Raw genomic sequence first — 72,089 nt, 5'->3', positions numbered from 1 at the left:
AACGTCTGTCAGACCTTCTCAGAGAGCTGGCGGTGACAATATGAGGCGGTGAGCGGGAAGGCCGAAGTTACGCTGCAGCGCTAACAGGCGAGCAGCAGCAGGGTGAGAACGCCGAAATCGCGCACAGACGGCCCGCACTTTATGCAGCAGCTCTGACATATCGGGGTAATTTTTTAAGTAATCTCTGCACCACCAAATTCAGCACATGCGCCAGGCAAGGGATGTGCATCAAACTGGCTAGTCCCAGAGCTGCTATGAGATTTCGCCCATTATCGCACACAACCAGGCCGGGCTTGAGGCTGACTGTCACAAACCACTCATCGGTTTGTTGTTCAAGGCCCATCCACAGCTCCTGCATGGTGTGGGGTTTGTCCCCCAAACAGATAAGCTTTAAACTGCCTGCTGTCGTTTACCCCTGGCTGTGCTGAAGTTGGTGGTGAAGGTGTTATGCTGCCCGGATGAGGAAGCAGAGTAGGAGGAGGAAGCAACAGGAGGCAAACTGAAGCGCCCTGCAATCCTCGGTGGTGTTAGGATTTGCGGCAAACTGCTATCCACCTCAGGCCCAGCCGCCAATGCATTTACCCAGAGTGCTATTATGGAGATATAACGGCCCTGACCGTGCTTACTGGTCCACGTATCCGTAGTCAGGTGCACCTTGCCACAGATGGCGTTGCCTAGTGCACACCTGATTTTTGTCCCCTACTTGGTTGTGCAGGGAAGGGATGGCTCACCTTGAAAAGTAGTGGTGGCTGGGCATGACGTACTGTGGGACAGCCACCGCCATAAGGCCTTTAAAACTATCCGTCTCCACCAGACGGAATGAGAGCATTTCAAAGGCCAGTAATTTAGAAATGCTGGTATTCAGGGCTAGGGATCGCGGGTGGGTAGGGGGGGTACTTCCTCTTCCTCTCCAGCGTTTGGGAGATGGAGACCTGAACGCTTCTGTGGGACATTGTGGAGATGCTTGGTGACCCAGGTGTTGGTGTTGCTGGCAGATCCTCTGTTTGCGGGGTGGCAGGTGGCACTGTCACTCCAGAGGTGGATGAAGATGCCGAGACTGTAGCAGAAGAGGAAGCAGGAGGAGCCAGAGACCTTTCTTGGTTTTTGAGGTGTCTACTCCACTGCAGCTCGTGCTTTGCACTTAAATGCCTGGTCATGCAGGTTGTGCTCAGGTTGAGAACGTTCATTGCCTCGCTTCAGTCTCTAATTGCACAGCGTGCAAACCACTTGTGTCTTGTCGTCAGCACATTGTGTGAAGAACTGCCACGCCAGGGAACTCCTTGGAGCTGGCTTTGGTGTGCTCGGTCCCTTGCTGCAGTGGGCAGTAGGAGGAGTACTGTCTAGAGGACGGCCGCTCTGCTTTTGCACCCTGCTCCCTCTTCTGCTGTGCTGGTGGCTCTGTGGAACCACCGCCTCTTCCTCCGAACTACATAGGTCACTTGCATGACCTTGATTCCATGTGGGGTCAAGGACCTCTTCGTCCTCCACATCATCTTCCACCCAGTCTTCACCCCTGCCTTCCTTGTCGGTTTGCACACTTTCGAAAGCCCCAGCAGTTAGCACCTGTGTTTTGTCATCATCCGAGACGTGCTGCGATGGTCCTCCCATGTACTCATCTTGAAAAATAAGTGGTTGGGCATCGGGTGCACTCAATCTCTTCCACTTCTGGGGCAGGGCTAGGTGGATGGCCCTGGGAAACCTTGCTAACAGAGTCATCAAAAATCAGAAGAGACTGCTGCATGACTTGGGGCTCAGACTGCTTTGCTGATTTGCAAGGGGTGAGGTGAAAAGACTGATGGACATCGGCTGCAGGTGCCAACTGTGGTCCTTCAGCAGGAGACTAGGTGGGAGACAATGTGAAGAAACTGGATCCACTGTCAGCAACCCATCTACTATTGCCTGTACTTGTTTAGGCCTCACCATTCGTAGAGCAGCATTAGGCCCGACCAAATACCGCTGCAGGTTTTGTCGCCTACTCGCACCTGAGTAAGGGGTTTCACTTGTGCGTGTAGCTGGCACAGATCGACCACGTCCTCTCCCTGCAACAGGAGCTCACCAGCAGCACCACGACCTGGGCCACGTCCCTTATTTGACGCTCTCCTCATATTTTTCGAATTAGGATCTTGCCCTAAATGGGTGTTTAATTAGTAGTAGAATAGAACGACAGTATGTAAAGGGTGTATCCACACGGCCTGAACAGACTAGGCCTCAATTAAATATTTTTTTTGCCAAAATGCTGTATTTCAAATGCCTGAATCAAACCCCTGTATGTAGAGGGTATATCTCACACGGTCTGTACCAGTGTAGGCCTGAATTAAATATTTCTTTGCCCAAAATGGCAATATTTCAAATGGCTGTATTTCAAATGCCTGAATCAAACCCCTGTATGTAGAGGGTGTATCTCACACGGCCTGAATCAATGTAGGCCTGAATTAAATATTTATTTGCCCAAAATGGCTGTATTTCAAATGCCTGAATCAAACCCCTGTATGTAGAGGGTGTATCTCACACGGCCTGAACCAGTGTAGGCCTGAATTCATTATTGGTGCACCAAATGGCTGTATTTCAAATGCCTGAATCAAACCCCTGTATGTAGAGGGTGTATCTCACACCACACGACCTGAATCAATATTTCTTTGCCCAAAATGGCTGTATTTCAAATGGCTGTATTTCAAATGGCTGAATCAAACCCCTGTATGTAGAGGGTGTATCTCACACGGCCTGAACCAGTGTAGGCCTGAATTCATTATTGATGCACCAAATGGCTGTATTTCAAATGCCTGAATCAAACCCCTGTATGTAGAGGGTGTATCTCACACGACCTGAATCAGTGTAGGCCTGAATTAAATATTTCTTTGCCCAAAATGGCTGTATTTCAAATGGCTGTTTTTTAAATGCCTGAATCAAACCCCTGTATGTAGAGGTGGTATCTCACAGGGCCTGAACCAGTGTAGGCCTGAATTCAATATTGGAGCACCAAATGGCAGTATTTCAAATCTCTGAATCTAACCCAAATGTATTAAGGGTGTATCTCACAATGACATCTGCATCAAAGGCTGCTAACTAATTTTTTTTAGCCCAAACGAGTGTTTGTTTAAAAACAGAATTTGACAGCAGTATAGAAGCCTGTAATTTCACACGTGCTGATGCTGCAAGGCCTGAAAATAGTGTTTTTAAAACCCCAGAAAATGATGGGTGTATTTCTAGCTTAAATTGCACACTGACTAATCCAGATGTTGTAGTTTGCCCAAAAAATTTTGATTTGCAATGTCCCAAAAGCTCAGATGCAGTGCTGGTGCACTGAGCTTGCATAAAATGGCTGCCGCCACTGCCGCCCACCTAACTAACAGAATTATAAAAGTTTTTGGTCAAGGAGCTCAGGGCAGGGTAAACGATTGTGCCCTGCACCCACACAACTATTTCTCTGTAGATCGCTGAGTTAGATTCTCTCCTATTCTCTCCCTGAAATCACAAGTCCAGCAGTATCCTCTCCTCTACACTTGTAACAGCAGAGTGACGTGCAGTGCTACGTGACCCAAGCTTATATAGAGCCTGGGTCACATGCTGCTCTGGCCAATCACAGCCATGCCATTAGTAGGCATGGCTGTGATGGCTTCTAAGGTCAGACAGTTAACCGCTTGTTGATTGGCTGCTCTGCAGCCTTTCAAAAGCGCCGAACCCAAACTTTTACTGAAATGTTCGGGGTCCAAAAATCCTAAAGTTTGGTACGAACCTGAACTTAACAGTTCGGGTTCGCTCAACCCCTAATCCTTATGTCATTATGAAATTAATATGTCCAAGACTCGAAAATTTTGTGCTTCTCTTTCCAGACAAATCCCACTCTTATCCATAGGCTGTGTCTGATATGGCAGCTCAACCCAATTCAAGTAAATAGGTCCCAGTTTCAGTACCAGATGCAGCCCATAGACAAAGCTAGCATGTTGTGAAAAAGCAGACCCTTTTTCTAATCCTAAACTCCTTTGAACATATGCAAAACAAATATACGGATACTTAAAATGTAGTTTTTATATATGGTTATTGTGTGAGTATGGATTTGGCAGAGATCACATAATGATCAGAGTAATGTATCTATGTTTAACCTCTAATTTGATTTTGATATTATCTTCCCAGCCTTCTGGCAGCCAACAGAGCTCGGTAAGTGGAACTTGTTAACCACCTCAGCCCCCAGTGCTTAAACACCCTGAAAGACCAGGCCACTTTTTACACTTCTGACCTACACTATTTTCACCGTTTATTGCTCGGTAATGCAACTTACCACCCAAATGAATTTTACCTCCTTTTCTTCTCACTAATAGAGCTTTCATTTGGTGGTATTTCATTGCTGCTGACATTTTTACTTTTTTTGGTATTAATCGAAATTTAACGATTTTTTTTGCAAAAAAATGACATTTTTCACTTTCAGTTGTAAAATTTTGCAAAAAAAACGACATCCATATATAAATTTTGCTCTAAATTTATTGTTCTACATGTCTTTGATAAAAAAAAAATGTTTGGGTAAAAAAAAAATGGTTTGGGTAAAAGTTATAGCGTTTACAAACTATGGTACAAAAATGTGAATTTCCGCTTTTTGAAGCAGCTCTGACTTTCTGAGCACCTGTCATGTTTCCTGAGGTTCTACAATGCCCAGACAGTACAAACACCCCACAAATGACCCATTTCGGAAAGTAGACACCCTAAGGTATTCGCTGATGGGCATAGTGAGTTCATAGAACTTTTTATTTTTTGTCACAAGTTAGCGGAAAATGATGATTTTTTTTTATTTTTTCTTACAAAGTCTCATTCCACTAACTTGTGACAAAAAATAAAAACTTCCATGAACTCACTATGCCCATCAGCGAATACCTTGGGGTGTCTTCTTTCCAAAATGGGGTCACTTGTGGGGTAGTTATACTGCCCTGGCATTCTAGGGGCCCAAATGTGTGGTAAGGAGTTTGAAATCAAATTCTGTAAAAAATGACCAGTGAAATCCGAAAGGTGCTCTTTGGAATATGGGCCCCTTTGTCCACCTAGGCTGCAAAAAAGTGCCACACATGTGGTATCTCCGTATTCAGGAGAAGTTGGGGAATGTGTTTTGGGGTGTCATTTTACATATACCCATGCTGGGTGAGATAAATATCTGGGTCAAATGCCAACTTTGTATAAAAAAATGGGGAAAAGTTGTCTTTTGCCAAGATATTTCTCTCACCCAGCATGGGTATATGTAAAATGACACCCCAAAACACATTCCCCAACTTCTCTGAATACGGAGATACCACATGTGTGACACTTTTTTGCAGCCTAGGTGGGCAAAGGGGCCCATATTCCAAAGAGCACCTTTCGGATTTCACTGGTCATTTTTTACAGAATTTGATTTCAAACTCCTTACCACACATTTGGGCCCCTAGAATGCCAGGGCAGTATAACTACCCCACAAGTGACCCCATTTTGGAAAGAAGACACCCCAAGGTATTCGCTGATGGGCATAGTGAGTTCATGGAAGTTTTTATTTTTTGTCACAAGTTAGTGGAATATGAGACTTTGTAAGAAAAAAAAAAAATCATCATTTTCCACTAACTTGTGACAAAAATTTTTAGGAACTCGCCATGCCCCTCATGGAATACCTTGGGGTGTCTTCTTTCCAAAATGGGGTCACTTGTGGGGTGTTATACTGCCCTGGCATTCTAGGGGCCCAAATGTGTGGTAAGGAGTTTGAAATCAAATTCTGTAAAACATGACCAGTGAAATCCGAAAGGTGCTCTTTGGAATATGGGCCCCTTTGCCCACCTAGGCTGCAAAAAGTGCCACACATGTGGTATCTCCGTATTCAGGAGAAGTTGGGGAATGTGTTTTGGGGTGTCATTTTACATATACCCATGCTGGGTGAGAGAAATATCTTGGCAAAAGACAACTTTTCCCATTTTTTTATACAAAGTTGGCATTTGACCAAGATATTTATCTCACCCAGCATGGGTATATGTAAAATGACACCCCAAAACACATTCCCCAACTTCTCCTGAATACGGAGATACCACATGTGTGACACTTTTTTGCAGCCTAGGTGGGCAAAGGGGCCCATATTCCAAAGAGCACCTTTCGGATTTCACTGGTCATTTTTTACAGAATTTGATTTCAAACTCCTTACCACACATTTGGGCCCCTAGAATGCCAGGGCAGTATAACTACCCCACAAGTGACCCCATTTTGGAAAGAAGACACCCCAAGGTATTCGCTGATGGGCATAGTGAGTTCATGGAAGTTTTTTATTTTTTGTCACAAGTTAGTGGAATATGAGACTTTGTAAGGAAAAAAATAAATAAAAAAAATCATCATTTTCCACTAACTTGTGACAAAAAATAAAAAATTCTAGGAACTTGCCATGCCCCTCACGGAGTACCTTGGGGTTGTCTTCTTTACAAAATGGGGTCACTTGTGGGGTAGTTATACTGCCCTGGCATTTTCCAGGGGCCCTAATGTGTTGTAAGTAGGTAAATGACCTGTGAAATCCGAAAGGTGCTCTTTGGAATGTGGGCCCCTTTGCCCACCTAGGCTGCAAAAAGTGCCACACATGTGGTATCTCCGTATTCAGGAGAAGTTGGGGAATGTGTTTTGGGGTGTCATTTTACATATACCCATGCTGGGTGAGATAAATATCTTGGTCAAATGCCAACTTTGTATAAAAAAATGGGAAAAGTTGTCTTTTGCCAAGATATTTCTCTCACCCAGCATGGGTATATGTAAAATGACACCCCAAAACACATTCCCCAACTTCTCCTGAGTACGGAGATACCAGATGTGTGAACTTTTTTGCAGCCTAGATGCGCAAAGGGGCCCATATTCCTTTTATGAGGGCATTTTTAGACATTGGATCCCAGACTTCTTCTCATGCTTTAGGGCCCCTAGAATGCCAGGGCAGTATAAATACCCCACATGTGACCCCATTTTGGAAAGAAGACACCCCAAGGTATTCAATGAGGGGCATGGCGAGTTCATAGAAATTAATTATTTTTTTTGGCACAAGTTAGCGGAAATTGATTTTATTTATTTTTTTCTCACAAAGTCTCCCTTTCCGCTAACTTGGGACAAAAATTTCAATCTTTCATGGACTCAATATGCCCCTCACGGAATACCTGGGGGTGTCTTCTTTCCGAAATGGGGTCACATGTGGGGTATTTATACTGCCCTGGCATTCTAGGGGCCCTAAAAGCGTGAGAAGAAGTCTGGATATAAATGTCAAAAAAAAATTACGCATTTGGATTCGTGAGGGGTATGGTGAGTTCATGTGAGATTTTATTTTTTGACACAAGTTAGTGGAATATGAGACTTTGTAAGAAAAAAAATAATAATTTCCGCTAACTTGGGCCAAAAAAATGTCTGAATGGAGCCTTACAGGGGGTGATCAATGACAGGGGGGTGATCAATGACAGGGGGGTGATCAGGGAGTCTATATGGGGTGATCACCCCCCTGTCATGATCACCCCCTATAAGGCTCCATTCAGATGTCAGTATGTGTTTTGCAGATCCGATCTATGTATCCGTGGATCCGTAAAAATCATACGGACATCTGAATGCAGGCCTGACAGGGGGGGTGATCAATGACAGGGGGGGTGATCAATGACAGGGGGGTGATCAGGGAGTCTATATGGGGTGATCACCACAGTCATTGATCACGCCCCTGTAAGGCTCCATTCAGTCGTCCGTGTGCGTTTTGCGGATCCGATCCATCTATCAGTGGATCCGTAAAAATCATGCGGACGTCTGAATGGAGCTTTACAGGGGTGTGATCAATGACAGGGGGGTAATCAATGACAGGGGGGTGATCAGGGAGTCTATATGGGGTGATCACCACAGTCATTGATCACGCCCCTGTAAGGCTCCATTCAGACGTCGTGTGCGTTTTGCGGATCCAATCCATCTATCAGTGGATCCGTAAAAATCATGCGGACGTCTGAATGGAGCTTTACAGGGGTGTGATCAATGACAGGGGGGTAATCAATGACAGGGGGGTGATCAGGGAGTCTATATGGGGTGATCACCACAGTCATTGATCACGCCCCTGTAAGGCTCCATTCAGATGTCCGTGTGCTTTTTGCGGATCCGAACCATCTATCAGTGGATCCGTAAAAATCATGCGGACGTCTAAATGGAACTTTACAGGGGGGTGATCAATGACAGGGGGGTGATCAGGAGTCTATATGTGGTGAGCAGGGGTGATCAAGGGTGAATAAGGGGTTAATAAGTGACGGGGGTGTAGTGTAGTGGGGTGCTTGGTGCAACATATTACTGAGCTACCTGTGTCCTCTGGTGGTCGATCCAAACAAAGGGGACCACCAGAGGACCAGGTAGCAGGTATATTAGACGCTGTTATCAAAAACAGCGTCTAATATACCTGTTAGGGGTTAAAAAAAAAACACATCTCCAGCCTGCCAGCGAACGATCGCCGCTGGCAGGCTGGAGATCCACTCTCTTACCTTCGTTCCTGTGAGCGCCGCGCGCCTGTGTGCGCGCGTTCACAGGAAATCTCGGCCATCGCGAGAGGACGCGCCGGCGCGTCCACTCGGAATGAATCAACCACCTCCAGGACGCGTCTGTGCGTACAGCGGTCCGGAGGTGGTTAAACCGGTATTGCATGTTCTAAAAATAGTATGAACTGAAGCCATGTTCTGTTTGACTTGTAGATCTGTACTTTATTATATTCTTCAACACACTGGAGAGGAAAATCTTCATGAACAGTTGCCTTTGAGTGTAAAATGTATGTCTGTTTTTTTTATAGACCTCAACTGTAGTAAGCCAAGGAAGCAGCCAACCCCCAACCAGTGGTCACAGAGCAGGGAAGTGGACAAGACAGTGGATACCAAGGGCAAACTGGCAGCAGCTCCAGTATGGCATCGGAAAACAACAAGATCCAAGCAGTGGCCAGCCAGGGTTGTGGATACCAACAAGGACAGGGTCAGAGCAGTGGCCAGCTGACTGGGGGAAGTCAGGGCAGTGGGCAACAAAGTTGTGGAACACAGCAAGGAGGACAGAGTCAAGGACGTGGACAAGGATTCTTCTTATAACTTTAGGAAGGAAAAGATAAGCAATAGACCTGTGGTTTGCACTCAATATCTATGTATACCTGATGATAAATACTGTCCCTTTTATCCTTACTAAATCTTGGCCCAAAGTATATAATAAAATGATGTTGTGATTTCAGCAATTGAAGTTTCCTCTTCTTATTTAAGTCAACCAAGGTCTTATTACTTACTAAATCAATCACTGATGTACCCAAAGGATCAATAAGGCTACATGCACACGAACGTTGTTTGTTCCCGTGTCCCGTTCCGTTTTTAGTTTTTTTTTGCGGATAGGATGCAGACCCATTTGCATCAGTATGTCGTTCCGTAGCCCGCAAAAAAAAAAAATAGAATATGTCCTATTCTTCTCCGTTTTAGGCATTGTTACAATGGATCTGCAAAAAAAAAAAAAAAAGGATGGCATACAGATGTCATCCGTTTTTTTTTGCCGTATCGCAATTGCGGCCACAAAACGAATACGGTCCTTGTGCATGTAGCTTAACACGATGGAAAAATACTGCAAATTATCAAATTATCACAAATTCTAAAAATATGAGCACATGTTTATTATAATCCAAATGACATCACATGTAAAATACAAATGAATAGTAAGGACCAGATATACCTCCATTCACACATGGTGCAACCACACATCATGTCAAGCTCAGTAAGACTGTATGTTGTACAAACCCCCCCCCTCATATTTTCACACTGAAAGGGATGTCGCAATATAATCCTAGCAATTTGCACACCAAAAAAACTCTGTATACAGACCAGTGTGGTGGTACTAAGTTATTTTACTTACGCTACTATATTAAGGAGAAAAGGACAATACTGTTTTGAGCTAGCATTTTGGCCTGTAAGTTGTGGGCTCTTTATAAGGTTACAATTGAGCTAGAGTCTCAATCTTGGTCATGGTTTAAGCCTTTAAAAACAAATTATTATTATAGACAATCAGAGCTGAGATGACTTCTAGGTATGGAGGAAAGCTACCAGTATCCCCTATTTTCCTCAGGATCTAACCTTCTCAAAGTTGCTGCCAGGGACCCCCTATATTCAGACATCCCCCCCCCTCCCCAAGGCTCACCTGGCCTTGGTCCCGTGTGCAGCAGCCGGTTCTCCTCTGTGTGGTCCTGGTATCTTCTCTCTACTTCAGACAATTGCTTGTTTGAGGACCGTATTTTCGCCCTTTAAGACGCACCTAGGTTTTAGAGGAGGATAATAAGAAAAAAATATTTTCCATTACACCTCAGGTCAGACCTGCAATCAGACCCCCAATGTTAATCCCCCATGCCCCCCATGTCAGCCCCATGCCCCCCATGTCACATCAGCCCTCCATGTTACATTTCTCCGCCACCTTGTCACATTTCTCCCCCTCCAAACCATGTCACATCACCCCCTTTCGTGTCACATCATGATCACATCATTACCCCCTATTGTGTCACATTTCTCCCCCCCCCAGTGCACATCTTCCGGCCCCATCCCCATGTCACAGACTACAGATAATGTCCCTCCCATCATGTCATGGTCAACATCACCCCCCCCCCATTTATGATTGTTTGTGTAATCATTTTTTTAAAACACATTTATGCCGTGCACTCTGGCGCTAGTGCGCTCATCAGTGATCACCTACCCACCTGTCCTGTTGCTACGGCAATCTGGTTGTGTGTGAGTCAGACTCAGACAGTCAGCTCCAGTCCCTGCTGCCGCCCTCGCCACTCACACCCCCTGTCCTGACCCCGTGACCGTGTTGCCATGCTGCCGGGCCCTCACGGTGCACACAGGCTGGGGCGGGCAGCAGCGCAACTCACAAGTAAGCGATTTTAAAGAAAAAAAAAGATTCATTTTTCCGCCCTCCCCTTCTCTGCGCAGGGTGCGCCCTAAGGCAGCCGCTTGGTCTGCCTTATGGTAGCGGGCCCTGTCTATATTCAATCATCTGGTAGCATCTTGCTGTGTGAGCAGGTAATATTTAAATGTATCCGTACGTGGGCCCCTAAAATACATTTTACTGGTGGGCCCTAGGCACCCAGTCCAACACTGACACCAACTATTAGTCTGATTGGACAGAAATTGGTGAGATAATCTGTTGGTGTAAAAGTACACTCTATTACTAAAAGGTCATAAACACTTATTTAAGCCACATTCAGTAAAATAAGAAATGAGCTTTAATGAGTGTTTATAAGGTCAGAAATCAGAGATAAGGAGCCCGTCAGCTCCCTGCCTAACGGAGCAGAGAGAAACTACAGATCCTGCTGATAGATAAAACAAAGCTTTGCAAGGAAGACGGCTCATGATTTCTAATAAAGACCAATTGAAAAAATAATTTTAGCTCAAAATTAGTACAAATGTAATAAAAAATAAATAAAAAACACCACCAAAGGTGTACATGGGCTCAGGGCTGGTTTTAGACAAAATGTGGCCTGGGCAAAATCAAAAGTGGTGCCCCAAATCTTGTAATATTGTACCAACAGCACAGTCATATTCTGTCGATTCTGGCCCTCCTCACAGATTTATAACCCATAAGGCTCTCACACAGATTGCACCTCATGGCCAGAGCACACAAATCCCCCCTTCCTCAAAGATTTAAGCCATAAAGTCACCACACACAGTTATGCATCATGGCCCTCAGAATATGCCACATGCCCCCTCCTCACAGGAGTGAGTTCTTCCTCCCTCACAAAAAGCTATAGCGATTGAGCGGGTCGTCATACAGCATGTACCACAGGGCTGCACAGCAGACCACTAGCCTCCCTCACATGGCCGCTTGCAGGTATATAACCCTCTCTCCGAAATTACCTCCACAAGCTCCAGCAGTCCGTGCAGAAAGAAAGCTCTGTCCCATACACATTTGGTTATGTTACATTGAGGAGCATGTGACAAGTGACATCACAAACCTTCTTCTGAAAATCCATTCTAGCTTTTATCTAGCGCAGCAGTGTGTAAGAGAAGCAGGAGGCAGCAATAGATTCACGCTCTTCACAGAACATCCTGATGCTGCGTCCTGAGGAATATAGAGCACTGACTACTGCAGATATATTTTGGCTAAAAACCTCAGTAGTAATTTCCCATATATTATCAGAAGTATAAGTTCATGTTTTTTTTTTGTAATTCCAAATTTATTTTGTGCCATTTTTTTTTTCAATTACTAAAAAATATAAAATTATACTTTTTCTGTATATGAATACAGAAAACTACTGCTGATGATTTTAACCATAATATAGCTGCATAAGTTTAACATTGAGCTTATAGCTCAGTGGTTAAGGCTCTTGCCTCTGAAACACTTCAAAAATAGATACTAAATAAAACTTAAATACACAGGGTATCCCCAATCTTCATCTTCACAGCCATATACCAGTCAGATCCATAAATATTGGGACATCAAACAATTCTAACATTTTTGGCTCTATACACCACCACAATGGATTTGAAATGAAACGAACAAGATGTGCTCTTTAACTGAGACTGTCAGCTTTAATTTGAGGGTATTTATATCCAAATCAGGTGAACGATGTAGGAATTACAACAGTTTGCATATGTGCTCCCCACTTGTTAAGGAACCAAAAGTAATGGGACAATTGGCTTCTCAGCTGTTCCATGGCCAGGTGTGTGTTATTCCCTCATTATCCCAAGTACAATTAGCAGATAAAAGGTCCAGCGTTTTTCCAGTGTGCTATTTGCATTTGGATCTGTTGTGTCAACTCTCAAGATGAGATCCAAAGAGCTGTCACTATCAGTGAAGCAAGCCATCATTAGGCTTAAAAAACAAACAAACCCATCAGAGAGATAGCAAAAACATTAGGTGTGACCAAAACAGCTGTTTGGAACATCCTTAAAAGAAGGAACGCACAGTGAGCTCAGCAACACCAAAAGACCTGGAAGACCACAGAAAAAACTGTGGTGGATGACGAAGAATTCTTTCCCTGGTGAAGAAAACACCCTTCACAACAGTTGGCCAGATTAAGAACACTCTCCAGGAGGTAGGTGTATGTGTGTCAGTCAACAATTAAGAGAAGACTTCACCAGAGTGAATACAGAGGGTTCACCAAAGATGTAAACCATTGGTGAGCCCTTCAAAAACAGAAAGGCCAGATTAGAGTTTGCCAAACGACATCTAAAAAAGCCTTCACAGTTCTGGAACAACATTCTATGGACAGATGAGATCAAGATCAACTTGTACCAGAGTGATGGGAAGAGAAGAGTATGGAGAAGAAAGGGAACTGCTCATGATCCTAAGCATACCTCTTCATCAGTGAAGCATGGTGGTGGTAGTTTCATGGTGTGGGCATGTATGGCTGCCAATGGAACTGGTTCTCTTGTATTTATTGATGATGTGACTGCTGACAAAGCAGGATGAATTCTGAAGTGTTTCAGGCAATATTATCTGCTCATATTCAGCCAAATGCTTCAGAACTCATTGGACGGTGCTTCACAGTGCAGATGGACAATGACCCAAAGCCTACTGCAAAAGCAACCAAAGATTTTTTTAAGGGAAAGAAGTGGAATGTTATGCAATGGCCAAGTCAATCACCGGACCTGAATCCGATTGAGCTTGCATTTCACTTGCTGAAGACAAAACTGAAGGGAAAATGCCCCAAGAACAAGCAGGAACTGAAGACAGTTGCAGTAGAGGCCTGGCAGAGCATCACCAGGGATGAAACCCAGCGTCTGGTGATGTCTATGTGTTCCAGACTTCAGGCTGTAATTAACTGCAAAGGATTTGCAACCAAGTATTAAAAAGTCAAAGTTTGATTTATGATTATTATTCTGTCCATTATTTTTGTTCCTTAACAAGTGGGAGGCACATATGAAACTGCTGTAATTCCTGCACGTTCACCTGATTTGGATGTAAATACCCTCAAATTAAAGCTGACAGTCTGCAGTTAAAGCACATCTTGTTCGTTTCATTTCAAATCATTGCGGTGGTGCATAGAGCCAAAAATTTTAGAATTGTGTAGATGTCCCAATATTTATGGACCTGACTGTATGGAGTTAGAGCAGGGACTCCCAGAAGTACTGACTTTATATTTGGACATAGAGCAGGGACTCCCAAGCCATATATGGATTCAAAGCATGGACTCCTAAGCAGCTGAGATGCGGGCACCCACTGTGCTCTGTTCTTCCACTTCATCAGTCAGCAGCTGATAAAAAAGCATTGAAGCTGATAAAATTACTGCAATGGGTAAAAAAGAAAAAAAATACAGGTACTGTCAATTTCAGCACAATGCAGCCAGGCCCTCTAACCTGCACAGTTTAGAGGGAACACTGCCCTAGTCGCAGCTCTCTCATGTTTAAATAGCTGGCCAGGACACTGCAGTTTAAAGTGAGGCTGTTCAGCTGTCCGCCCGTCGCTTCCACCTGAAAAGGAGCACTAAAGCAGGAGGCTTAGACGTTGGGGGCCCTGGGCAACTTCCCAGTTTGCCCCCTGCCCCCCCCCCCCCTCTTCCCCCACGTCAGCTCTACATGGCCTTTAAAGGGTAAGGTTCCACCGTGTCAGTTCATATTGATTCAATCTTCTAAAAATAGCAATCTTATAAATTCTATGATTAACCTAAAAAAGTATTCAACGTTTTCATTGATGCCACATATGTATGCTTGCAGCTTTCATTCGTTATAATGGCTTGTTTTGTCTAGGGAGCAATCATTAGGAGAAATAAAATGGCCACTATCCTATTAGTATACACAAAACCTGCCCTAATCACACAGCAGGACAAGTTACTTCACAACACTGAGCAAAAGAACTGCCTTATTCTTCTCTCTGCTGTACTTGTCAGGGATTATAATCCTGAATACAGCTGATAAGATCTTCAGCTGAATCTCTGTAGGAATGGAGTTCATGAGGAGACATGAAGTACAGAGAGGAGGAGGATGGAGGTGCGGCTAATGGGCAGCAGCACTTGCATGCAGTGTCCATTACCACAGCCTGTCCGGTCCATCATTTCTCCTCATGAGCTGGCTCCATTCTAGAGATAGGTGTGGGTGGGACCAACCCCTTTTATCTGTAGCAACCAGTGTCAAGCAGCTGCTACCAAGGCTAATACGATCATGGGGTGCATCAAAGGGGCATAGATGCACATGATAAGAACATAGTTCTACCACTTTACAAATCACTATTTGCACATGGAGTATTGTCCAATCTGGGCTCCTGTGCACAAGAAACACATTATCAGAACTTGAGAGGGTTTATAGGAGGGCAATTAAAGTAATACCTGGAATGGTACCAAATATGGGTCACTTAAAAATTCTGTATACCAGTATGTAAATTACCCAATTCATGGAGATTTTGGGTCCAAACTTCAGTGTTGTGCGATCTTGGCATGCTTATCTGTGTACCTTCCTACAACCTACCTCAGCACCATACAGTGAGAAAACACAAAATCTCGCTAACCCACCAGCATGCAAATCCACCTTGACATCATATAGTCAAGGTGGGGAGTGGGGGAAACCCCCCACCATACAATGTCAGATATAAAGGGGAAGCAGCTAGGCCAGGATGCCGGAATCAGGGAGCATGTAACCTCCTATTGTGTCCCTAATCCTCGTCCTAACTCCTAACCGTATGAGTGGACCTTGATGGTAGGACGGCTCATACCCTGGATACCTTTGGCCCTGAGTCGCCCAGAGAATCCCTCACATAGGAGCAGGGGAAAGACAACCTGTTCTCCCAGACACGGAGGAACAGGAGTCTCAAATGGCCTAGCTGCAGGGAAACGTGAAAGACTGAATACAGCAACAGAGTCGGCAGGTAAGAACACCAGACAAGACATTTACCTGCCGCTGCCACCACGACTGGAACCCGTGCATATACGTACAGGAGCCCACACACCAAACAGGACTCCGTACAAACAACACCACACACAGGTATCCAGCACACCAGCAAGGTGCACGGCAGCCCCAGGCCGGGTGTATTCCAACTGGATCCCATGATTTGTCTATTTTGATCTTTTTAAGATACTACTGTACTTCTTCTTGGGTCAGACAGGCCACTATTAATGGTGAATTTACTACTACATGCATGTCATCTGGAGAAAAAAGATAATTAATTCACTTTCTCCTCATAGCCCTCTACAACTCCTGCCTCATCATGCTTTCAAGTTTAAACTTTTTACCATTTATATAATTTAGGAACATTTTTAGGGTTAGTTTTACTCTCTTTGGCAATGAATCTCCATCTCCAGCTTGTTTGCTTTTATTTGTCTTTTATATATTCTATTTTTTTTTTCCTTATTGCTTTTCAGTGCTTTCTCACTACCCTCTGTTTTAGTGATTTAAATGCTTTCTTTTTGTCATGTTTTGCTTCCTTGACATTTCTATCCACATAGTTTTTTTCTTGTTCCTTAACCTTTTATTCCCATAAGGTATGTACCTCTCACAATTAGAGTTTAGGATGCTTTTAAAAATATCCCATTATGTGGCTGTACTTTTATTTTTGAGGACTTTGTCCCAGTTAGTTAGGCCAATGTCCTCTCTTAGCTGATCAAATTTAGCTTTTTGGAAGTTTGGTATTTTAGTTCCTCCTGAAGAAACACTCTTTTGGAAGGTTATTATTTTATGGTCCCTATTTCCCAATCTTCCCCCAACCTGCACATCTGTTGTTCTGTCAGGTCTATTGGTTAATACTAAGTCCAGTATGGCCGTCCCTCTAGTCAGATCCTGAACTACTTGGGAAAGGTAATTGTCTTTGGTTATTGCCAAGAACCTGTTTCCTTTATGAGATATACAGGTTTTAGTTTTTAGGTCTAAATCTGGATAGTTGAAGTCCCCCATAATAACAACCTCATTATGATTTGCCACCTTGTCTATTTTGACTCTGTTATATTTGGTGGCTTATAATAAACTCCTGCAAGATATAGATGTGGGAAGCACTCGGTATCTGGGTTAAATATGTGTGGTTTGTGGAATTATTGAGGGGTTGGTGGTATAGGTGTGGTTTGTGTTCTCGCAGTGGTATATAATGATCACACCATAATTGTAGCTATTAAAAAAATGTTTTTTTTTAAATTAAAATTATAAAGATATATGCTAAAAAATGAAAAAAAAATTAAGAAATGAAAATTTCTAACAATATAGAAATTCGGAGACTATATAAAAAAAAATCGAATATAGAAAAAATCTAAAATATAAATTGATGGAGAACAATATCTTCGGTCCACTTAATGTGTTAGGACAGAGTTCGCATATAATGTTCCTTAAAGTCCTTGATATGTCATTTGTGTCCTGTACGTAGCTTTGTGTCGATACGGGTTAGGTTTGTCGATATATTTAATAAGTTGCAAACAAAAAAAAAGGGGGGGGGGGAGGAACATAGACAGGTGTGCTCAATGTAGAGGCACCCTATCGGTATTACGTTACCCGTTCTGCTGCTGTGTTATTCTCCGGCCTTGCTCTACCTGCCCATGATGTGGCGTCCCACGTGGGCGGGAGCGGCGGCTTGGAGTTTGAAAAAAAGCGCGGGTATCGATGCAAGTCTTCCAATTGATGCGAATCTTCGAAATGATGCGTTCTTTGAAAAGATCGATGAGTGTCTTTTTAATCCTATTTTCAAATGCTGTGTTTGCGATCTGTAGGGTGGCGATGCTGCAGGGTAACAGACGCGTTTCAAAGCACAGTGCTTCTTCCTCAGTGGCCACAACACTGTTTCCTATCGGTGCAGACACTAACCCTCTATATCATAATAAACTCCTATCAGTACTTTATTATTGTTTTTGCCTCCATGTATTTCTACCCACAGTAAATCCACATATTCATGTCCCTCGCTTATATCTTCCCAGACTGTGGGCTTTAGGCTTGTTTAACACTTGTGTTATGGTTTCTGGTTTTGAGATCTGGCAGAGGATCTCAAAACGGACCAGAACGTTTCCATTTGATGTCAACAAATCCAGGTGCATCCTTTCCGTTAGGATGCAGTTGTGTTACAATGAAACCGAACCGGCTTTGGCACTAAAATCATTGTAAGTCAATGGCTGACGGATCCAGTTTTTTGGGATCTGAAAAAAGGATCCAGCATCCTTGACTTACATTGATTTTGCTGCGGATCTGGTTTGTTCCATTTCACAGACTGGACACAAAACCAGGGGTTTTGTGTCCAATCAAAAAATGCAATGAAATGGAACAGAATGTATCCTGATCAGTTTCAAACTCATTAACAATGAATGGGTAAAATTGAACCATTTTGGCCCGGTTTTGAGATCCTTTGCTGGATCTCAAAATCGGAATACCACAACGCAACTGTGAAACAGCCCTTAGACGGACTTTACATAAAGGCAGACCCCTCCCCCACTCCAATATTGACTATCCTTTCTAAACAGACTGTGACCCTGTAAGTTAACCGCCAGTCATAGCTATCATCCAGCCATGTCTCAGTTATTCCCACTATGTTATAGCTATCATCCAGCCATGTCTCAGTTATTCCCACTATGTCATTGTCCTCCTCACACATCACTAATTCCAGTTCACCAGTTTTATTAGTCAGGATTCTAGCATTAGTATACATACCATTAAAGGTTTTTGTATATTTTTACTCTACACCTTTGCTTATGAACTTTTCTAGTCCCTCCTTCCATTCCTCACCAGTTTCATTACCTCCCACCAGGTCTCTATCTTACCCTCCTATAATGTAATTACCCTCCCAGTCCCTAGTTTAAACAAAATGACAGAAGTTGTGAGCCTAACCAAATTTGTTTTTATGAGGCAAGTAGAAGCTTGGATGTAGGGATGGCTGTAGATTTAGTGTTTTTGGATCTTGCAAAGGCATTGGATACTGTCCCTCATAGACATTTACTAGTTAAAATAAAGTCTATAGGCTTAGAAAGTATAGTTTGTAATTGGATTGAAAACTGGCTGAAGGACCGTGTCCAGAGAGCTGTGGTCAATGATTCCTATCCTGAATGGTCCCAGGTTATAAGTGGTGTACTCCAAGGTTGAGTGCTGGGTCCCCTATTATTAAATTTATTTATTAATGATATTGAGGATGGAATTAATAGCAACATTTCTATTTTTACAGATGACACCAATCAGTCCAAAAACTACAAGCATTTGGGAATCAACTTGACAAATGTGGTTCACTATGGATAAATGTAAAGTAGTAATAATCTCCATGCATCATATGTCCTAGGTGATGTAACACTGGGAGAGTCACTGGTAGAGCAGGATCTGGGTGTACTTGTAGATCATAGATTAAATAACAGCATACCATGTCAATCAGCTGCTTCTAAGGCTAGCAGGATATTGTCATGTATTAAGTGAGGCTTGGACTCGTGGGACAGGAATGTCATATTACCACTTTACAAAGCTTTGGTGCAGCCTTATCTGGAATATGTTCTGGACACTAGTCCATAGAAAAGATGCCCTAGAGCTGGAAAAAACTACAAAACAGAGCAACTAAACAAAATTTATTTAGTCTTGAGAAAAGATGTCTAAGGTGGGGGGAGACATGACAAATGTATAAATTCTATGCAAAAATCCCACAAAAGACAGGAGGCACCGCCTGGAGAAAAAAAAAAGTTCAGACTCCAGAGGTGTCAAGGCTTCTTTACTGTAAGAACTTTGAATCTGTGGAATACTCTACCTCCAAACATGGTCACAGAAGGAACAGTGGGAAGTTTTAAAAAGGGTTTAGATGAATTGTTAAAAGTAAATGCCAACAATGCTTATGAAAATGTGTAGAAATCTGGGTCTCACTTTGATTTTTAAAATTCACACCAACTTCCCTATCCCTTGGTTGACTTTTTTCTATCTTCCCTTGTTTTACTTCTAAGTTCTAAACTTTATGTTTCTTTATAATCACTTTATCACTTTATTATTACCGTACTTTGGAATAACTATGTATAACTACATAACGATGTACCTCAATCAGTGTGGTCTAGGATGCCTGGGCCACTAAAATTCATTCATTCTGGGGGCCCACTGTACAGCGACATGCAAATATTACCTGCCCACACAGAGGCAGACAGCAACAAGACGCTAAAAAATTATTAATTATGTTGGTTTCAGCAACAACTTCAAAAGCTGGGTCCAAAGGAAGAGAGGATACTGGCCCACATCTATTCCTAGAGGCCATCTTAACCTTCTGATGTGTGTATAATAATAAACTGGATTGTCTCCCAGTTTTTATTGATATAGGTTATTTGAGATTTTGTGCTGGTGGCCTTGGGGTTCACCTTTCTCAGGGGCCCACTGGGGGATTTCCCTGTTCCCCTGTGGGCCAGTCGAGACTGAGCTCAATTATACTTTAATAGGCATTATCTCAGGTAAGTCCCGGGATCCTCAGAACAGTTAGCCCTGGCAATTCCTATGACTGGGGCTGATGGTTAGGGGATAGATCTGAGATCAGCTTTCTTTAAATTGCAGATGGCTGTATTGGGAAAGTTTAAACTAGTGAAAAAAAGGAACGCACACTGTCAGCTTTTCATGGCCATTTTTCATTGGACTTAATTTAAATTCCAACCTTTTTCCAGCACAAAACGAGGTTATGTTGAGTTTTATTGTTGCGGTTTGTAATGTATATTTCTGCTATTTTAAGGTGCATATAAACTTTGTTAATGGATTGGGGTAGTTACTGGGATTAAAAGACAAAAGGGGTTCCCACAGGACTCCTCAACCTCCAGATCCATTGCTTCACTTGGAAATTCAGAGGGGGCGCCATGGGAGACACAGTCCTACACAGACACGCCATGGTCTTCCAGACCACAAAAGGCCAGGCACGAGATTAGGAATTAGAGTAAAGCAATCATTCCATTAGCCTAGTAAGTGGTACCATCCCCAGATGGGGTTCATGAGTAGTCTCAAGTGAGAGTCTCGGTCAGGGAAATACATCCACCAATGTTGGTTAGCATTTTGGAGGTGTTCCAAGGCGGATGAGCTCAAACCAGGGGGGAGACATTGGGGTACTTAGGACACTGACTGGGGGATGATGGGGTTGTTGTTGGTTGGAGTGTATCATGTGCTTTGGTCGTGGTGTCCATGGTGTGGTTAAGCATGGGCTGTGATGGCAAAATAGCGCTTATACTTCCACCTAGCCATATGAGGGATTATACTTTGTATGGAATATTAAAGTGATTCATTACAATGTATTAGGAAGATGGAAAAATTATAAATGGGACATTCATTGGTTAGTCAGTCCGATTAAGGCAATATCAAATTTATATAGTTTGTGTTATGTTTTAATGCTTTTAAAAAAAATAAAAAAAATTTTAAAAAATTTCATTGCTTCCTATTCTGATACACATACCTTTTTCACATGTACTTTTCCATCTATGGAGAAAGGGCTTGTTTTTTGAGAGGTGATCTGCAGTTTTTGTTGATACCATTTTGGGTTATGCATGACATTTATTTTGTAGGGGTAGAAGTGACCAGAAAATATGATTTAGCCCTTTTAAAGTTTTTTTCTGTTACGCGATCACCATATAGGATACGTACTTTTTTATTCTTATCAGGTTTAATTGCAATTTAACTATAATGAGTGTTTATGAGCTGTCAGGAGATAAGAGATACAGATCAAGGGGCAGAGTAGATCCTGGATGAATTCAGTGTAAGGCAGAGAGTCATTGTCTCTAGTGGTAGAGAAAGTGAAAGCTGTAGGAAAAAGAACTGCTGATATTTTTTAAAAATTGTTTTTTATCCAATAATTAGTAAAATGCAATGACAAAAAAACGAATTCTGATGGGACCATACAGGCCTTACAGCTGCTACACAGACAGAATCCGTTGTGCGTCTCATTTTTCCTTCCTTCTGACAGATAAAAAGAAAGGTCAAATAAATCATGATGTCAGCCAAGCGAAAGGCAAAATAGTGGCCAAGTCATGAAGTGGGGAGGATGGGAACAGCATAATAAGTCCACAGAGTAGACCTATGACTAGTGGTGAGGTCGAAGCAGCATGAGGAGACCATAAGTGGCCTAATGACAGAGTCTGGAGGTGGCGGCAGCATCAGGAGGCCACAGAGTAGCATGACGACGAGAGATTGTGGAAGTAGCAGCAGCATGAGGAGGTCACAGAGTGGCATGAAGACAAAGTGTGGAGGTGTCAGCAGCATGAGGAGGCCAGAGTAGCACGACGACGAGAGATTGTGGAGGTGGCAGCAGCATTAGAATGCTACCGAATGGCACAATGACAAAGTCTGAAGGTGGCTGCAGCATCAGGAGGCCACTGAGTGGCACAATGACCGAGTCTGGAGTTAGCAGCAGTATAACGAGGCCACCAAGTTGTACAATGACCAAGTCTGGATTGGCAGCAGTATGAGGAGGCTACCGAGTGGCACAATAACAGAGTCTGGAGGTGGCGGCAGCGTGAGTAGGCCACAGAGTAGCAGAACGATGAGAGATTGTCGAGATGGCAGCAGCATGAGGAGGCCACTGAGTGGTAAGAAGACAAAGTGTGGGGGTGTCAGCAGCATGAGGAAGCCAGAGTAGAACGACAACGAGAAATTATGGAGGTGGCAGAAGCACGAGAAGGTGACATAGTGTGGAGATGTCAGTAGCAGCCTCAGGATACCACAGAGTGGCAAGGTGACATAGTGTGGAGATGGCAGTAGCAGCAGCATCAGGATACCACATATGGTGACGCTGCATATGTTGACGCAGGGCTGTGGTGCCAACATTGGCACCCTGGCCACACTTCACCTTCTGCCCACATATTCTACATATGGCCATGTTAACCTCCTCCGGCGGCTTACCAAAAAACTGCCACACCGCCCAGTAGTTGATTTTCCCCAGTCCGCACTGACTGCTACCACTGATGCTTCCGTGAACCCCTGCACCACTACTTTCCGGGCAGGTAGGCTGCTGCGAAGCAGGTGGTTTACCCGGGGCACGTTTGGCTCCCAACCTCCCACTGCCACCACCCTGCTGACTCCCAGCCATGCTTTCAAGACATATAACCGCCAATGTGAACTGAGAATAGAATTTTTCTTTTTGTACTGAAATAGGCCACTAAACGCTTTCAACACAAATAACTGCCAAAGTGAACTGAGAATATATTTTTCTTTTTGTACTAAAATACTAAATAACACATAACCGCTGCACTGACTGACTGCTACCGCCGCTACTTCCGTGAACCCCTGCACCACTAATTCCCAGGCAGGTAGGCTGCTGCGAAGCAGGTGGTCTACCATGGGCACGTCCACCCAACTGACTCCCAACCTCCCACTGCTGCCACCCTGCTGACTCCCAGCCATGCTTTCAACACATATAACTGCTGACGTGAACTGAGAATATATTTTTCTTTTTGTACTGAAAAAGGCCACTAAACGCTTTCAAAACATATAACCGCCGACGTGAACTGAGAATGAATTTTCTTTTTGTACTGAAATAGGCCACTAAATGCTTTCAACACATATAACCGCTGACGTGAACTGCGAATGTATTTTTCTTTTTGTACTTAACCACTTGCCATCTGCCCCCTTCCTGACCAGGCCTAATTTTGCAAAACTGACATATCTCACTTTATGTGGTAATAACTTTGGAACGCCTTTACTTATCCAAGTCATTCAGAGATTGTTTTCTCGTGACACATTGTACTTCATGATAGTCATAAATTTGAGTCAATATATTTCACCTTTATTTATGAAAAAATCCCAAATTTACCAAAAATTTGGAAAAATTAGCATTTTCAAAATTTCAATTCCTCTGCTCTTAAAACAGAAAGTGATACCTCATAATATATTTATTACTTAACATTCCCCATTCCTTTATGTTGGCATCATTTTGGAAATGTCATTTTATTTTTTTAGGACGTTAGAAGGCTTAGAAGTTTAGAAGCAATTCTTCACATTTTTAAGAAAATTGCCAAAACCCACTTTTTAAGGACCAGTTCATGAAGTCACTTTGTGGGGCCTACATAGTGGATGCCCCCATAAATGACCCCATTGTAGAAACTACACCCCTCAAGAGTTACTTGAAACCGATTTTACAAACTTTGTTAACCCTTTAGGCGTTCCACAAGAATTAAAGGAAAATGGAGATAAAATTTTTAAATTTCACTTTTTTGGAAGATTTTCCATTTTAATCCAATTTCTTCTTTAACACATCGATGGTTAACAGCCAAACAAAACTCAATATTTTATTACCCAGATTCTGCGGTTTACAGAAACACCCCACATGTGGTCATAAACTGCTGTATGGGCACATGACAGGGCGCAGAAGAAAAGGAACTCCACATGGCTTTTAGATGCCATGTCCCATTTGAAGCCCCCCTGATGCACCTTTACAGTAGAAACTCCCAAAAAGTGACCCCATTTTGGAAACTAGGGATAAGGTGCCAGTTTTATTGGTACTATTTTTGGGTACATATGATTTTTTGATCATTAATTATAACACTTTATGGGGCAAGGTGACCAAAAAATTTGTTGTTTTAGCACAGTTTTTATTTATTTATTTTTACAGCGTTCACTTGAGGGGTTCAGTCAAGTGACATTTTTATAGAGCAGATTGTTACGGACGTGGCGATACCTAATATGTATACTTTTTCTTATTTATTAAAGTTTTACCCAATAATAGCCTTTTTGAAACCAAAAAAAATGATGTTTTAGTGTCTCCATGTTCTAAGAGCTATATTTTTTTTATTTTTTGAGAAATTTTCTTATTTAGGGGCTCATTTTTTGCGGGATGAGGTGACGGTTTTATTGGTACCATTTTGTGGGACATACGTTTTTGATCACTTGGTGTTGCACTTTTTGTGATGTAAGGTGACAAAAATTGCTTTTTTTTGACAGTTATTTATTTTTATTTTTTATGGTGTTTATTGGACTGGGTCGATTATGTGATATATTTATAGAGCCGACCGTCACGGACGCGGCAATACCAAATATGTGTATTTTTTTTAATTTTTTCTATTTTTTATTTATTTATTTTTTTACATGTGAAAACTTAATTTTTAATTTTTTTTTACATTTTATTTTTTTTATTTTACACTTTGCGTCCCCCATAAGGTCATACAAGACCTCTGGGGGACATTTAACTTCCCTTTTTTTTTTCACTGTTGATTTCTCCTGTAACTGGGGCTGACATAGTAGCCCCATTACAGGAGAAATGCACCCCCCAGAGAGGCTGTACAGCAGTATACTTTGCTGTACAGCCTCAGTCAGATCGAGGTCTCTGGAGACCTGACAGCTCCTGCACTCACTCCCGCTCAGACATCACATGTCCTGAGATCGTGCTGATTGGTCTCCAGTGAAAACAGCTGCTGGGGGAGTGTAAATGTTCCGATCTCCCTCTCCTGCCAGCACTAATGAGAGGGAGACAGTACAAGCCTTTCTGAGCGCTGTAACTGGAAATTACAGCGCTCAGAACACATGCTCTGGAGACAATGCTGCTGATTTGTCTCCAGTGTAAACCGCTGGTGGGTGTGAATGTACCGATCTCCCTCTCCTGCCAGCGCTACAGAGAGGGAGACGGTACAAGCATTTCAGAGCGCTGTAACTGGAAATTACAGCGCTCACATGCCCCGGAGACCATGCTGATCAGTCTCCAGGGCTTACAGTTTAACATTACAATCGCGATGCCTAGTTTAAATACCGATCTCCCTCTCTGACTGGCAGTAATAAGAGGGAGATGGTAGATGCATTTGTGATCAAAAGCCCGGAGACCAGCAAAAAAGGTCTCAGGGTAAAGCTCCATGTTCTTGGCTGTCAGGAGGGAGCTTAGTCACGGAGTTTCTATGTACAGGGGCGGAGCACAGGGGGGAAAGCTGCAGAACGTTTTAAAACGTGCTTTCAGAAATAGAGATCCACCTCCCGGACGTTTATAGTTAATGGGCAGACGGGAGGTGGTTAAATAGGCCACTAAACGCTTTTGCCACAAATAACTGCACCAGTGAAGTAAGTATATTTTTTCTTTCTGTACGCTTTAAACACATAACTGCAGAAGTGAACTTTGTATATATTTTTCTTGTTTGAAAAGATATAAGCCACTAAAGGCTTTTCAACATAGCACTTGCACCCCAAGAAAAAATTGCTGGAATGACAGAGCTGTATAATGGCTATTTGGATCCCCAAATAATCTTTCCCTGCACTTGTAAATCACTTTCCTATCAATGTCCCTAGCGCCTTCTGACTTCTCTCCCTACACTAAGATGCTGTGAAATGATTCCTCCCTATTCTTTCCCTGCACTTATAAATCGTTTATTCAGGGTTTTTTTTCACAATGAGGTTTTTCCAATTGCTAGCCCTAGTGCCTTCTCACGTCTCTCCCTGCACTCACAAAGCTTGAAAATGGCAGAATCTAAAATGGCTGCCATATTTATAGGGCTGTGACATCACAGGGCATGCATGGCATTATGGGTCAGCCTGCCTTCCCAGAGTTCCTTGGCCCATGTCCTCACATGTGTAGTTGCCAATGTAGCTGCCATTTTAGGAAAAATTGTGATTCGTTACCATGAAGCGTGAGGAAATTCGCATTAGTTGCGAATCAAATTTTTCCTGAAATTTGGATCGAATTCCACTTTGTCTGATTCCATTCGCTCATCTCTAAATATAAGCTGTTAAATAAATGTGTTAAGTAAATTTGAACAAGGCTCCTGTCACGGTAGGTGAGGGAAGGGAAGCAAACCAAATACAACAAAAGCAACAAAACACCAGGCTAGGCCCCAAAGCTAGGGAACAGGAAAAGGTCACCTACTGACAATCCCTGAGCCTTTCCCTGACTGCTTACAACATGAGCAAATCCTAAAGGTGGAAGTGCCCATGCGCTGGTACCTAATCCTTGCTGAAACTGAAACAAACCCTCAGCTAGGGAGCTGGAGATAAGACAACCGGTTCCTAGCGCTTGGTGCAGGAACCAGCGTCTTCCTGAGGCCTAGCCAAAACACACAACAAAAGGGAAGGAATAGGACTTAGCTTAAGACGGACGGGGAGCAGGAGATCCACCAAACACCAGTTGAGAACTCCAGAAGCAAATATAAACCACAAGGGCTATAGTGAGAGGCGGGTATAAATAGCACCACTAAATAGTTAATGAGCAGAACCTGTGGGAGGTGGGATCCTGCCGAAAACCACAACAAAGAGAAACAGAACAATCTGTCAGATAGACTCACGTGTAGCAAGTCTGTCAGATCTTCTCAGGCCTCTCACGGGCAGGGCGTGACAGCTCCATGTCCAGATTAATTACACCTAAGACTTCTTAAGGAACTCGGTTCAGTTATTGCTGTGTAGGGACGAGAGATTGTGACTTAGAGACTTTCTAAGGACTGGTACAGTGCCAAGTAACTGTGAAAGCTGTAGAGTAAAAAAACACTTGATATTTTTTATAAAGACTAAATGAAAAAATGTTTTTTAGCCAAAAATGTGTAAAATGCAATGATACTAAATTTCCTTAAAGATTATAACTTTTATGTTTATTCTAATTGGGTTTATTCTTAATTTTTATGTGTATATTTTTTGTTAACTATTGCAAGCTAAGTTAAATAAATGTGTTAAGTAAATGTGAACAAGACTCCAGGTCCAGATGGATTACACCCAAGAGTTATTAAGGAACTCAGTTTAGTTATTGCTGTGCCCCCCATTATAAAAAAGGGCTGTAGGTCATCCATAAGAAATTATACACAAGTGGAAATGTCTATTGTTGGTAACATGTCTAAAGGACTTATAAAGGACTATATATAGGAGTATGTGACTGTTAATAATATCATACTTGATAACCAGCATGGGTTTACTAAGGACAGAAGTTGTGAGACTAACCAGATGTGTTTTTATGAGGAGGTGAGTAGAAGTCTGGACAAAGGGGTGGCTGTGGATGTAGTGTTTCTGGATTTTGCAAAGGCTTTTGATACTGTCCCTCATAGATGTTTAATTGGCAAAATAAGGTCTAAGTTATTATAGAAAGTAAAATGTATAATTTGATGGAAAACTGGCTGAAGAACCGTGTCCAGAGAGCTGTGGTTAATGATTCCTATTCTGAATGGTCAAGGGTTATAAGTGGTTTACCCCAAAATTCAGTGGCGCCCCCTATTAATTAACTTATTTTTTAAAGATATAAAGGATGGGATTGATAGCACTGTTTCTATTTTTGCAGATGACCCCAAGCTATGTGGTACTGTGCAGTCTATGGAAGATGTCCAAAAACTACTAGCTGATTTGGACACTGATTGTTTGGGCATCAACATGGAAAATTAGATTTAATGTGGATAAATGTAAAGTTATGCTTCTGGGTAGTAATAATCTATGTGCATTTTAATTGCCCTTACTGACCTCAGTAAATGCCATTTCCACTGTTTACCTGGGACAAGGTCATATAAATATGTAAAAAGGACCTCCTAGGAATCTGAAATAATGATAGTAATTATTTGAAATGATTGTTATCAAGAGTATTACTAAATTATATTTATGTCAATGAAGTCTTGATGACTACACCTTGGTTGGGCTGGATTCCATAGTGTTTAGATCCAGCTTTACTTCCAGTATAAATAGAGTGAGATGGATAGTCGTATCTCAGAGTCTACTGCTGCTTGCTCAAGGTAGGTGACTTCTACTACTACTACTACAAGATCATCCATAGTAGTTTTTCTGCAAGGCATTGCTTGTGAAGTTTCTCTTTCTTTGTGCTCCTCTGGACCAACAGATAATCTATTCAGGAAATTCATAAGGACTATACTTCTAGGGGGACTCTTGAGTTTCAGGGATAAGTTGCTAAACTAGGAAGCCTTTATCAGAGCAGACATTCAGCCATTTATGGGACATGTTATAGGGCCTTCACCTATGCACAGGAGATATATGTTAAATGGCTGGGAGACCCACTGATGATTAGTGTGAACTCCCATGTCCCTGTTCCTCCTCTCCACCACAAGCATGTTCCTTAGTCGTGCAGTCATCACACAGACTGTATGGAGTCTATAAGCAGCAATTCCCTATTTCCCTAAAATCTCTTCTCACATATATTTCAGTAATTACTTGCTTGAGCAATATACACTCTGTTAATGGAGAAAATTGGCTGATTCCTACAGCTTGCATTCTTAGATCATTTCGCATAATTGTACAATTTGGATAATGGGTTTAGGATAAAAGATTTCTGTTTTGAGTACGTTCCCCAAAACCAGCCATAATCAATAAGAGATCATGTTGTAAGTTTTCCTTTGCTTAAGGTGCCCAAGCATGGTGTAGCCAGGCTGCTATAACCACCTGGATTACCACTCGCCAGTGGCCTACACCTGTATTTGCAACCTAAACCATGCAAATACAGGTGCAGCCGGCAAATGTCAGTTACTGCAACCTGACCTTATGAGGAACGGGCACCATTCACCCCTAGGGGATTATTATTTTATTACTCTATATGCTATAGAAATAGAAAGACGGCTTGTAAATGCTAATTATCGCAATGACTTTTCAACCAGACTACGGCAATCTGACATGAAGATGAAAACATAATTGAGTAACAAGTTATTAAAAAATATAGTGACAGAAGGTGACGCCAACCACCCACTTTATATGTGATGACAAACTAAATTATTACAGTGGATTAGTTTCTGTCAGATGTCCAGGTATATAATCCAAGGTTTACTGCATAATTCTGTAGTTGCCATGAAGGAAGTATTATATCAACTTCTACCAGCTCTATGGGAAGGCCCAAATCATAATCTTTTGCAAAAGCTATCATTCATTCAGAACTACTGTTCTGCTCACTCACACAATCCCTCAATGCATTTTATTGTTGGTTTGTCGGAATGCAAGTGAGTTTGAAGATTAACATTACATAACTGGACTTGGCGTCACTTACACTATACACTGCTTAATATTAAAAATATTTTTTTTTTTTTGGGGGTAGAGCTCCCTTTAAACCTAACAATTTTCCCTGCAGCAGAAATGAATCACGGTGCCCACTGAAACCAATGGGATGTTCATGAAATGTATTAAAAAATTCTAAGGACCGAATCCTTGACACGTGCACCGCCTGCACTTCCTAAGTCCCAAATCCTTTAATCTACTTTAATGACTATTTTTTAATTTCTCAACAGCTTTTATCCTACACAACCCAAACCACAGCCATGGAAGGTAAGGTCCTCAGATTCATAGATGGCTTCTTATCCAAATAAAATGTATCATTTGCATAAATAGTGAACCAAAGCAGTATATTTACCTTCTTTTTTTCAATTTCAGCATCAAACCCCTCCAAGAAGATAAGATAAGAATTTTTCTTATAAAAAAACAAGCCTGTTTTATTATATGTTCATGAACTGAAATGTTTGAAATGATTGAGGTTCTTCCAAAAACTTGCCTGTAATTCCCAGACGGTGGGGTACAGGATTAAGATACAGCTGGTCAGGCCGTGTCAAAATTTGGAAGAATGTATTAGCAATGTCCACTTTCAGAGCAGTAAAGTTTCTGAAAGCCTTAAACAAGCACAATCATACTCCTGTGCATGGCCTTCCAGATTCTGGACCTCTAATCCTCTCTCCTTTTGGAGTACTTTTATGTAGTAATGGCATTCTCTGAGAAAATGTCTCAGAGAAGGCTATTCTCTAAGCCTAATCTTCTAAGGAGTGAGACTAGGGATCTCCTAGCCCCTAAAAAGGGCTGAGTTAGGATCGTTAATCCTGACCTATCCATACAAAAATATCAACTGTACAATGCAGTAAATTAGAACATTAGATTACAGCAAATTATATAATAACAATAAACCGTTTTGCAAGTTTTCGGTTCTGGGTTATTGTATATACACAACATGAAAACTGGCTGAACCGCTGGTTTTAGCAGAGCCAGCTAACTATCCCTACAGACATCACTATAAATGAATTCTACCCTTGGACATATCTGTATTTTCAGAATCTGTACACTCATGATTCCTGTTTAATACTCTTAAATTATTACATGTAGGCATACAATCCGTATATAATATGTAACAATATTTGGCACAATCTCTACATATTTCAAATTGTAGAAATCTAAATTTAAAATACAAATATAACTCATGTATAAGGTCAAGTTCATATAAATAAAGTTACAATCCGACTAGCATTATTTGCTTTTATGTAAAGCGGAAAAGGGGAGAGAGGAGGCAGCGGCTCATGTGTGGTACAGTAGCAAAAAACTTCTAGTAAGATAATGAATTTGCGCTTACCAGAAAATGTTGTGATGAAGTCACAACAGTTTAGAATTACTTGCTGGTAAAATATCCCGACCATAATATTGTCCTGATGAAGAGAGCTATACGCCCTTGAAATGCATAGATATTAATAAAAGTATTTGATATCACAAACCTCGCCTGCGACATCGTGCCCAGCAGCGCCAACAAAAGTGACTCCAGTATCTTCTTTTTATCTTCAATTATCTGCTTTTATATACACTGACCAATAATATAAACGCAACACTTTCGGTTTTGCTCCCATTTTGCATGAGCTGAACTCAGAAAATGTTTCAGATCTTTAAGACCCATTACTCTCAAATATTGTTCACAAATCTGTCTAAATCTGTGTTAGTGAGCACTTCTCCTTTGCCGAGATAATTGTCATGGATGTAGTAGGTGAGAAACACCAATAAGACAACAAAAAGAAAGGGGAAAGACACTAGGCCTCACCGCTAGGGAAGGAAAAGGGTCACAACCTATAAAACCCTGCTCCTGGCCCTAACTCCTATCCATATGGGCACCTCTCGATGGTAGAGATGCCCATACACAGGAACCTAGAAAACCCTGTTGACCCTCGGATGCCCTAAAGGTAATGACGGGGCAGAGTCAACCCGTCCCTTTCCAGGTGAAGGAACCAGTGACTCACTCAGGCCTAGTAAACAACCAGGGGGGGGAATACAAAACACAACAAGCGGAACACTTGACTTCTGAGGATGATGGATGAACAGGACTTCAACAAGAACCACACTCCAGCTCTTCCAAAACCAAATGAAGCTATCCAGAGCAAGGAGTGATGGGTAAAGTCAGACTAAATACGGAGAGGTAAAGGTCACATGATCCACACCTGAACAGGAGGTGTGGACATACCAGCAACGCACAGACAAAGTGAAACCAATAGAGGCTATCAGATCACATGTGCAGCCAGTCTTTCAGACCTTCTAACACCTGTCACAGATGTGACAATAATCCATCCCACCTCACAGGTGTGCCTTAGACTGCCCACAATAAAAGGCCACTCCGAAATCTGCACAGTTTTGCCTTACTGGGGAAATGGGGGGGGGGGGGGGGGGGTTAGAAAACCAGTCAGTATCTGGTGTGGCCACTATTTGTGTTCCAGTTTCTGCCAATATTCTGCAACTTCGCACAGCTATTGAAGAGGAGTGGACCAACATTCTACAGGTCACAATCAACAACCTGAGCAACTCTATGCGACAGAGATGTGTTGCACTGCGTGAGGCAAATGGTGACCACACCAGATATTGACTGGTTTTCTGACCCCCTTCCCAGTAAGGCAAAACTGTGCACATTTCGGAGTGGCCTTTTATTGTGGGAAAGCTGAAATTATTCAATATTGTGCAATATTCATGCTGTCTAATCAGCACCTTGATATGCCACACCTGTGAGGTGGGATGGATTATCTCGGCAAAGGAGAAGTGCTCACTAACACAGATTTAGACAGATTTGTGAACAATATTTGAGAGTAATGGGTCTTTTGTGTATATAGAAAATGTTTCAGATCTATTAAGAATACAAATATCCTCATGACATTATGAAATCAATATGGAAACATTTTTGCTCCTCTTTCCAGAAAAAAGACACTCATCCATAGGCTGTGTCTGATATGGCAGCTCAACCTCATTCAAGTAAATAGGTCCAAGTTTCGGTACCAGATACAGCCCATAGACCAAGCTAGCATGTTGTGATAAAAGCAGACAGATTTTATAATTCTGAACTCCTTTGAATATGTGCAAAATATACAAATATACGGATACTTAAAATACACAGTTTTATGTATGGTTATTGTGTGAGTCTGGATTTGGCAGAGATCACATAATATTCAGAGTAATGTATCCATGTTTAACCTCTAATTTGATTTTGATATTATCTTCCCAGCCTTCTGGCAGCCAACAGAGCTCGGTAAGTGGAACTTGTTAAACCGGTATTGCAGGTTATAAACTATTAGTATGAACTGAAGCCATGTTCTGTTTGACTTGTAGATCTGTACTTTATTATATTCTTCAACACACAAAGAGGAAAAATCTTCATGAACAGTTGCCTTTGAGTGTAAAATGTATGTCTTTTTTTTTATAGCCCTCAACTGCAGTAAGCCAAGGAAGCAGCCAAACCCCAACCAGTGGTCAACAGAGCCAGGGAAGTGGACAAGACAGTGGAAACCAAGGGCAAACTGGCAGCAGCCGCCAGTATGGCAGCGGAAAACAACAAGATCAAAGCGGTGGCCAGCAGGGCAGTGGAAATCAACAAGGACAGGATCAGAGCGGTGGTCAGCAGGGTAGTGGATCTCAACAAGGACAGGATCAGAGTGGAGGTCAGCAGGGCGTGGAAACCAACAAGGACAGGATCAGAGCAGTGGTCAGCAGGGTAGTGGAAACCAACAAGCACAGGATCAGAGCAGTGGTCAGCAGGGTAGTGGAAACCGACAGGATCAGACAGGGTCAGAGCAGTGGCCAGCAGACTGGGGGAAGTCAGGGCAGTGGGCAACAAAGTTGTGGAACCCAGCAAGGAGGACAGAGTCAAGGACAGGGACAGGATTCTTCTTATACACTTAGACAAGGAGAAGATAAGCAATAGACCTGTGGTTTACACTCCAATAGCTATGTATACCTGATGATAATTACTGTCTCTTCATCCTTACCAAATTATTCTATAGCCAAAGCATATAAATAAAATTCTGTTGTGATTACAGCAATTTAACGTCTCCTCTTGTCATTTAAGTCTACCAATATGAAGAGGGCTCATTACCTACTAAATAAATCACAGGTGTAAGAAATTATTATATATATATATATATATATATATATAATATTTTTATATATATATATATATATTATATTTTATTATAATATCTGATTCCAAGGTTGGATGCAATAAATGAGACACAATAGTGTGAAAAATTGATATTACAGTTATTATATATAAGTATCTATGGAGTTACAGTGGAACAAAAAGAAATAAATATTACATATACAGAGATTTATGCACACAACAATAATTACTGTTACTTACAAATTCCAGTATACAATATGACAGTATGCTATTTTCAAGTTGGTAACTTAACATTTAAATTCCTTACAGTTTATAGTTACCAAACATGGGCCTCCATTCCTTGTCTCTCCTCTTCTTCTCCAGCTCCCCTCAAGTTCCTTCCAGCTCCCTCCCAAGTTCCTTCCAGCTCCCTCCCAAGGTCCTTCCAGCTCCCCCCAAGTTCCTTCCACCTCCCTCCCTCAATGTCCAAATTATGGATTTTTTTATCCCTTGAGAGCTATCAACCCCCTCCTTGTCAGTGTTCCATAACGGTTATCTAAGAGTCTGTGGACCTGCCCACAGAATCTTTGTCAACCAGTTATTTTACCATTTTATAACACATTACATTTTGGGTTTTATTTTGTTCACTACCTATCAGCATATGTAAGAGGTACAGGATACTCTAAAACCGTTATCTGTGAGAATCAGACAAAAGGAGCTAGATACATACTAATGAAGTATATACACCATACAGTCACCTACCCATCTCTGTCTCTCATTTACACAAATCCCTCATAATCTATATAATATAATGCAAATATTATTTCCAAAACCCGTATTTCTTACACATGTGTACCCAAAGAATCAATAACACAGATGAAAAATACTACATATTGCAAAAATTTATAAAAAACAAAACAAAAACCATGAGCACATGTTTGTTATAATCCAAATGACATCACATGTAAAATACAAATAAATAGTAAGGACCAGATATAATTTCCATGAGACATGGTGCAACTACACAAATCACATTAAGACCACGTCAAGCTCCAGTAAGGACTGTATGTACCACAAGCCCCCTGTCATATTTCAACACTGAAGAGGATGTCACAATATAATTGCAGCAATTTGCACACACAAAAAAAAAAAAAAAATCATAAAGTATACAGATCAATGTGGAGGCACCAATTTTTACCCCTCCAGCGCTATTGTACTATGCATTCTATATTAAGAATGCTATTATTTTCCCTTATAACCATGTTATAAGGGAAAATAATAATGATCGGGTCTCCATCCTGATCATCTCCTAGCAACCATGCGTGAAAATCGCACCACATCCGCACTTGCTTGCGATTTTCACGCAGCCCCATTCACTTCTATGGGGCCTGCGTTGCGTGAAAAACGCACAAAATAGAGCATGCTGCGATTTTCACGCAACGCACAAGTGATGCGTGAAATCACCGCTCATGTGCACAGCCCCATAGAAATGAAGGGGTCCGGATTAAGTGCGGGTGCAATGCGTTCACCTCTCGCCCGTGTGAAAGAGGCCTAAGGGGCACATTTATGAAGACCGGAGTTTTAGACGCCGGTCTTAACCCCTATAGATGGCGGCGGAGGCCTCTATATAACTTCAGCGCTGATTCTAAAAGTAAGACAGCTTCTTGCTTTCTTACATTTAGACTATTTTCTACACCTAAACCAGGCGTAGAAAATGATGAATGAGATGTGCCTGCCGGCCTGTCCCTTTCCCTGCTCAGGTCACACCCTTTTTTTTAGACCTGGTGTGAGTGGGGAAGAAGGCGCAGATTTTTCCACACCATGGCATGCGACAGAATCTGCGCCAGATATTCGCCACAAAAGACTGGACATAAATGACCCCCTACATCTCTAGTTGAATAACTTGTTTTAGTTTCAGAAGTATTGTTTGATATGGGAAGATGAACCCTTTGGATACAAGAGTTGTTTTTTTTTTGTGTTTTCATTTTTCTTCCCCATAAATTTTTTATTTTTACGTTCACATATCCATATAAGGGCTTGTTTTTTTGCAGGACAAGTTGTGCTTTCTAATATCACCATTAATATGGCATACAATGTAGTGGGAAGCGGGAAAAAAATTCCAAATGGGGTGGAATTGGAAAAAAAAAACAGTTCCTCCACCTTTTTACGGGTTTTGTCCCTACAGCGTTCCCTTTGCGGCAAAACTGACCTGTACCCTTCATTCTCTGGGTCAGTACAATTACAACAATACCACATTTGTATAGGTTTTACATGTCTAAATACTATAAAAATTCATTAAAACTTTGAAAAGAAAACTTTTTTTTTTTCATCAACATATTCTGACCCCCATAACTTTTACTGAGCTGTGCAGGGGCTCATTTTTTGCAGAATGATCTGTAGTTTTTATTAATTCCATTTTGGAGTGTGTGTGACTTTTTGATCAGATTTTTTTTACATTTTGGGGGGTAATAGAAGAGGTGAAAAAAATGGCGATTTGGCTATTTTGATACGTTTTTCCATTCTCCACATTTGAAAAATATTTTAATATTTTAATAGTATGGGCATTTTTTGGACGCTGTGATGTCCATATTGTTTATATTTTTTTTTTTTTTTTTTATTCTTTTACGTTTTTGTAGCCACTTTAGAAGGCTACCATGTTAACTAATTTTTTTAAATTCGATATTACCATACTACATACAGCAGCATAGTAATATGTGAATTGCTGATTTCCTATGTTGGCCTGCCACCTGCTGGCCAACATAAGAATTTCAGCTCTAATATACTGGGTCTCTTGATCACGGCATCTAAAGGCTATAATGACTGTGAATAGCATCATCAGGTTTCTGCATACAGTTTTTAAAGCCATAATTAGGAGTGGATCATACAAGGAGAGAAAGTATACAGGACCATCATGATTGCAGAAACCTGTGTGGCCGTACCCTAAAAGGGGTTGTGTCACTTCAGCAAATGGCATTTATCATGTAGAGAAAGTTATTACAAGGCACTTCCTAATGTATTGTGATTGTCCATATTGCCTCCTTTGTTGGCTTGATAGATTTTTCCATCGCATTATACACTGCTCGTTTCCAGCGCAGATGCAGTGTCTGGGGTGAAAGCTGCTGCGCATGTGTGTCTATGCGCGCTCCCAAGGTTCTGGTCACCCGATTGGCTGGTGCTTTTTCCCATATTGGCCGTAACCCCTGGAAACGAGCAGTATATAATGCAATTGAAAAAGCCAGCAAAGGAGGCAATATGGACAATCACAAAACATTGGTATTAGTAAGTGTCTTGCCTTAACGTTAGATGATAAATGCTATTTTCTGAAGTGAGACAACCCCTATAACCTCCAAACAAAAAGCTTCAAACTTTTCCATTTTGCCACAATATGTATCTGAGCCGCTAACAAGAAAAATAGAACTAGTTTAAATCCCATGATTTAAACCAACCCTCTTGTTGCCCAAAGGACAAATTGGTGGGCAGCTTATAAATTGTGGTGCTAGAGCATCTGATATTATAGAACAGATCGAGGACCAGAACGTACTTCAGACAGGACAGACACACCAAGGAAAGTACTTAGGGCCAATAGTGGAAACAACCCCAAAATCACATAGGTGACACTGCAGGATAAGGGATGAAGATTAGGTACAAGATATCTCCTGTATAAAACCTCCAGGAATGTCTAATCCAGGGATGGCCAACCTGGGGCTCTCCAGCTGTTGCAAAACTACAGTTCCCACCATGCCCTGCTGTAGGCTGATAGCTGTAGGCAGTCTGGGCATGCTGGGAGTTGTAATATTGCAACAGCGAGCCTCAGGTTGGGCATCCCTGGTCTAATCAAAGTAATCTGCCAGCTGGTTTACTAAAGATTTCACAGGAAGCATACCATTTAGACAAAGATAGCTGTGAATGTCCTCCTCATACTTGATTTTCTGGTGGATAATTCAATAGACCACACAAATCTAAAGTCTGGCCAACTCTTTCGAATGATAAACTTTTCAAGGGGATTATATGAAGCCACTGCTACAGACTGAGTCTTGGTGCTTCAGTAAGAGAATATTTGTAGGAGTCTGAAATCCATGCTTGAGGGAAGCTTATATTTAGAGCATATTTGAGAAATTGTCACCAATTTTTTTCTCAATAATAAAATCATGCACCATACACTGAGTTATCGACCACGAATCAAGGTGAAACATCTATTACGGGAGGAAAAGATGGATTCGAAAAAAAGGAGAAACATCAAATGGTAATATAAACTTAAAATCGACTGCCCTCCATAATAGAAGGGAATAGAATGTAGGTATAGATTTAGATTTCATATCCCTGATTATGGGATCAGTGTTCCAAAACAGAGCTGTCCATGAAGGAGGTGCAAAGAGGTGAGAATTTACTTGGGGAATCAATCAATAATAGTTGGGATACATGTATTTAATAAAGTTTATGAAAAGACCTGACAATCCCAAAGTTCTGTCATAGAGCAGGTTGAATAGAGTAGGGAGAGAGGCCATGGTTTTAGTAAGAGTCAACAACAGGTCAACTGCAAACAAATTAACTTTTTACTCAGAATGTATCGATGTGCCCACCAGTAATACTTGGATTTAATTAAATTGGTTAAAGGTTCCATTGCTAGTACAAACAATGCCAGAGGTAATGGACAACCTTGGGGGATGGTTTATGTCTATGCCCTGCTCAGGTGATGTGCGGAGGTCTTCCAGGTAAGCAGCTTGTGTGTAGTTTTTTGTTTGCTTTGGGTTGGAGTTGAGCTGTATCCGCCTCCCTTCAGGTGCACTGGGTGGGGTGTTTGTGTGAGTTGCCCCTTCCGTGTCCTGTGCGGGTTATAGCTCCTATCTTGCTCTGAAGAAAGGTGGATTTGCTGTTTCAGCCTCAGCTACAAGAGAAGTTGGTTTTTGTCTTCCTTTTCTGTGTTCTGTCTAGGTGCTAGAGAGACACTGCCTCCTCCGGTCCTGAGGAAGCATGGCTGCCTCTTCCCCCCTTTCCACAATCTTACGGGACTTTAGGGAATCAACACCTTAGGCACAGGGGCACGTTTATTCCCACCTTTAGGGTCTGAACGTGGGCACAGAAGTCCAGGGAGAGCTGGTATTGAATTGTCAGGAGGTGACCTTTATTCCCAGCTTCTGGCCTAGACGCTTGTTTGTGGTTTACTGTGTGTTTTTGTATCTTGTATCCTACCCAGCGTGACATTATAACCCGCCAATACCTAGACTGCCATTTCTCAGCTGCTTTGAGATGGAGTCAATTCATGCGTTAGTTGATCGCATGCAGGGATTATCCCTAGATGTTGCGGATTTGCATAATTCTGTTGCACAGTGTCAGAATGCTCTGTCATCAGGTGCGATAGGAGGAAGTCAAATTTATGGGGAGCCTAGAGTCGCTCTCCCTGATAGATTTGCAGGGGGTGTGGATGACTTTATCTGCTTTAGAGAGTCATGCAAGCTTTATTTTCGGCTGCGGCCGTCTTCATCTGGTGATGAGAATCAGAAAGTAGGGATAATCATATCCCTGCTTAAAGGGGAAGCACAGTCCTGGGCCTTTTCTCTGCCGACCGGTTCTCCGGCTGGTGGATGAATTTTTTAAGGCCTTGGGATTCATTTATGATGACCCAGATCGGGTCTCGATGGTGGAATCTAAGTTGCGTAATTTATTACAAGGAGAAACATACTGCAGAGGCGTATTGCGTTGAGTTTAGGAGATGGGCTACAGAGTCTGAGTCAAATGACCCCGCGCTACGTAGTCAGTTTTGTCAGGGGTTGTCTGAGAGATTGAAAGATGCCCCTAGCTTTTCATGAGTATCCGGATACGTTGGAGAATGCTATGTCTTTAGCAGTACGGTAGATAGACGCATTCGAGAGAGGTGTAAGGTTCCTTCCGCGCGAGGGATCCCTTCTGGGAGTGGTTTCGGCTCACCGGTTCCCATGGGTAATATGACATGTAATTCTGGGTTAAGGGAGGAACCTATGCAGCTGAGTCAGGTGTCTTTCTGTTCTGGTAATAAGAACTTTAGGAGGTTGCATAAGCTATGTTATTACTGTGGAGAAAAGTGGTCATTTTGTTTATGCTTGTCTTTTGTAAACCGCATGTTGATGATAAAGAACACAAAGAGGTTTACATAAAGAAAAAAGAAAAACATCCCTGACTCTTGGTAGTGTGAATGGGGTGTCGGAGCAAGCAGGTATGCAATCTCCCTGCAATACTCGTTTTCTTCTTCCAGCTATGGTGGCGCTAAGACTCAGGAAATTAAATTTTGAAGTATTCATTGACTGTGGTGCTGGGGTAAACCTTATTGAATTACTTTTTCTTCAAAATCTGGGCTTATGTACTTGCACTTTAGAAGAGAGATTCCGGTGTTCGCAATTATTTTTTCTCCTCTTTCTCAAAGGAGTCTCACTCATATTGCTCATGGTATTCAGTTAAGGGTGGGTGATTCACATGTTGAGATAATTTCTTGTTTTGTCATGAAGGACTTGCCCGCTCCTATGGTCTTAGGTTTACCGTGGTTGATAAAACATAACCCAACTATAGATTGCAGGCAAGGCAGATCATTGGTTGGAGTGAATTTTGTTCGGACAATTATCTTAGTGCGTCTATCTCAGGTGTGTCTACTACGATTCTCCTTAGTATCTCTCAGATTTTGCGGATGTCTTTTCGGAGGGTGGGGCTCAGGAGTTGCCTCCTCATCGTGAATATGATTGTCCGGTTAATCTCATCCCAGGGGCTAAGTTGCCAAAGTCTCGGCTATACAATCTGTCTCAACCAGAAAGAGAGGTCATGCGGAGTATATTGCGAGAGTTTGGCAAAGGGTCATATTAGGCCATCTAAGTCTCCGTTCGCAGTTGGTTTATTCTTTGTAAAGGAAAAGGATGGATCGCTTAGACCTTGTTGGATTTCCGGAATTGAACCTCATTACGGTCTGTGATCCGTATCCCCTTCCCTTGATCTCTGACTTTTTTGATCAAATTGTTGGAGCCAAGGTGTTCTCCAAGTTAGATTTAAGAGGGGCCTACAATCTGATCAGAATCAAGGAGGGGGATGAGTGGAAAACGGCCTTCAACACGCACAAGGGTCATTTTGAGAATCAGGTTATGCCTTTTGGGTTAACTAACGCGCCAGCGGTGTTTTCAGCGATTTGTCAATGACATTTTCCATCATCTTGTGGGAAGGTTCATTGTAATTTACTTGGATGACATACTAATTTACTCTCCTGATCTGAAGACCCATCATGATCACGTGAGACAGGTTTTGTCGATCCTTCGGGAGAATAAATTATATGCTAAATTGGAGAAATGTGTGTTTTCTGTTCAGGAGCTTCCGTTTATAGGATATCTGCTTTCTGACTCTGGTTTTCGTATGGACCCCGAAAAGGTCCGGGCGGTTCAGGAATGGGACCGACCGGAGAATCAGAAGCTTTGATGCGTTTTTGGGGATTTACCAATTATTATAGAAAATTTATCTTGAACTACTCTACCATTGTAAAACCTTTGACCGATATGACTAGGAACGGCGTCGACTTCTCTGTCTGGTCGGATGAGGCATTGCAGGCCTTTTCAGCTATTAAGGAATGTTTTGCGTCTGCTCCCATTCCGATGCAGCCTGATGTGTCCCAGCTATTCATGGTGGAGGTGGATGCATCAGAGGTGGGGGTTGGAGCAGTGTTGTCGTAGGGTTCATCTCCTGGCAAATGGCATCTGTGTGCTTTTTTTATTCCAAGAAGCTCTTGGTCGCCGAGAGGAATTATGATGTAGGAAATAGGGAATTGCTGGCCATCAAACTGGCCTTTGAGGAATGGTGTCACTGGTTGGAGGGGGCGTCTCATCCCGTTATGGTATATACTGATCATAAGAATTTGGCTTACCTGCAATCTGCCAAGCGTCTGAATCCTAGACAGGTTAGATGATCACTGTTCTTTACTAGGTTCAATTTTGTGGTTACTTTTCGCCCGGGTGTTAAAAACGTCAAGCCAGATGCATTGTCTCGTAGTTTTCCTGGGAAAGTGATTCAGAGGATCCTGCTTCAGTTTTGGCTGATGGGGTGGTGGTCTCTGACCTGTAACCCGAGTTGGAGATGGAGGTGTTGGGAGCCCAGGAGAGAGCTCCTGATTCTTGTCCCCAGGGAGGTTGTTTGTTCCTGCTGGACTGGGATACAAGTTATTCAAGGACCATCACGATACTGTCCTTGCTGGACATCTGGTGGCAAGTCCACCTTTGATCTTATTTCCCTTAGGTTCTGGTGGCCCGGGTTACGTAAGAATGTTGAGGATTACGTAGCAGCTTGTGAGACCTGTGCACGGTCAAAGGTTGCTCACACTCGACCTTCTGTTCACTTCTTCCTTTGTTTATTCTAGGGTTGTTGCGGGAATCGAAATTTCGATACCCAATCGATACTTTTGTCCCGGTATCGCTATGATACCAGGATTTCCATTTTTTCGATACTGGCCTGCGCTGCTGCGCAGTCTAGTATCTCTGAACATGAGAGCGCTGCTCTCAGCGCGATCTATGTTCCCTCAGCAGCACAGGGGAGAAGGAAGCAGTGTCTCCTCCCCCTGTGCCGCTGCTGCCACCAATGAACGGAGAGAGGGGCGGGCGCACTGCGCCATCAATGATTGTACTTTCATGGTTCGGACTTAGTTAAGTAGAGGCTACACAGAGCGGCGCCTAGAGATGTCCCTGCACTTACTATTATTCCTGGGTGCGCTCTGTTCACCCGCTGTGCCCCATTACTGTCTCCTGCTCCATATGCTAATTACTTTCTGAGCAATGGGGAAGAAACATCAGCTTCTCTAGTGGGCGTTCCTTCTCCCTGGCTGTAGCGCTGTCCAATCGCAGCGCAGGAAGAAGGAACACCCACTAGAGAAGCTGATGTCTCCTCCCCATTGCTCCGATAGTAATTAGCATATGGAGCAGGAGACAGTAATGGGGCACAGTGGGCGAACGGAGCGGCGCCCAGGAATAATAGTAAGTGCTGGGACATCTCTGGGCGCCGCTCTGTGTAGCCTGCTGCTTAACAAAGTATGAACCCATATAAGGTCGTCTTTAACTTTTAATACAGGAGGCGGGTGCTGGCAGCAGAATCGCATAGCTGACATCCTGCCTCTGACAGGGAGCTATGATCAGTGCGGCACCTGAGGGGTTAACTGCAGCGGATCGCAGCTCCCTGTCATAGAGGTCGGGTGCCGACACCCTCCTCCTGTATTTGTATTAACAGGTAAGTTATCTTCATTGGTGTAGTGGCCACAGCTCCCCCCCAACACCCCAGTATAATAAACAGTGGTGGCACAGTGCCCTCCAACACCCCAGTATAATAAACATTGGTGGCGCAGTGCCATTGAGGGTTAAAAAAAATTAACTCACCTCCAATTGATCGCGTAGCTGCCAGTTTCCTGTTCTTTCTTCAGGACCTGTCAAAGGACCTGTGGTGATGTCAGTGAGCTCATCACATGGTCCATTACCATGGTGATGGATCATGTGATGGACCATGTGATGAGCGCAGTGACGTCACCACAGGTCCTTTTCCTCACAGATGAAGACAGAAGAGATGCCGGCTGCGCGAACAAGTGGATTAAGGTGAGTTAATTCTTATTTTTATTTTTTTAACCCCTCCAGCCCTATTTTACTATGCATTCTGTTTTAAGAGTGCTATTATTTTCCCTTATAACCATGTTATGAGGGAAAATAATTACATCTACACAACCTTGAACCCAAACCTGAACTTCAGTGAAGAAGTTCGAGTCTGGGTACCACAGTCAGTTTTTTATCACGTGCGTGCAAAACACATTGCACCTGCGCGATGAAAACTGAACAACGGAACGCAATCGCAGTCAAAACTGACTGCAATTGCGTACCTACCTGCGCGGGTTGCCGCAATGCACCCGGGACGCATCCAGAGCCAAAACGTGATACCCGTCTGAAAGAGGCCTAAGGCTACTTTCACACTTGTGCGTAATGCGGACAGACGGATCCGTATCTTTTTACACATTTTTACCGGTCTGCGCATGCGCAGACCAGAAGGACGGATCCGGCATTCCGGTATTTTAAATGCCGTATCCGGCACTAATACATTCCTATGGGCATTCGGGGAAGTCTTCAGTTTTTTCATCGGAGATAAAACCATAGCATGCTGCGGTTTTATATTTTACTGATCAGTCAAAATGACTGAACTGAAGACATCCTGATGCATCCTGAACGGATTGCTCTCCATTCAGGATGCATGGGGATAAAACTGATCAGTTCTTTTCCAGTATAGAACCTTTTTTGTTTTATTTTTTTCGCATGGTATCGAGTATTGCAATACTTTTTTATGACCTGACGTGGGTGGTCCCTATGAGTTTTGAAATCAGGAGAAAAAATCTAAATGTCATCTAGATACACCAGTACAAATTTCCCCATTAAATGATAAAAAATGCTGTTCACAAAATGTTGGAAGACGGCTGGAGCATTCATCAAACCAAAGGGCATAACCAAATTCTCGAAATGACCCTCAGGGGTATTGAAGGCCGTCTTCCATTCGTCCCTGACCCTGACTAGGTTGTATGCCCCTCTTAAATCCAACTTAGAAAAAACTTGGCCCCAACAATCTGGTTTAAACAGGTCCGGGATCAGAGGAAGCGGATAAGGGTCACGAATTGTGATACAGTTCAGCTCCCTGAAATCCAGACATGGTCTTAAAGAACCATATTTTTTCTTAACAAAAAAAAAAACAGCGGCAACAGGTGACTTCGAGGGTCGGATGTGTCCCTTTCTCAGGCTCTCAGAGATATAAGTACGCATAGCGACTCTTTCAGGTTGGGAGAGATTGTATAAACGTGATTTTGGCAGTTTGGCGCCTGGGATGAGATTAATAGGGCAATCGTACTCCCAGTGAGGAGGCAGCTCCTGGACACCACTCTCTGAAAACACATCCGAAAATTCAGAGAGAAAAGATGGTACAGTCTTGGTAGAAACCTCTGAAAGAGACGCCGTGAGGCAATTCTCTCTGCAAAACTCACTCCAACCATTTATTTGCCTCCTCTGAGAGCTGAATCCTCTACTATCAGAGGCAAGCAAACCCAGCTGCATGGCCTCCTCCTCAGAGGGGATTGAGAGAGACTGAGGCCCCTGCGCACTGAAGGAGACCGCCCCACTGTCCTTGGACTGAATATGACAGGAAGGAGTGGTCTCTCCTCTCTCTCTAAGACGCCTGTCAATACGAACAGCTAGAGACATGGCAGACTCCAACGAGGCAGGTCTCTCATGAAAGGCAAATGCATCTTTCAATCCCTCCGAAAGACCATGGCAAAATTGACTTCGGAGTGCAGCATCATTCCAACCAGTATCAGCTGCCCATCTCCGAAATTCTGAACAATATATCTCTGCGGACTGTTTACCCTGGCATAAATGACGCAGTTTAGATTCAACCAGAGCAATACGGTCCGGGTCATCATATATCTGCCCCAGGGCTACAAAAAATTAATCCACCGATCGGAGGGGCCGTGCCCCCACCGGCAGCGAAAAGGCCCAAGACTGAGCGTTATCCCTGAGCAGCGAGATGATGATCCCCCCCCTCTGCTCCTCATCACCAGAGGAATGGGGAAGTAGGTGAAAATGGAGTTTGCAAGCCTCTCTAAAGCGAACAAAATTCTCACTACCCCCCGGAGAACGTATCCGGAAACGAGATCTTAGGCTCGGAACAAACTCCATGAACGCAAGCAGAACCGGTCACCTGAAAATGAGACACAGTCTTACGGAGATTCTGCTACCTCCATTGAAAGACCCTGCATGCGGTCAATCAAGGCTGAAACCGGATCCATGCTTAAGACGGTAATGGCGGTTTATAATGTCACGGATGGTGTTGCACAAAACTGGAAGTTATAAATAAACATCCGACTGACTTGATCCCCAACTAAGGAACATATGGGTGAACCCTATAAAACTCTTAGAGCTCTCCCTGACTGCTATGCCCATGCAACGGTCTTTATGATAGACTATTGCATGCCCTCGTACCTCGACTGTGTGACACCTGAAAACCCTATAATAGTGAGGGGACACGACCACCGGCTCCCTGCACTTAATACGGAGGGAGTCAGGGTCACCTAGAATAAAGCCAGCACAGAAACACAAATAAAGGGAAAAGACTTATCTGAGGAATCAGCAGTTGCAACCTCCAGCAGTGAATACGATCCAGGAAGTAGTATAAACCGCAAAGTGAGGCAGTATAGGAGGGAATATAAAGGGAGGCAATCAGTGTAAATAGGTGACAGCTGGGAGAAGGAAAAGAGATGACAAAGTGAAACCAAAACAAAGAACATCATACAAGAGATACAGAAGAACGTCTGTCAGACCTTCTCAGAGAGCTGGCGGTGACAATATGAGGCGGTGAGCGGGAAGGCCGAAGTTACGCTGCAGCGCTAACAGGCGAGCAGCAGCAGGGTGAGAACGCCGAAATCGCGCACAGACGGCCCGCACTTTATGCAGCAGCTCTGACATATCGGGGTAATTTTTTAAGTAATCTCTGCACCACCAAATTCAGCACATGCGCCAGGCAAGGGATGTGCATCAAACTGGCTAGTCCCAGAGCTGCTATGAGATTTCGCCCATTATCGCACACAACCAGGCCGGGCTTGAGGCTGACTGTCACAAACCACTCATCGGTTTGTTGTTCAATGCCCGTCCACAGCTCCTGCGCGGTGTGGGGTTTGTCCTCCAAACAGATAAGCTTTAAAACTGCCTTCTGTTGTTTGCCCCTGGCTGTGCTGAAGTTGGTGGTGAAGGTGTTATGCTGCCCGGATGAGGAAGCAGAGTAGGAGGAGGAAGCAACAGGAGGCAAACTGAAGCGCCCTGCAATCCTCGGTGTGTTAGGATTTGCGGCAAACTGCTATCCACCTCAGGCCCAGCCGCCAATGCATTTACCCAGAGTGCTATTATGGAGATATAACGGCCCTGACCGTGCTTACTGGTCCACGTATCCGTAGTCAGGTGCACCTTGCCACAGATGGCGTTGCCTAGTGCACACCTGATTTTTGTCCCCTACTTGGTTGTGCAGGGAAGGGATGGCTCACCTTGAAAAGTAGTGGTGGCTGGGCATGACGTACTGTGGGACAGCCACCGCCATAAGGCCTTTAAAACTATCCGTCTCCACCAGACGGAATGAGAGCATTTCAAAGCCAGTAATTTAGAAATGCTGGTATTCAGGGCTAGGGATCGCGGGTGGGTAGGGGGGTACTTCCTCTTCCTCTCCAGCGTTTGGGAGATGGAGACCTGAACGCTTCTGTGGGACATTGTGGAGATGCTTGGTGACCCAGGTGTTGGTGTTGCTGGCAGATCCTCTGTTTGCGGGGTGGGCAGGTGGCACTGTCACTCCAGAGGTGGATGAAGATGCCGAGACTGTAGCAGAAGAGGAAGCAGGAGGAGCCAGAGACCTTTCTTGGTTTTTGAGGTGTCTACTCCACTGCAGCTCGTGCTTTGCACTTAAATGCCTGGTCATGCAGGTTGTGCTCAGGTTGAGAACGTTCATGGCCTCGCTTCAGTCTCTAATTGCACAGCGTGCAAACCACTTGTGTCTTGTCGTCAGCACATTGTGTGAAGAACTGCCACGCCAGGGAACTCCTTGGAGCTGGCTTTGGTGTGCTCGGTCCCTTGCTGCAGTGGGCAGTAGGAGGAGTACTGTCTAGAGGACGGCCGCTCTGCTTTTGCACCCTGCTCCCTCTTCTGCTGTGCTGGTGGCTCTGTGGAACCACCGCCTCTTCCTCCGAACTACATAGGTCACTTGCATGACCTTGATTCCATGTGGGGTCAAGGACCTCTTCGTCCTCCACATCATCTTCCACCCAGTCTTCACCCCTGCCTTCCTTGTCGGTTTGCACACTTTCGAAAGCCCCAGCAGTTAGCACCTGTGTTTTGTCATCATCCGAGACGTGCTGCGATGGTCCTCCCATGTACTCATCTTGAAAAATAAGTGGTTGGGCATCGGTGCACTCAATCTCTTCCACTTCTGGGGCAGGGCTAGGTGGATGGCCCTGGGAAACCTTGCTAACAGAGTCATCAAAAATCAGAAGAGACTGCTGCATGACTTGGGGCTCAGACTGCTTTGCTGATTTGCAAGGGGTGAGGTGAAAGACTGATGGACATCGGCTGCAGGTGCCAACTGTGGTCCTTCAGCAGGAGACTAGGTGGGAGACAATGTGAAGAAACTGGATCCACTGTCAGCAACCCAATCTACTATTGCCTGTACTTGTTTAGGCCTCACCATTCGTAGAGCAGCATTAGGCCCGACCAAATACCGCTGCAGGTTTTGTCGCCTACTCGCACCTGAGTAAGGGGTTTCACTTGTGCGTGTAGCTGGCACAGATCGACCACGTCCTCTCCCTGCAACAGGAGCTCCACCAGCAGCACCACGACCTGGGCCACGTCCCTTATTTGACGCTCTCCTCATATTTTTCGAATTTAGGATCTTGCCCTAAATGGGTGTTTAATTAGTAGTAGAATAGAACGACAGTATGTAAAGGGTGTATCTCACACGGCCTGAACCAGACTAGGCCTCAATTAAATATTTTTTTTGCCCAAAATGGCTGTATTTCAAATGCCTGAATCAAACCCCTGTATGTAGAGGGTATATCTCACACGGTCTGTACCAGTGTAGGCCTGAATTAAATATTTCTTTGCCCAAAATGGCAATATTTCAAATGGCTGTATTTCAAATGCCTGAATCAAACCCCTGTATGTAGAGGGTGTATCTCACACGGCCTGAATCAATGTAGGCCTGAATTAAATATTTATTTGCCCAAAATGGCTGTATTTCAAATGCCTGAATCAAACCCCTGTATGTAGAGGGTGTATCTCACACGGCCTGAACCAGTGTAGGCCTGAATTCATTATTGGTGCACCAAATGGCTGTATTTCAAATGCCTGAATCAAACCCCTGTATGTAGAGGGTGTATCTCACACGACCTGAATCAAATATTTCTTTGCCCAAAATGGCTGTATTTCAAATGGCTGTATTTCAAATGGCTGAATCAAACCCCTGTATGTAGAGGGTGTATCTCACACGGCCTGAACCAGTGTAGGCCTGAATTCATTATTGATGCACCAAATGGCTGTATTTCAAATGCCTGAATCAAACCCCTGTATGTAGAGGGTGTATCTCACACGACCTGAATCAGTGTAGGCCTGAATTAAATATTTCTTTGCCCAAAATGGCTGTATTTCAAATGGCTGTTTTTTAAATGCCTGAATCAAACCCCTGTATGTAGAGGTGGTATCTCACAGGGCCTGAACCAGTGTAGGCCTGAATTCAATATTGGAGCACCAAATGGCAGTATTTCAAATCTCTGAATCTAACCCAAATGTATTAAGGGTGTATCTCACAATGACATCTGCATCAAAGGCTGCTAACTAATTTTTTTTAGCCCAAACGAGTGTTTGTTTAAAAACAGAATTTGACAGCAGTATAGAAGCCTGTAATTTCACACGTGCTGATGCTGCAAGGCCTGAAAATAGTGTTTTTAAAACCCCAGAAAATGATGGGTGTATTTCTAGCTTAAATTGCACACTGACTAATCCAGATGTTGTAGTTTGCCCAAAAAATTTTGATTTGCAATGTCCCAAAAGCTCAGATGCAGTGCTGGTGCACTGAGCTTGCATAAAATGGCTGCCGCCACTGCCGCCCACCTAACTAACAGAATTATAAAAGTTTTTGGTCAAGGAGCTCAGGGCAGGGTAAAACGATTGTGCCCTGCACCCACACAACTATTTCTCTGTAGATCGCTGAGTTAGATTCTCTCCTATTCTCTCCCTGAAATCACAAGTCCAGCAGTATCCTCTCCTCTACACTTGTAACAGCAGAGTGACGTGCAGTGCTACGTGACCCAAGCTTATATAGAGCCTGGGTCACATGCTGCTCTGGCCAATCACAGCCATGCCATTAGTAGGCATGGCTGTGATGGCTTCTAAGGTCAGACAGTTAACCGCTTGTTGATTGGCTGCTCTGCAGCCTTTCAAAAAGCGCCGAACCCAAACTTTTACTGAAATGTTCGGGGTCCAAAAATCCTAAAGTTTGGTACGAACCTGAACTTAACAGTTCGGGTTCGCTCAACCCTAATCCTTATGTCATTATGAAATTAATATGTCCAAGACTCGAAAATTTTGTGCTTCTCTTTCCAGACAAATCCCACTCTTATCCATAGGCTGTGTCTGATATGGCAGCTCAACCCAATTCAAGTAAATAGGTCCCAGTTTCAGTACCAGATGCAGCCCATAGACAAAGCTAGCATGTTGTGAAAAAGCAGACCCTTTTTCTAATCCTAAACTCCTTTGAACATATGCAAAACAAATATACGGATACTTAAAATGTAGTTTTTATATATGGTTATTGTGTGAGTATGGATTTGGCAGAGATCACATAATGATCAGAGTAATGTATCTATGTTTAACCTCTAATTTGATTTTGATATTATCTTCCCAGCCTTCTGGCAGCCAACAGAGCTCGGTAAGTGGAACTTGTTAACCACCTCAGCCCCCAGTGCTTAAACACCCTGAAAGACCAGGCCACTTTTTACACTTCTGACCTACACTATTTCACCGTTTATTGCTCGGTAATGCAACTTACCACCCAAATGAATTTTACCTCCTTTTCTTCTCACTAATAGAGCTTTCATTTGGTGGTATTTCATTGCTGCTGACATTTTTACTTTTTTTGGTATTAATCGAAATTTAACGATTTTTTTTGCAAAAAAATGACATTTTTCACTTTCAGTTGTAAAATTTTGCAAAAAAAAACGACATCCATATATAAATTTTGCTCTAAATTTATTGTTCTACATGTCTTTGATAAAAAAAAAATGTTTGGGTAAAAAAAAAATGGTTTGGGTAAAAGTTATAGCGTTTACAAACTATGGTACAAAAATGTGAATTTCCGCTTTTTGAAGCAGCTCTGACTTTCTGAGCACCTGTCATGTTTCCTGAGGTTCTACAATGCCCAGACAGTACAAACACCCCACAAATGACCCCATTTCGGAAAGTAGACACCCTAAGGTATTCGCTGATGGGCATAGTGAGTTCATAGAACTTTTTATTTTTTGTCACAAGTTAGCGGAAAATGATGATTTTTTTTTATTTTTTCTTACAAAGTCTCATTCCACTAACTTGTGACAAAAAATAAAAACTTCCATGAACTCACTATGCCCATCAGCGAATACCTTGGGGTGTCTTCTTTCCAAAATGGGGTCACTTGTGGGGTAGTTATACTGCCCTGGCATTCTAGGGGCCCAAATGTGTGGTAAGGAGTTTGAAATCAAATTCTGTAAAAAATGACCAGTGAAATCCGAAAGGTGCTCTTTGGAATATGGGCCCCTTTGTCCACCTAGGCTGCAAAAAAGTGCCACACATGTGGTATCTCCGTATTCAGGAGAAGTTGGGGAATGTGTTTTGGGGTGTCATTTTACATATACCCATGCTGGGTGAGATAAATATCTGGGTCAAATGCCAACTTTGTATAAAAAAATGGGAAAAGTTGTCTTTTGCCAAGATATTTCTCTCACCCAGCATGGGTATATGTAAAATGACACCCCAAAACACATTCCCCAACTTCTCCTGAATACGGAGATACCACATGTGTGACACTTTTTTGCAGCCTAGGTGGGCAAAGGGGCCCATATTCCAAAGAGCACCTTTCGGATTTCACTGGTCATTTTTTACAGAATTTGATTTCAAACTCCTTACCACACATTTGGGCCCCTAGAATGCCAGGGCAGTATAACTACCCCACAAGTGACCCCATTTGGAAAGAAGACACCCCAAGGTATTCGCTGATGGGCATAGTGAGTTCATGGAAGTTTTTATTTTTTGTCACAAGTTAGTGGAATATGAGACTTTGTAAGAAAAAAAAAAAAATCATCATTTTCCACTAACTTGTGACAAAAATTTTTAGGAACTCGCCATGCCCCTCATGGAATACCTTGGGGTGTCTTCTTTCCAAAATGGGGTCACTTGTGGGGTAGTTATACTGCCCTGGCATTCTAGGGGCCCAAATGTGTGGTAAGGAGTTTGAAATCAAATTCTGTAAAACATGACCAGTGAAATCCGAAAGGTGCTCTTTGGAATATGGGCCCCTTTGCCCACCTAGGCTGCAAAAAAGTGCCACACATGTGGTATCTCCGTATTCAGGAGAAGTTGGGGAATGTGTTTTGGGGTGTCATTTTACATATACCCATGCTGGGTGAGAGAAATATCTTGGCAAAAGACAACTTTTCCCATTTTTTTATACAAAGTTGGCATTTGACCAAGATATTTATCTCACCCAGCATGGGTATATGTAAAATGACACCCCAAAACACATTCCCCAACTTCTCCTGAATACGGAGATACCACATGTGTGACACTTTTTTGCAGCCTAGGTGGCCAAAGGGGCCCATATTCCAAAGAGCACCTTTCGGATTTCACTGGTCATTTTTTACAGAATTTGATTTCAAACTCCTTACCACACATTTGGGCCCCTAGAATGCCAGGGCAGTATAACTACCCCACAAGTGACCCCATTTTGGAAAGAAGACACCCCAAGGTATTCGCTGATGGGCATAGTGAGTTCATGGAAGTTTTTATTTTTTGTCACAAGTTAGTGGAATATGAGACTTTGTAAGGAAAAAAATAAATAAAAAAAAATCATCATTTCCACTAACTTGTGACAAAAAATAAAAAATTCTAGGAACTTGCCATGCCCCTCACGGAGTACCTTGGGGTGTCTTCTTTACAAAATGGGGTCACTTGTGGGGTAGTTATACTGCCCTGGCATTTTCCAGGGGCCCTAATGTGTTGTAAGTAGGTAAATGACCTGTGAAATCCGAAAGGTGCTCTTTGGAATGTGGGCCCCTTTGCCCACCTAGGCTGCAAAAAAGTGCCACACATGTGGTATCTCCGTATTCAGGAGAAGTTGGGGAATGTGTTTTGGGGTGTCATTTTACATATACCCATGCTGGGTGAGATAAATATCTTGGTCAAATGCCAACTTTGTATAAAAAAATGGGAAAAGTTGTCTTTTGCCAAGATATTTCTCTCACCCAGCATGGGTATATGTAAAATGACACCCCAAAACACATTCCCCAACTTCTCCTGAGTACGGAGATACCAGATGTGTGACACTTTTTTGCAGCCTAGATGCGCAAAGGGGCCCATATTCCTTTTATGAGGGCATTTTTAGACATTTGGATCCCAGACTTCTTCTCATGCTTTAGGGCCCCTAGAATGCCAGGGCAGTATAAATACCCCACATGTGACCCCATTTTGGAAAGAAGACACCCCAAGGTATTCAATGAGGGGCATGGCGAGTTCATAGAAATTTATTTTTTTTTGGCACAAGTTAGCGGAAATTGATTTTATTTATTTTTTTCTCACAAAGTCTCCCTTTCCGCTAACTTGGGACAAAAATTTCAATCTTTCATGGACTCAATATGCCCCTCACGGAATACCTGGGGGTGTCTTCTTTCCGAAATGGGGTCACATGTGGGGTATTTATACTGCCCTGGCATTCTAGGGGCCCTAAAGCGTGAGAAGAAGTCTGGAATATAAATGTCAAAAAAAAATTACGCATTTGGATTCCGTGAGGGGTATGGTGAGTTCATGTGAGATTTTATTTTTTGACACAAGTTAGTGGAATATGAGACTTTGTAAGAAAAAAAATAATAATTTCCGCTAACTTGGGCCAAAAAAATGTCTGAATGGAGCCTTACAGGGGGGTGATCAATGACAGGGGGGTGATCAATGACAGGGGGGTGATCAGGGAGTCTATATGGGGTGATCACCCCCCTGTCATTGATCACCCCCCTATAAGGCTCCATTCAGATGTCAGTATGTGTTTTGCAGATCCGATCTATGTATCCGTGGATCCGTAAAAATCATACGGACATCTGAATGCAGCCTGACAGGGGGGGTGATCAATGACAGGGGGGGTGATCAATGACAGGGGGGTGATCAGGGAGTCTATATGGGGTGATCACCACAGTCATTGATAACGCCCCTGTAAGGCTCCATTCAGACGTCCGTGTGCGTTTTGCGGATCCGATCCATCTATCAGTGGATCCGTAAAAATCATGCGGACGTCTGAATGGAGCTTTACAGGGGTGTGATCAATGACAGGGGGGTAATCAATGACAGGGGGGTGATCAGGGAGTCTATATGGGGTGATCACCACAGTCATTGATCACGCCCCTGTAAGGCTCCATTCAGACGTCCGTGTGCGTTTTGCGGATCCAATCCATCTATCAGTGGATCCGTAAAAATCATGCGGACGTCTGAATGGAGCTTTACAGGGGTGTGATCAATGACAGGGGGGTAATCAATGACAGGGGGGTGATCAGGGAGTCTATATGGGGTGATCACCACAGTCATTGATCACGCCCCTGTAAGGCTCCATTCAGATGTCCGTGTGCTTTTTGCGGATCCGAACCATCTATCAGTGGATCCGTAAAAATCATGCGGACGTCTAAATGGAACTTTACAGGGGGGTGATCAATGACAGGGGGGTGATCAGGGAGTCTATATGTGGTGATCAGGGGTGATCAAGGGTGAATAAGGGGTTAATAAGTGACGGGGGTGTAGTGTAGTGGGGTGCTTGGTGCAACATATTACTGAGCTACCTGTGTCCTCTGGTGGTCGATCCAAACAAAGGGGACCACCAGAGGACCAGGTAGCAGGTATATTAGACGCTGTTATCAAAACAGCGTCTAATATACCTGTTAGGGGTTAAAAAAAAATCACATCTCCAGCCTGCCAGCGAACGATCGCCGCTGGCAGGCTGGAGATCCACTCTCTTACCTTCCGTTCCTGTGAGCGCGCGCGCCTGTGTGCGCGCGTTCACAGGAAATCTCGGCCATCGCGAGAGGACGCGCCGGCGCGTCCACTCGGAATGAATCAACCACCTCCAGGACGCGTCTGTGCGTACAGCGGTCCGGAGGTGGTTAAACCGGTATTGCATGTTCTAAAATAGTATGAACTGAAGCCATGTTCTGTTTGACTTGTAGATCTGTACTTTATTATATTCTTCAACACACTGGAGAGGAAAAATCTTCATGAACAGTTGCCTTTGAGTGTAAAATGTATGTCTGTTTTTTTTATAGACCTCAACTGTAGTAAGCCAAGGAAGCAGCCAAACCCCAACCAGTGGTCAACAGAGCCAGGGAAGTGGACAAGACAGTGGATACCAAGGGCAAACTGGCAGCAGCTCCCAGTATGGCATCGGAAAACAACAAGATCCAAGCAGTGGCCAGCAGGGTTGTGGATACCAACAAGGACAGGGTCAGAGCAGTGGCCAGCAGACTGGGGGAAGTCAGGGCAGTGGGCAACAAAGTTGTGGAACACAGCAAGGAGGACAGAGTCAAGGACGTGGACAGGATTCTTCTTATAACTTTAGGCAAGGAAAAGATAAGCAATAGACCTGTGGTTTGCACTCCAATATCTATGTATACCTGATGATAAATACTGTCCCTTTTATCCTTACTAAATCTATGGCCAAAGTATATAAATAAAATGATGTTGTGATTTCAGCAATTGAACGTTTCCTCTTCTTATTTAAGTCAACCAAGGTCTTATTACTTACTAAATCAATCACTGATGTACCCAAAGGATCAATAAGGCTACATGCACACGAACGTTGTTTGTTCCCGTGTCCGTTCCGTTTTTAGTTTTTTTTTGCGGATAGGATGCAGACCCATTTGCATCAGTATGTCCGTTCCGTAGCCCCGCAAAAAAAAAAATAGAATATGTCCTATTCTTCTCCGTTTTAGGCATTGTTACAATGGATCTGCAAAAAAAAAAAAAAAAAGGATGGCATACAGATGTCATCCGTTTTTTTTTGCGTATCCGCAATTTGCGGCCCACAAAACGAATACGGTCATGTGCATGTAGCTTAACACTGATGGAAAAATACTGCAAATTATCAAATTATCACAAATTCTAAAAATATGAGCACATGTTTATTATAATCCAAATGACATCACATGTAAAATACAAATGAATAGTAAGGACCAGATATACCTCCATTCACACATGGTGCAACCACACATCATGTCAAGCTCCAGTAAGGACTGTATGTTGTACAAACCCCCCCCTCATATTTTCAACACTGAAAGGGATGTCGCAATATAATCCTAGCAATTTGCACACAAAAAAATCTGTATACAGACCAGTGTGGTGGTACTAAGTTATTTTACTTACGCTAACTATATTAAGGAGAAAAGGACAATACTGTTTTGAGCTAGCCATTTTTGGCCTGTAAGGTTGTGGGCTCTTTATAAGGTTACAATTGAGCTAGAGTCTCAATCTTGGTCATGGTTTAAGCTTTAAAAACAAATTATTATTATAGACAATCAGAGCTGAGATGACTTCTAGGTATGGAGGAAAGCTACCAGTATCCTATTTTCCTCAGGATCTACCTTCTCAAAGTTGCTGCAGGGACCCCTATATTCAGACATCCCCCCCCCCTCCCCCAAGGCTCACCTGGCCTTGGTCCCGTGTGCAGCAGCCGGCTTCTCCTCTGTGTGGTCCTGGTATCTTCTCTCTACTTCAGACAATTGCTTGTTTGAGGACCGTATTTTTCGCCCTTTAAGACGCACCTAGGTTTTAGAGGAGGATAATAAGAAAAAAATATTTTCCATTACACCTCAGGTCAGACCTGCAATCAGACCCCCAATGTTAATCAGCCCCCATGCCCCCCATGTCAGCCCCCATGCCCCCCATGTCACATCAGCCCTCCATGTTACATTTCTCCGCCACCTTGTCACATTTCTCCCCCTCCAAACCATGTCACATCACCCCCTTTCGTGTCACATCATGATCACATCATTACCCCCTATTGTGTCACATTTCTCCCCCCCCCCCAGTGCACATCTTCCGGCCCCATCCCCATGTCACAGACTACAGATAATGTCCCCCCTCCCATCATGTCATGGTCAACATCACCCCCCCCCCCATTTATGATTGTTTGTGTAATCATTTTTTTAAAACACATTTATGCCGTGCACTCTGGCGCTAGTGCGCTCATCAGTGATCACCTACCCACCTGTCCTGTTGCTACGGCAATCTGGTTGTGTGTGAGTCAGACTCAGACAGTCAGCTCCAGTCCCTGCTGCCGCCCTCGCCACTCACACCCCCTGTCCTGACCCCGTGACCGTGTTGCCATGCTGCCGGGCCCTCACGGCGCACACAGGCTGGGGCGGGCAGCCAGCAGCGCAACTCACAAGTAAGCGATTTTAAAGAAAAAAAAAAGATTCATTTTTCCGCCCTCCCCTTCTCTGCGCAGGGTGCGCCCTAAGGCAGCCGCTTGGTCTGCCTTATGGTAGCGCCGGCCCTGTCTATATTCAATCATCTGGTAGCATCTTGCTGCTGTGTGAGCAGGTAATATTTAAATGTATCCGTACGGTGGGCCCCTAAAATACATTTTACTGGTGGGCCCTAGGCACCCCAGTCCAACACTGACACCAACTATTAGTCTGATTGGACAGAAATTGGTGAGATAATCTGTTGGTGTAAAAGTACACTCTATTACTAAAAGGTCATAAACACTTATTTAAGCCACATTCAGTAAAATAAGAAATGAGCTTTAATGAGTGTTTATAAGGTCAGAAATCAGAGATAAGGAGCCCGTCAGCTCCCTGCCTAACGGAGCAGAGAGAAACTACAGATCCTGCTGATAGATAAAACAAAGCTTTGCAAGGAAGACGGCTCATGATTTCTAATAAAGACCAATTGAAAAAATAATTTTAGCTCAAAATTAGTACAAATGTAATAAAAAATAAATAAAAAAAACACCACCAAAGGTGTACATGGGCTCAGGGCTGGTTTTAGACAAAATGTGGCCCTGGGCAAAATCAAAAGTGGTGCCCCAAATCTTGTAATATTGTACCAACAGCACAGTCATATTCTGTCGATTCTGGCCCTCCCTCACAGATTTATAACCCATAAGGCTCCTCACACAGATCTGCACCCTCATGGCCCCAGAGCACACCAAATCCCCCCCCTTCCTCAAAGATTTACAGCCCATAAAGTCACCACACACAGATATGCACCCTCATGGCCCTCAGAATATGCCACATGCCCCCTCCCCTCACAGGAGTGAGTTCTCCTCCCTCACAAAAAGCTATAGCGATTGAGCGGGTCGTCATACAGCATGTACCACAGGGCTGCACAGCAGACCACTAGACCCTCCCTCACATGGCCGCTTGCAGGTATATACAACCCCTCTCTCCGAAATTACCTCCACAAGCTCCAGCAGTCCGTGCAGAAAGAAAGCTCTGTCCCATACACATTTGGTTATGTTACCATTGAGGAGCATGTGACAAGTGACATCACAAACCTTCTTCTGACAAATCCATTCTAGCTTTTATCCTAGCGCAGCAGTGTGCTAAGAAGAAGCAGGAGGCAGCAATAGATTCACGCTCTTCACAGAACATCCTGATGCCTGCGTCCTGAGGAATATAGAGCACTGACTACTGCAGATATATTTTGGCTAAAAACCTCAGTAGTAATTTCCCATATATTATCAGAAGTATAAGTTCATGTTTTTTTTTTGTAATTCCAAATTTATTTTGTGCCATTTTTTTTTTCAATTACTAAAAAAATATAAAATTATACTTTTTCTGTATATGAATACAGAGAAAACTACTGCTGATGATTTTAACCATAATATAGCTGCATAAGTTTAACATTGAGCTCTATAGCTCAGTGGTTAAGGCTCTTGCCTCTGAAACACTTCAAAAATAGATACTAAATAAAACTTAAATACACAGGGTATCCCCAATACCCCCTTCATCTTCACAGCCATATACAGTCAGATCCATAAATATTGGGACATCAACACAATTCTAACATTTTTGGCTCTATACACCACCACAATGGATTTGAAATGAAACGAACAAGATGTGCTTCTTTAACTGCAGACTGTCAGCTTTAATTTGAGGGTATTTATATCCAAATCAGGTGAACGATGTAGGAATTACAACAGTTTGCATATGTGCCTCCCACTTGTTAAGGAACCAAAAGTAATGGGACAATTGGCTTCTCAGCTGTTCCATGGCCAGGTGTGTGTTATTCCCTCATTATCCCAAGTACAATTAGCAGATAAAAGGTCCAGCGTTCATTTCCAGTGTGCTATTTGCATTTGGAATCTGTTGCTGTCAACTCTCAAGATGAGATCCAAAGAGCTGTCACTATCAGTGAAGCAAGCCATCATTAGGCTTAAAAAACAAAACAAACCCATCAGAGAGATAGCAAAAACATTAGGTGTGACCAAAACAGCTGTTTGGAACATCCTTAAAAAGAAGGAACGCACCAGTGAGCTCAGCAACACCAAAAGACCTGGAAGACCACAGAAAACAACTGTGGTGGATGACCGAAGAATTCTTTCCCTGGTGAAGAAAACACCCTTCACAACAGTTGGCCAGATTAAGAACACTCTCCAGGAGGTAGGTGTATGTGTGTCAGTCAACAATTAAGAGAAGACTTCACCAGAGTGAATACAGAGGGTTCACCACAAGATGTAAACCATTGGTGAGCCCTTCAAAAACAGAAAGGCCAGATTAGAGTTTGCCAAACGACATCTAAAAAAGCCTTCACAGTTCTGGAACAACATTCTATGGACAGATGAGATCAAGATCAACTTGTACCAGAGTGATGGGAAGAGAAGAGTATGGAGAAGAAAGGGAACTGCTCATGATCCTAAGCATACCTCTTCATCAGTGAAGCATGGTGGTGGTAGTTTCATGGTGTGGGCATGTATGGCTGCCAATGGAACTGGTTCTCTTGTATTTATTGATGATGTGACTGCTGACAAAAGCAGCAGGATGAATTCTGAAGTGTTTCAGGCAATATTATCTGCTCATATTCAGCCAAATGCTTCAGAACTCATTGGACGGTGCTTCACAGTGCAGATGGACAATGACCCAAAGCCTACTGCAAAAGCAACCAAAGATTTTTTTAAGGGAAAGAAGTGGAATGTTATGCAATGGCCAAGTCAATCACCGGACCTGAATCCGATTGAGCTTGCATTTCACTTGCTGAAGACAAAACTGAAGGGAAAATGCCCCAAGAACAAGCAGGAACTGAAGACAGTTGCAGTAGAGGCCTGGCAGAGCATCACCAGGGATGAAACCCAGCGTCTGGTGATGTCTATGTGTTCCAGACTTCAGGCTGTAATTAACTGCAAAGGATTTGCAACCAAGTATTAAAAAGTCAAAGTTTGATTTATGATTATTATTCTGTCCCATTACTTTTTGTTCCTTAACAAGTGGGAGGCACATATGAAACTGCTGTAATTCCTGCACCGTTCACCTGATTTGGATGTAAATACCCTCAAATTAAAGCTGACAGTCTGCAGTTAAAGCACATCTTGTTCGTTTCATTTCAAATCCATTGCGGTGGTGCATAGAGCCAAAAATTTTAGAATTGTGTAGATGTCCCAATATTTATGGACCTGACTGTATGGAGTTAGAGCAGGGACTCCCAGAAGTACTGACTTTATATTTGGACATAGAGCAGGGACTCCCAAGCCATATATGGATTCAAAGCATGGACTCCTAAGCAGCTGAGATGCGGGCACCCACTGTGCTCTGTTCTTCCACTTCATCAGTCAGCAGCTGATAAAAAAAGCATTGAAGCTGATAAAATTACTGCAATGGGTAAAAAAGAAAAAAAATACAGGTACTGTCAATTTCAGCACAATGCCAGCCAGGCCCTCTAACCTGCACAGTTTAGAGGGAACACTGCCCTAGTCGCAGCTCTCTCATGTTTAAATAGCTGGCCAGGACACTGCAGTTTAAAGTGAGGCTGTTCAGCTGTCCGCCCCGTCGCTTCCACCTGAAAAGGAGCACTAAAGCAGGAGGCCTCTTAGACGTTGGGGGCCCTGGGCAACTTCCCAGTTTGCCCCCTGCCCCCCCCCCCCCCCTCTTCCCCCACGTCAGCTCTACATGGCCTTTAAAGGGTAAGGTTCCACCGTGTCAGTTCATATTGATTCAATCTTCTCAAAATAGCAATCTTATAAATTCTATGATTAACCTCCAAAAAAAGTATTCAACGTTTTCATTGATGCCACAATATGTATGCTTGCAGCTTTCATTCGTTATAATGGCTTGTTTTGTCTAGGGAGCAATCATTAGGAGAAATAAAATGGCCACTATCCTATTAGTATACACAAAACCTGCCCTAATCACACAGCAGGACAAGTTACTTCACAACACTGAGCAAAAGAACTGCCTTATTCTTCTCTCTGCTGTACTTGTCAGGGATTATAATCCTGAATACAGCTGATAAGATCTTCAGCTGAATCTCTGTAGGAATGGAGTTCATGAGGAGACATGAAGTACAGAGAGGAGGAGGATGGAGGTGCGGCTAATGGGCAGCAGCACTTGCATGCAGTGTCCATTACCACAGCCTGTCCGGTCCATCATTTCTCCTCATGAGCTGGCTCCATTCTAGAGATAGGTGTGGGTGGGACCAACCCCTTTTATCTGTAGCAACCAGTGTCAAGCAGCTGCTACCAAGGCTAATACGATCATGGGGTGCATCAAAGGGGCATAGATGCACATGATAAGAACATAGTTCTACCACTTTACAAATCACTATTTGCACATGGAGTATTGTCCAATCTGGGCTCCTGTGCACAAGAAACACATTATCAGAACTTGAGAGGGTTTATAGGAGGGCAATTAAAGTAATACCTGGAATGGTACCAAATATGGGTCACTTAAAAATTCTGTATACCAGTATGTAAATTACCCAATTCATGGAGATTTTGGGTCCAAACTTCAGTGTTGTGCGATCTTGGCATGCTTATCTGTGTACCTTCCTACAACCTACCTCAGCACCATACAGTGAGAAAACACAAAATCTCGCTAACCCACCACAGCATGCAAATCCACCTTGACATCATATAGTCAAGGTGGGGAGTGGGGGAAACCCCCCACCATACAATGTCAGATATAAAGGGGAAGCAGCTAGGCCAGGATGCCGGAATCAGGGAGCATGTAACCTCCTATTGTGTCCCTAATCCTCGTCCTAACTCCTAACCGTATGAGTGGACCTTGATGGTAGGACGGCTCATACCCTGGATACCTTTGGCCCTGAGTCGCCCAGAGAATCCCTCACATAGGAGCAGGGGAAAGACAACCTGTTCTCCCAGACACGGAGGAACAGGAGTCTCAAATGGCCTAGCTGCAGGGAAACGTGAAAGACTGAATACAGCAACAGAGTCGGCAGGTAAGAACACCAGACAAGACATTTACCTGCCGCTGCCACCACGACTGGAACCCGTGCATATACGTACAGGAGCCCACACACCAAACAGGACTCCGTACAAACAACACCACACACAGGTATCCAGCACACCAGCAAGGTGCACGGCAGCCCCAGGCCGGGTGTATTCCAACTGGATCCCATGATTTGTCTATTTTGATCTTTTTAAGATACTACTGTACTTCTTCTTGGGTCAGACAGGCCACTATTAATGGTGAATTTACTACTACACTCTGCATGTCATCTGGAGAAAAAAGATAATTAATTCACTTTCTCCTCATAGCCCTCTACAACTCCTGCCTCATCATGCTTTCAAGTTTAAACTTTTTACCATTTATATAATTTAGGAACATTTTTAGGGTTAGTTTTACTCTCTTTGGCAATGAATCTCCATCTCCAGCTTGTTTGCTTTTATTTGTCTTTTATATATTCTATTTTTTTTTTCCTTATTGCTTTTCAGTGCTTTCTCACTACCCTCCTGTTTTAGTGATTTAAATGCTTTCTTTTTGTCATGTTTTGCTTCCTTGACATTTCTATCCACATAGTTTTTTTCTTGTTCCTTAACCTTTTATTCCCATAAGGTATGTACCTCTCACAATTAGAGTTTAGGATGCTTTTAAAAATATCCCATTATGTGGCTGTACTTTTATTTTTGAGGACTTTGTCCCAGTTAGTTAGGCCAATGTCCTCTCTTAGCTGATCAAATTTAGCTTTTTGGAAGTTTGGTATTTTAGTTCCTCCCTGAAGAAACACTCTTTTGGAAGGTTATTATTTTATGGTCCCTATTTCCCAATCTTCCCCCCAACCTGCACATCTGTTGTTCTGTCAGGTCTATTGGTTAATACTAAGTCCAGTATGGCCGTCCCTCTAGTCAGATCCTGAACTACTTGGGAAAGGTAATTGTCTTTGGTTATTGCCAAGAACCTGTTTCCTTTATGAGATATACAGGTTTTAGTTTTTAGGTCTAAATCTGGATAGTTGAAGTCCCCCATAATAACAACCTCATTATGATTTGCCACCTTGTCTATTTTGACTCTGTTATATTTGGTGGCTTATAATAAACTCCTGCAAGATATAGATGTGGGAAGCACTCGGTATCTGGGTTAAATATGTGTGGTTTGTGGAATTATTGAGGGGTTGGTGGTATAGGTGTGGTTTGTGTTCTCGCAGTGGTATATAATGATCACACCATAATTGTAGCTATTAAAAAAATGTTTTTTTTTAAATTAAAATTATAAAGATATATGCTAAAAAATGAAAAAAAAATTAAGAAATGAAAATTTCTAACAATATAGAAATTCGGAGACTATATAAAAAAAAATCGAATATAGAAAAAATCTAAAATATAAATTGATGGAGAACAATATCTTCGGTCCACTTAATGTGTTAGGACAGAGTTCGCATATAATGTTCCTTAAAGTCCTTGATATGTCATTTGTGTCCTGTACGTAGCTTTGTGTCGATACGGGTTAGGTTTGTCGATATATTTAATAAGTTGCAAACAAAAAAAAGGGGGGGGGGGGGAACATAGACAGGTGTGCTCAATGTAGAGGCACCCTATCGGTATTACGTTACCCGTTCTGCTGCTGTGTTATTCTCCGGCCTTGCTCTACCTGCCCATGATGTGGCGTCCCACGTGGGCGGGAGCGGCGGCTTGGAGTTTGAAAAAAAGCGCGGGTATCGATGCAAGTCTTCCAATTGATGCGAATCTTCGAAATGATGCGTTCTTTGAAAAGATCGATGAGTGTCTTTTTAATCCTATTTTCAAATGCTGTGTTTGCGATCTGTAGGGTGGCGATGCTGCAGGGTAACAGACGCGTTTCAAAGCACAGTGCTTCTTCCTCAGTGGCCACAACACTGTTTCCTATCGGTGCAGACACTAACCCTCTATATCATAATAAACTCCTATCAGTACTTTATTATTGTTTTTGCCTCCATGTATTTCTACCCACAGTAAATCCACATATTCATGTCCCTCGCTTATATCTTCCCAGACTGTGGGCTTTAGGCTTGTTTAACACTTGTGTTATGGTTTCTGGTTTTGAGATCTGGCAGAGGATCTCAAAACCGGACCAGAACGTTTCCATTTGATGTCAACAAATCCAGGTGCATCCTTTCCGTTAGGATGCAGTTGTGTTACAATGAAACCGAACCGGCTTTGGCACTAAAATCATTGTAAGTCAATGGCTGACGGATCCAGTTTTTTGGGATCTGAAAAAAGGATCCAGCATCCTTGACTTACATTGATTTTGCTGCCGGATCTGGTTTGTTCCATTTCACAGACTGGACACAAAACCAGGGGTTTTGTGTCCAATCAAAAAATGCAATGAAATGGAACAGAATGTATCCTGATCAGTTTCAAACTCATTAACAATGAATGGGTAAAATTGAACCATTTTGGCCCGGTTTTGAGATCCTTTGCTGGATCTCAAAATCGGAATACCACAACGCAACTGTGAAACAGCCCTTAGACAGGACTTTACATAAAGGCAGACCCCTCCCCCACTCCAATATTGACTATCCTTTCTAAACAGACTGTGACCCTGTAAGTTAACCGCCCAGTCATAGCTATCATCCAGCCATGTCTCAGTTATTCCCACTATGTTATAGCTATCATCCAGCCATGTCTCAGTTATTCCCACTATGTCATTGTCCTCCTCACACATCACTAATTCCAGTTCACCAGTTTTATTAGTCAGGATTCTAGCATTAGTATACATACCATTAAAAGGTTTTTGTATATTTTTACTCTACACCTTTGCTTATGAACTTTTCTAGTCCCTCCTTCCATTCCTCACCCAGTTTCATTACCTCCCACCAGGTCTCTATCTTACCCTCCTATAATGTAATTACCCTCCCAGTCCCTAGTTTAAACAAAATGACAGAAGTTGTGAGCCTAACCAAATTTGTTTTTATGAGGCAAGTAGAAGCTTGGATGTAGGGATGGCTGTAGATTTAGTGTTTTTGGATCTTGCAAAGGCATTGGATACTGTCCCTCATAGACATTTACTAGTTAAAATAAAGTCTATAGGCTTAGAAAGTATAGTTTGTAATTGGATTGAAAACTGGCTGAAGGACCGTGTCCAGAGAGCTGTGGTCAATGATTCCTATCCTGAATGGTCCCAGGTTATAAGTGGTGTACTCCAAGGTTGAGTGCTGGGTCCCCTATTATTAAATTTATTTATTAATGATATTGAGGATGGAATTAATAGCAACATTTCTATTTTTACAGATGACACCAATCAGTCCAAAAACTACAAGCATTTGGGAATCAACTTGACAAATGTGGTTCACTATGGATAAATGTAAAGTAGTAATAATCTCCATGCATCATATGTCCTAGGTGATGTAACACTGGGAGAGTCACTGGTAGAGCAGGATCTGGGTGTACTTGTAGATCATAGATTAAATAACAGCATACCATGTCAATCAGCTGCTTCTAAGGCTAGCAGGATATTGTCATGTATTAAGTGAGGCTTGGACTCGTGGGACAGGAATGTCATATTACCACTTTACAAAGCTTTGGTGCAGCCTTATCTGGAATATGTTCTGGACACTAGTCCATAGAAAAGATGCCCTAGAGCTGGAAAAACTACAAAACAGAGCAACTAAACAAAATTTATTTAGTCTTGAGAAAAGATGTCTAAGGTGGGGGGAGACATGACAAATGTATAAATTCTATGCAAAAATCCCCACAAAAGACAGGAGGCACCGCCTGGAGAAAAAAAAAAAGTTCAGACTCCAGAGGTGTCAAGGCTTCTTTACTGTAAGAACTTTGAATCTGTGGAATACTCTACCTCCAAACATGGTCACAGAAGGAACAGTGGGAAGTTTTAAAAAGGGTTTAGATGAATTGTTAAAAGTAAATGCCAACAATGCTTATGAAAATGTGTAGAAATCTGGGTCTCACTTTGATTTTTAAAATTCACACCAACTTCCCTATCCCTTGGTTGACTTTTTTCTATCTTCCCTTGTTTTACTTCTAAGTTCTAAACTTTATGTTTCTTTATAATCACTTTATCACTTTATTATTACCGTACTTTGGAATAACTATGTATAACTACATAACGATGTACCTCAATCAGTGCTGGTCTAGGATGCCTGGGCCACTAAAATTCATTCATTCTGGGGGCCCACTGTACAGCGACATGCAAATATTACCTGCCCACACAGAGGCAGACAGCAACAAGACGCTAAAAAATTATTAATTATGTTGGTTTCAGCAACAACTTCAAAAGCTGGGTCCAAAGGAAGAGAGGATACTGGCCCACATCTATTCCTAGAGGCCATCTTAACCTTCTGATGTGTGTATAATAATAAACTGGATTGTCTACCCAGTTTTTATTGATATAGGTTATTTGAGATTTTGTGCTGGTGGCCTTGGGGTTCACCTTTCTCAGGGGCCCACTGGGGGATTTCCCTGTTCCCCTGTGGGCCAGTCCGAGACTGAGCTCAATTATACTTTAATAGGCATTATCTCAGGTAAGTCCCGGGATCCCTCAGAACAGTTAGCCCTGGCAATTCCTATGACTGGGGCTGATGGTTAGGGGATAGATCTGAGATCAGCTATTTCTTTAAATTGCAGATGGCTGTATTGGGAAAGTTTAAACTAGTGAAAAAAAGGAACGCACACTGTCAGCTTTTCATGGCCATTTTTCATTGGACTTAATTTAAATTCCAACCTTTTTCCAGCACAAAACGACGGTTATGTTGAGTTTTATTGTTGCGGTTTGTAATGTATATTTCTGCTATTTTAAGGTGCATATAAACTTTGTTAATGGATTGGGGTAGTTTACTGGGATTAAAAGACAAAAGGGGTTCCCACAGGACTCCCTCAACCTCCAGATCCCATTGCTTCACTTGGAAATTCAGAGGGGGCGCCATGGGAGACACAGTCCATACACAGACACGCCATGGTCTTCCAGACCACAAAAGGCCAGGCACGAGATTAGGAATTAGAGTAAAGCAATCATTCCATTAGCCTAGTAAGTGGTACCATCCCCAGATGGGGTCTCATGAGTAGTCTCAAGTGAGAGTCTCGGCCTCAGGGAAATACATCCACCAATGTATGGTTAGCATTTTGGAGGTGTTCCAAGGCGGATGAGCTCAAACCAGGGGGGAGACATTGGGGTACTTAGGACACTGACTGGGGGATGATGGGGTTGTTGTTGGTTGGAGCTGTATCCATGTGCTTTGGTCGTGGTGTCCATGGTGTGGTTAAGCATGGGCTGTGATGGCAAAATAGCGCTTATACTTCCACCTAGCCATATGAGGGATTATACTTTGTATGGAATATTAAAGTGATTCATTACAATGTATTAGGAAGATGGAAAAATTATAAATGGGACATTCATTGGTTAGTCAGTCCGATTAAGGCAATATCAAATTTATATAGTTTGTGTTATGTTTTAATGCTTTTAAAAAAAAATAAAAAAAATTTTAAAAAATTTCATTGCTTCCCTATATTCTGATACACATACCTTTTTCACATGTACTTTTCCATCTATGGAGAAAGGGCTTGTTTTTTGAGAGGTGATCTGCAGTTTTTGTTGATACCATTTTGGGTTATGCATGACATTTAATTTTGTAGGGGTAGAAGTGACCAGAAAATATGATTTAGCCCTTTTAAAGTTTTTTTCTGTTACGACGATCACCATATAGGATACGTACTTTTTTATTCTTATCAGGTTTAATTGCAATTTAACTATAATGAGTGTTTATGAGCTGTCAGGAGATAAGAGATACAGATCAAGGGGCCAGAGTAGATCCTGGATGAATTCAGTGTAAGGCAGAGAGTCATTGTCTCTAGTGGTAGAGAAAGTGAAAGCTGTAGGAAAAAGAACTGCTGATATTTTTTATAAAATTGTTTTTTATCCAATAATTAGTAAAATGCAATGACAAAAAAACGAATTCTGATGGGACCATACAGGCCTTACAGCTGCTACACAGACAGAATCCGTTGTGCGTCTCATTTTTCCTTCCTTCTGACAGATAAAAAGAAAGGTCAAATAAATCATGATGTCAGCCAAGCCGAAAGGCAAAATAGTGGCCAAGTCATGAAGTGGGGAGGATGGGAACAGCATAATAAGTCCACAGAGTAGACCTATGACATAGTGGTGAGGTCGAAGCAGCATGAGGAGACCATAAAGTGGCCTAATGACAGAGTCTGGAGGTGGCGGCAGCATCAGGAGGCCACAGAGTAGCATGACGACGAGAGATTGTGGAAGTAGCAGCAGCATGAGGAGGTCACAGAGTGGCATGAAGACAAAGTGTGGAGGTGTCAGCAGCATGAGGAGGCCAGAGTAGCACGACGACGAGAGATTGTGGAGGTGGCAGCAGCATTAGAATGCTACCGAATGGCACAATGACAAAGTCTGAAGGTGGCTGCAGCATCAGGAGGCCACTGAGTGGCACAATGACCGAGTCTGGAGTTAGCAGCAGTATAACGAGGCCACCAAGTTGTACAATGACCAAGTCTGGATTGGCAGCAGTATGAGGAGGCTACCGAGTGGCACAATAACAGAGTCTGGAGGTGGCGGCAGCGTGAGTAGGCCACAGAGTAGCAGAACGATGAGAGATTGTCGAGATGGCAGCAGCATGAGGAGGCCACTGAGTGGTAAGAAGACAAAGTGTGGGGGTGTCAGCAGCATGAGGAAGCCAGAGTAGAACGACAACGAGAAATTATGGAGGTGGCAGAAGCACGAGAAGGTGACATAGTGTGGAGATGTCAGTAGCAGCCTCAGGATACCACAGAGTGGCAAGGTGACATAGTGTGGAGATGGCAGTAGCAGCAGCATCAGGATACCACATATGGTGACGCTGCATATGTTGACGCAGGGCTGTGGTGCCAACATTGGCACCCTGGCCACACTTCACCTTCTGCCCACATATTCTACATATGGCCATGTTAACCTCCTCCGGCGGCTTACCAAAAAACTGCCACACCGCCCAGTAGTTGATTTTCCCCAGTCCGCACTGACTGCTACCACTGATGCTTCCGTGAACCCCTGCACCACTACTTTCCGGGCAGGTAGGCTGCTGCGAAGCAGGTGGTTTACCCGGGGCACGTTTGGCTCCCAACCTCCCACTGCCACCACCCTGCTGACTCCCAGCCATGCTTTCAAGACATATAACCGCCAATGTGAACTGAGAATAGAATTTTTCTTTTTGTACTGAAATAGGCCACTAAACGCTTTCAACACAAATAACTGCCAAAGTGAACTGAGAATATATTTTTCTTTTTGTACTAAAATACTAAATAACACATAACCGCTGCACTGACTGACTGCTACCGCCGCTACTTCCGTGAACCCCTGCACCACTAATTCCCAGGCAGGTAGGCTGCTGCGAAGCAGGTGGTCTACCATGGGCACGTCCACCCAACTGACTCCCAACCTCCCACTGCTGCCACCCTGCTGACTCCCAGCCATGCTTTCAACACATATAACTGCTGACGTGAACTGAGAATATATTTTTCTTTTTGTACTGAAAAAGGCCACTAAACGCTTTCAAAACATATAACCGCCGACGTGAACTGAGAATGAATTTTCTTTTTGTACTGAAATAGGCCACTAAATGCTTTCAACACATATAACCGCTGACGTGAACTGCGAATGTATTTTTCTTTTTGTACTTAACCACTTGCCATCTGCCCCCTTCCTGACCAGGCCTAATTTTGCAAAACTGACATATCTCACTTTATGTGGTAATAACTTTGGAACGCCTTTACTTATCCAAGTCATTCAGAGATTGTTTTCTCGTGACACATTGTACTTCATGATAGTCATAAATTTGAGTCAATATATTTCACCTTTATTTATGAAAAAATCCCAAATTTACCAAAAATTTGGAAAAATTAGCATTTTCAAAATTTCAATTCCTCTGCTCTTAAAACAGAAAGTGATACCTCATAATATATTTATTACTTAACATTCCCCATTCCTTTATGTTGGCATCATTTTGGAAATGTCATTTTATTTTTTTAGGACGTTAGAAGGCTTAGAAGTTTAGAAGCAATTCTTCACATTTTTAAGAAAATTGCCAAAACCCACTTTTTAAGGACCAGTTCAGGTCTGAAGTCACTTTGTGGGGCCTACATAGTGGATGCCCCCATAAATGACCCCATTGTAGAAACTACACCCCTCAAGAGTTACTTGAAACCGATTTTACAAACTTTGTTAACCCTTTAGGCGTTCCACAAGAATTAAAGGAAAATGGAGATAAAATTTTTAAATTTCACTTTTTTGGAAGATTTTCCATTTTAATCCAATTTCTTCTTTAACACATCGATGGTTAACAGCCAAACAAAACTCAATATTTATTACCCAGATTCTGCGGTTTACAGAAACACCCCACATGTGGTCATAAACTGCTGTATGGGCACATGACAGGGCGCAGAAGAAAAGGAACTCCACATGGCTTTTAGATGCCATGTCCCATTTGAAGCCCCCCTGATGCACCTTTACAGTAGAAACTCCCAAAAAGTGACCCCATTTTGGAAACTAGGGGATAAGGTGCCAGTTTTATTGGTACTATTTTTGGGTACATATGATTTTTTGATCATTAATTATAACACTTTATGGGGCAAGGTGACCAAAAAATTTGTTGTTTTAGCACAGTTTTTATTTATTTATTTTTACAGCGTTCACTTGAGGGGTTCAGTCAAGTGACATTTTTATAGAGCAGATTGTTACGGACGTGGCGATACCTAATATGTATACTTTTTCTTATTTATTAAAGTTTTACCCAATAATAGCCTTTTTGAAACCAAAAAAAATGATGTTTTAGTGTCTCCATGTTCTAAGAGCTATATTTTTTTTATTTTTTGAGAAATTTTCTTATTTAGGGGCTCATTTTTTGCGGGATGAGGTGACGGTTTTATTGGTACCATTTTGTGGGACATACGCCTTTTTGATCACTTGGTGTTGCACTTTTTGTGATGTAAGGTGACAAAAATTGCTTTTTTTTGACAGTTATTTATTTTTATTTTTTATGGTGTTTATTGGACTGGGTCGATTATGTGATATATTTATAGAGCCGACCGTCACGGACGCGGCAATACCAAATATGTGTATTTTTTTTAATTTTTTCTATTTTTTATTTATTTATTTTTTTACATGTGAAAACTTAATTTTTAATTTTTTTTTACATTTTATTTTTTTTATTTTACACTTTGCGTCCCCCATAAGGTCATACAAGACCTCTGGGGGACATTTAACTTCCCTTTTTTTTTTCACTGTTGATTTCTCCTGTAACTGGGGCTGACATAGTAGCCCCAGTTACAGGAGAAATGCACCCCCCAGAGAGGCTGTACAGCAGTATACTTTGCTGTACAGCCTCAGTGCAGGGCTGATCGAGGTCTCTGGAGACCTGACAGCTCCTGCACTCACCCGGCTCAGACAGTCACATGTCCTGGAGATCGTGCTGATTGGTCTCCAGTGAAAACAGCTGCTGGGGGAGTGTAAATGTTCCGATCTCCCTCTCCTGCCAGCACTAATGAGAGGGAGACAGTACAAGCCTTTCTGAGCGCTGTAACTGGAAATTACAGCGCTCAGAACACATGCTCTGGAGACAATGCTGCTGATTTGTCTCCAGTGTAAACCGCTGGTGGGGTGTGAATGTACCGATCTCCCTCTCCTGCCAGCGCTACAGAGAGGGAGACGGTACAAGCATTTCAGAGCGCTGTAACTGGAAATTACAGCGCTCACATGCCCCGGAGACCATGCTGATCAGTCTCCAGGGCTTACAGTTTAACATTACAATCGCGATGCCTAGTTTAAATACCGATCTCCCTCTCTGACTGGCAGTAATAAGAGGGAGATGGTAGATGCATTTGTGATCAAAAGCCCGGAGACCAGCAAAAAAGGTCTCAGGGTAAAGCTCCATGTTCTTGGCTGTCAGGAGGGAGCTTAGTCACGGAGTTTCTATGTACAGGGGCGGAGCACAGGGGGGAAAGCTGCAGAACGTTTT

The 72,089-nt window shown here is 42.9% G+C and overlaps 2 protein-coding genes across 2 annotated transcripts; both read left to right on the top strand.

The window, feature by feature from the left end:
• Positions 1-28,463: 28,463 nt before the first annotated feature.
• On the top strand, positions 28,464-55,319 carry LOC120983009 (putative glycine-rich cell wall structural protein 1). Its single transcript, XM_040413125.1, has 5 exons — positions 28,464-28,495; positions 29,990-30,026; positions 30,132-30,151; positions 50,311-50,334; positions 54,956-55,319. The coding sequence occupies exons 2-5, from the start codon at positions 30,020-30,022 to the stop codon at positions 55,268-55,270; spliced, it is 366 nt and encodes a 121-aa protein (XP_040269059.1). The 5' UTR covers positions 28,464-28,495; positions 29,990-30,019; the 3' UTR covers positions 55,271-55,319.
• LOC120983006 (anti-sigma-I factor RsgI-like) lies at positions 32,897-33,805 on the top strand. The gene is made up of 4 exons (XM_040413121.1): positions 32,897-33,015; positions 33,190-33,388; positions 33,433-33,513; positions 33,563-33,805. The coding sequence occupies exons 1-4, from the start codon at positions 32,944-32,946 to the stop codon at positions 33,685-33,687; spliced, it is 477 nt and encodes a 158-aa protein (XP_040269055.1). The 5' UTR covers positions 32,897-32,943; the 3' UTR covers positions 33,688-33,805.
• Positions 55,320-72,089: the final 16,770 nt, after the last annotated feature.

Source organism: Bufo bufo (genome assembly GCF_905171765.1).
Source record: "Bufo bufo chromosome 11 unlocalized genomic scaffold, aBufBuf1.1 SUPER_11_unloc_2, whole genome shotgun sequence".
NCBI lineage: Eukaryota > Metazoa > Chordata > Amphibia > Anura > Bufonidae > Bufo > Bufo bufo.
The sequence above is the reverse complement of the archived record's forward strand: the minus strand, read 5'-3'. Positions and strand labels throughout refer to the sequence as shown.

Coding starts and splice junctions, on each gene's coding strand:
- LOC120983009 (XM_040413125.1), top strand. Junction 30,152..50,310: donor CATCAAACCCCTCCAAGAAG/ATAAGATAAGAA, acceptor TTATCTTCCCAG/CCTTCTGGCAGCCAACAGAG. Junction 50,335..54,955: donor CTGGCAGCCAACAGAGCTCG/GTAAGTGGAACT, acceptor TTTTTTTTATAG/ACCTCAACTGTAGTAAGCCA.
- LOC120983006 (XM_040413121.1), top strand. CDS start 32,944: ATGTATCCATGTTTAACCTCTAATTTGATTTTGATATTATCTTCCCAG. Junction 33,389..33,432: donor TCAGAGCGGTGGTCAGCAGG/GTAGTGGATCTC, acceptor GGAGGTCAGCAG/GGCGTGGAAACCAACAAGGA. Junction 33,514..33,562: donor AGCACAGGATCAGAGCAGTG/GTCAGCAGGGTA, acceptor GTCAGAGCAGTG/GCCAGCAGACTGGGGGAAGT.